The 72089-nt window shown below is 43.9% G+C and overlaps 2 protein-coding genes across 5 annotated transcripts; one reads left to right on the top strand and one right to left on the bottom strand.

The window, feature by feature from the left end:
* Positions 1-16745: 16745 nt before the first annotated feature.
* On the top strand, positions 16746-17712 carry LOC138674749 (olfactory receptor 11A1-like). Its single transcript, XM_069762565.1, has one exon. The coding sequence runs from the start codon at positions 16753-16755 to the stop codon at positions 17710-17712; it is 960 nt and encodes a 319-aa protein (XP_069618666.1). The 5' UTR covers positions 16746-16752.
* A 20821-nt stretch (positions 17713-38533) lies between these two features.
* LOC138677394 (uncharacterized) lies at positions 38534-70727 on the bottom strand. Of its 4 annotated transcripts, none has more exons than XM_069767483.1 (8): positions 70502-70727; positions 53814-53853; positions 49503-49603; positions 49394-49421; positions 48917-49074; positions 42965-43117; positions 42404-42544; positions 38534-38866 (listed from the first exon to the last, which is right to left on the bottom strand). In XM_069767483.1, the coding sequence occupies exons 2-8, from the start codon at positions 53821-53823 to the stop codon at positions 38573-38575; spliced, it is 885 nt and encodes a 294-aa protein (XP_069623584.1). In that variant the 5' UTR covers positions 53824-53853; positions 70502-70727; the 3' UTR covers positions 38534-38572. The 4 variants fall into 4 exon arrangements, with proteins under 4 accessions (XP_069623584.1, XP_069623586.1, XP_069623585.1 ...); XM_069767485.1 differs by lacking the exon at positions 70502-70727 and adding an exon at positions 70226-70449; XM_069767484.1 differs by lacking the exon at positions 70502-70727 and adding an exon at positions 61725-61790.
* Positions 70728-72089: the final 1362 nt, after the last annotated feature.

Below are 72089 nucleotides of genomic sequence, written 5' to 3'. Positions count from 1 at the left end.
GCAAGGAAAATCAGGCACGATGTTACACACTCTGTTTTCTGTGGCACCAAATGAGAGAGATGCCACACACGCAGGACTGTCACTCAAGCACAAAGGCCAATATTAATCTCCCACTGTTTTTTTTTCAGGGAGAATTTAGATACCAAATTTAAAAAAAAAAAACACGGGGCTTTCTATGGCCCACTATGTAAGAGAGATGGCACACTCAGAACTGGCACACAAGCAGAAAGGCCAATATTAATCTCCCACTGTTTTTTTTATTTTTCAGGGAGAATTTAGATACCAAATTAACAAAAAAAAAACACTAGGCTTTCTATGGCCCACTATTTAAGAGAGATGGCACACTCATGACTGGCACACAAGCAGAAAGGCCAATATTAATCTCCCAATGATTTTTTTTTTCAGGGAGAATTTAGATACCAAATTTAAAAAAAAAACACTAGGCTTTCTATGGCCCGCTGTTTAAGAGATGGCACACTCAGGACTGGCACACAAGCAGAAAGGCCAATATTAATCTCCCACTGTTTTTTTTTATTTTTCAGGGAGAATTTAAATACCAAATTAAAAAAAAAAAAAACACGGGGCTTTCTATGGCCCACTATTTAAGAGAGATAGCACACTCAGGACTGGCACACAAGCAGAAAGGCCAATATTAATCTCCCACTGTTTTTTTTATTTTTCAGGGAGAATTTAGATACCAAAATAAAAAAAATAAAAAAAACACGGGGCTTTCTATGGCCCACTATTTAGGAGAGATGGCACACTCAGGACTGGCACACAAGCAGTAAGGCCAATATTAATCTCCCACTGTTTTTTTTTTTTCAGGGAGAATTTAGATACCAAATTAAAAAAAAAGCACTAGGCTTTCTATGGCCCACTATTTAAGAGAGATGGCACACTCAGGACTGGCACACAAGCAGAAAGGCCAATATTAATCTCCCACTGTTTTTTTTTTTTTTCATGGAGAATTTATTTACCAAATTTAAAAAAAAACACTAGGCTTTCTATGGCCCACTATTTAAGAGAGATGGCACATTCAGGACTGGCACACAAGCAGAAAGGCCAATATTAATCTCCCACTGTTTTTTTTTTTTCAGGGAGAATTTAGATACCAAATAAAAAAAAAAAAAACACGGGGCTTTCTGTGGCCCACTATTTAAGAGAGATGGCACACTCAGGACTGGCACACAAGCAGAAAGGCCAATATTAACCTCCCACTGTTTTTTTTTATTTTTCAGGGAGAATTTAGAGACCAAATTTAAAAAAAAAACACTAGGCTTTCTATGGCCCACTATTTAAGAGAGATGGCACACTCAGGACTGGCACACAAGCAGAAAGGCCAATACTTATCTCCCACTGTTTTTTTTATTTTTTTCAGGCAGAAGTTAGAAACCAAATTAAAAAAAAAAAAAAAGGCTTTCTATGGCCCACTATTTAAGAGAGATGGCACACTCAGGACTGGCACTCTAGCAGAAATGCCAAACTTAATCTCCCACAACTTATTTTTTTAGGGAGAATTTAAAAAAAAAAAAAAGGAACTGTCCTACAATTACTATCTCCCTGCAGTAATCTCAGCCAGGTATGGCAGGCAGCAATAAGAAGGAGTGGTGGACTGCTGCACAAATTAAATCAAAAGTGTGGACAAACAAAAAATATAGCTGTGCAGAAAGGAAGGAACAACAGGATTTGTGCTTTGAAAAAAAGCAGTTGGTTTGCACAGCGGCGTACACACAGCAATGCAGCTATCAGGGAGCCTTCTAGGGCAGCCCAATGAGCTACAGCACTGAGGAACAAAAATGTAGCTTCCACTGTCCCTGCAAACAAAAGGTGGTGTTGGACAGTGGAAATCGCTACAGCACAAGCGGTTTGGTGGTTAATGGACCCTGCCTAACACTATCCCTGCTTCTGACGAAGCGGCAGCAACCTCTCCCTATGCTCAGATCAGCAGCAGTAAGATGGTGGTCGGCGGGAACGCCTCTTTATAGCGCCTGTGACGCCGCAGACAGCAAGCCAATCACTGCAATGCCCTTCTCTAAGATGGTGGGGACCAGGACCTATGTCATCACGCTGCCCACACTCTGCGTCCACCTTCATTGGCTGAGAAATGACGCTTTTCGCGTCATTGAAACGCGACTTTGGCGCGAAAGTCGCGTACCGCATGGCCGACTGTTGTGAGTTCTGTTGTCGGGCTCCCTCCTGTGGTCATGAATGGTACTTCGGCTGGTTTTGTCCATGGACTTCCTCTGGTGGGTGTTTCTGAGTTTCCTTCCACAGGTGACGAGGTTAATGCGTTAGCTGCTGCTCTATTTAACTCCACTTAGATCTTTGCTACATGCCACCTGTCAATGTTCCAGTATTGGTCTAGTTCACTCCTGGATCGTTCTTGTGACCTGTCTTCCCAGCAGAAGCTAAGTTCCAGCTTGTATTTCTTTGGTTTGCTATTTTTCTGTCCAGCTTGCTATTTTTTGTTGTCTTGCTTGCTGGAAGCTCTGGGACGCAGAGGGAGCGCCTCCGCACCGTGAGTCGGTGCCGAGGGTCTTTTTGCGCCCTCTGCATGGTCTTTTTGTAGGTTTTTGTGCTGACCGCAAAGTAACCTTTCCTATCCTCTGTCTGCTCAGTAAGTCGGGCCTCACTTTGCTAAATCTATTTCATCTCTGTGTTTGTATTTTCATCTTTACTCACAGTCATTATATGTGGGGGGCTGCCTTTTCCTTTGGGGAATTTCTCTGAGGCAAGGTAGGCTTTATTTTTCTATCTTCAGGGCTAGCTAATTCCTTAGGCTGTGATGAGTTGCATAGGGAGCGTTAGGCGCAATCCATGGCTATTTCTAGTGTGTTTGATAGGATTAGGGATTGCGGTCAGCAGAGTTCCCACGTCCCAGAGCTCGTCCTTTATTATCAGTAACTATCAGGTCATTCCGTGTGCTCTTAACCACCAGGTCCATTATTGTCCTAACCACCAGGTCATAACAGCCGACCCCACACAGGGGTCGGGTTGGGTTTCGTGAAACCCGACTGTGCCAAAAGTCGGCGACTTTTGAAAATGAACGATCCGTTTCGCTCAACTCTAGACAGAACTATGCAACGTATGTCTGCGAAGCGAAGACTTTTCCACCACAGATACACCAGGCCTCAGCCTGAGATAGCAGACTGTATACAATTTAATGTTTTCTGTTATTTTTTTGTCTGTATATTTTTTTCATGTTTTTTTTAATTTGGAAATATAAAAATGAGTAGAACAAGGCTAGCAGACAGAACTATGCAACTTATGCCTGTGAAGCAACGATTTTTCAACCACAGGTACACCAGGCCTCAGCCTGACATAACAGACTGTGTATTTTTTTCCTGTTTTTTGTGAAATTTGGAAAAAATAATAAATGAGTAGAACAAGGCTAGCAGACAGAACTATTCAACGTATGCCTGCAAAGCAAAAATTTTTCCACCACACATTCACCAGGCCTCAGCCTAAGATAGCAGACTGTATACAATTTAATGTTTTCTGTTAATTTTTGTAAAAAAAAATGAGTAGAACAAGGCTAGCAGACAGTACTATGCAACATATGTCTGCGAAGAAAAGATTTTTCGACCACAGATACACCAGGCCTCAGCCTGAGGTAACAGACTGTATACTTTTTAATGTTTTTGGTTAATTTTTGAAAGCAATAAAAATTAAGTAGAACAAGGCTAGCAGACAGAACTATGCAACGATTGCCTGTGAAGCAAAGATTTTTCCACCACAGATACACCAGGCCCCAGCCTGAGATAGCAGACTGTATACTTTTTTTTATGTTTTGTGTTAATTTTTGCAAAAAATAAAAAATGAGTAGAACATGGCTAGCAGACAGAACTATGCAGCATATGTCTGTGAAACAAAGATTTTTCCACCACAGATACAGCAGGCATCAGCCTGAAATAACAGACTGATATAAATGTAGCCTTGATTTTTTTTGGCACAACAAAATTGTGTCAACAAGTTGGCTATGACACAACAAAAGGAGTAATAAAATTGTAAGATATTTTGTGCAATGACATGCGATGCGTGTGGCGTACAAGTCACTGTGATAAATATAAGAACTGTAGTTAAATATTTTTTGGCCAGCAGCAGATTTTTGGGGCAGCAAAAATCTGGCTGGTGTGGGCTGGACAAGGTGTTACACAGTTGGGCACTGACAGTTGCGGGCTGGCTGGGTGTTAGACAAATGGCATTGGCAGATGCAATCTGGACCGGCAGATAAACAAATGAGCATTGGCAGGAGCATGCTGGACTGGCTGAGGAACAAGAGCTCTGTCAGGTGTGGACTGGACTGGGTGTCAGACAGAGGGACACTGGCAGGTGCGGACTGGAGTGTTTCACAGATGGGCACTGGCAGGTGTGGACTGGATCGGGTGTTACACAGATGGGCACTGGCAGGTTCACACTGGACCAGGTGGTACACAGATGGGCACTGACAGGTTTTTGGTAGGCCACCTAGTTACACCCCTAAAGGCTTTGTGAGGGCTATGGCACAGTAGTTGTACAACCTTGCCCTTTACAGCCTCCATCTGGTTTGTTGGCTGTAGAGGAAGAGGTGTCTTTCCCCATTCTAATAGTTGTACTTTCATGAAGCTGATGCCACCTTAGTAGTGTCTGCCACTAATTTTTTAAAATGTGTAGACTCCTTGTTGGGTCTCCTTCATGTGTGTTGCCTGTAGCAGTAGGCCTCTGAGACCAACAGGCCTCCACCCCTATTGAGTCAACTTCAAAGCTGTAATTGCTAGTGCAGACCCTTATACCTCATGCATGACTGATTGCTGCCATGTCATTCTAAAATTTGCAGTGTGGATGAATTGAAGCCACATTCCTGGTGTCTGCCCCTAATTTAATGTGTTTTGGTAGTTTTTTGGAACCTTTGAAGGTGTTGTATATGTGTTTGTTTTTGCCTCCCATTGACTGCAATGGCGTTCGGCTGTTTGGCAAATATAAAAAGAATAATTCAACGAATATTGCAAATTCGGCAAACGTAATCTGAACTGAACATTGAAATATTCGGTGATCTCTACTTACATGCAAAAACACTCACTAAAGAGTGGAATGAAGATGGAAACTCCTTCAACTTGGTCTTCTCCCAGCTTTGCTCAGTGTATGATTTTACAAACTCCTCTCTCCCGCTCTCTGACCACAACCTTCTTTCATTCTCTATCAAGAACTGCCATCCCGCTCAGGTCACCCCCACTTTCCATATTTATAGAAACATACGGGCCATTAACACCCAGAAAATTATGAAGAACTTGCAGTCCTCATTGGCTCCTATCTCCTCCCTCTCATGTCCTGATTCTGCACTGAAGCATTACAATGAAACCCTGCAAAGTTCCCTGAATGAAACTGCACCTCCTATACATAGAACAACTCAGCACAGATGGCGACAACCCTGGCACACATTGAAAACATGCTTCCTATAGCGGTGCTCCAGTTGCTTCGAACGTCTGTGGAGAAAATCCAATCTACCTGAAGATTTCATCCATTATGTTTATGCCTAAAACATACAACACTGCCCTTCACCTCTCCAAACAAACCTATTTCAATATCCTCATCACCTCGCTATCCAATAACCTTAAACATCTCTGACACTTTTCATTTCCTACTCAACCCAAGATTGTAGGCCGTAACCACGGATCTCCACTCTGACGATCGGGCCAATGACTTCAAAGAAAAAATTGATTACATCCAACAGGAAATTCTCTTCCAATCCCCTCATACCATGCACCGTCCTCCCTCCACCACTGCATCTAGCTCACTCTCTGATTTTGAACCACTTACAGAAGAAGAAGTAATCAGGCTCCTTGCATCTTCTCGCCCCACTACGTACACCAGGGACCCCATTCCGTCACATCTCCTACAGTCCCTTTCCCCTGCTTTCACCACTCACCTAAAAAAATATTCAACCTCTCTCTCTCTTCCGGTTTCTTTCCCTCCTCATTTAAGCATGTCATCATACATCCACTACTTAAAAAACCATCCCTCGATCAAAGCTGTGCCGCTAATTATAGACCTGTCTCTAATCTTCCCTTCATCTCTAAACTCCTCAAACGCCTGGTCCATTCCCGTCTTACCCGCTATCTCTCAGATAACTCTCTTCTCGACCCTCTTCAATCTGGTTTCCGCTCTTTACACTCTACTGAAACTGCCCTCACTAAAGTCTTTAATGATTTACTAACAGCTACATCTAATGGTCACTACTCCATGCTAATTCTCCTGGATTTCTCTGCAGCATTCAATACTGTGGATCATCAGCTCCTCCTCACTATGCTCCACTCCATCGGCCTCAAGGACACCGTTCTCTCCTAGTTCTCCTCCTATCTCTCTGACCGTTCCTTCACTGTATGTTTTGCTGGTTCCTCCTCCTCTCACCTTCCCCTTACTGTTGGGGTCAGTCCTAGGCCCCCTCCTCTTCTCCTTGTATACTACTCCGACTGGACAAACAATTAGTAAATTTGGTTTTCAGTCCCATCTCTGTGCTGTTGACACCCAATTATACACCTCTTCTCCTGATATCACACCTGCCTAATTAGAAAACACCAGTGATTCTCTTACCGCTGTCTCTAACATCATGTCCTCCCTCTAACTGAAACTGAACCTGTCAGAAACTGAACTTGTGTTTCCTACTTCTACTAACCTACCTTTGCCTGACATTGCCATTTCTGTGTGTGGTTCCACCATTACTCCAAAGCAACATGCCCGCTGCCTTGGGGTCACACTTGATTCTGAGCTTTCATTCACCCCCTACATCCGATCACTGGCTCACTCTTCTTATCTGCACCGCAAAAGCATTTCTAGAATCTGCCCTTTTCTTACTTTCAACTCTGCAAAAACTCTGACTGTTTCTTATTCATTCTCATATGGACTATTGTAACTCTCTACTAATCCACCTCCCTCTTACCAAACTCTCCCCGCTCCAATCTGTCCTGAATGCTGCAGCCAGGATCATTATCCTCACCAATCGTTACACCGATGCCTCTACCTTGTGCCAGTCATTACACTGGTTACCCATCCACTCCAAAATCCAGTACAAACTTATTACCCTCATCCACAAAGCACTCCATGGCTCAGCACCACCCTACATCTCCTCCCTGGTCTCAGCCTACCACCCTACCCGTGCCCTCCATTCTGCAAATGGCCTTAAGTTAACATCGTCAATAATCCCACTCTGGTCTCCAAGATTTTTCATGTGCTGCACCAATTTTTTGGAATGCACTACCCTGGTTAATTCAATGAATCCCCAATACCTACAGTTTTCAGCATGCCCTACAATGCATTTCTTCATACCGGCCTTCCGCCTCAACGCATTTTCCTAACTATCCCTGTGTGGCCCATTCAAAATTTTTGCCATAACCAGGTTCCTTGTATCATGCTCTCATACGCTTTATGCAGTTAATAGCCCTTTGTGTCTGTGCTACTATATACTTCGGATGATCACTAATTCATGTAGCATTACATGAACACCTGATTTCTTACACTATGTCCGAACAATGAAAACAATTGTTACCATCCACCTCTCGGGTCTCCCCCATTTTCTCAGATTGTAGCTTGTGAGCAGCAGGGCCCTCTTTCCTCTTGGTATCTGTTGTTTATATGATTATTGTTATGCTGTAATGTCTTTTATTGTCTGTACAAGTCCCTTCTAAAATGTAAAGTGCTGCGGAAAATGGCGGCGCTATAGAAATAAAATTGTTATTTTTATTATTATTATTATATTTTCGACATTTCTTTTAGTATTTCAACATCATAAAAATGATTTTCTTTTAATGAGAATTGGAGACTTAATTTAAATCAAATCCTCAGACAATTAGATAAATTAATCATTCTAGAATTTCCTTTGGAGGTCGTTAGCATGATTAATCCCCAGTTGTCAGAAATTTATATAAATACAGCACAAGAGCTTTTAGTGATGTCTCGGGAAGTCAGATGTGTGCGGGATCATGTCTCTGCAAGTTATTATTGGTGTTTACCCTTTGCATGGACTTTATAAACGATATTATCAGTCTCCCTTTATAATAAACACTAATGAATATATTATAAAGTCCCTGGAAGGACGATGGTGGGTATCTGTACTAAGAATGCTTTTCATGGTTTGCTATTCTTTTTGCTTAACTACTAAGAAAAAGTGTCAGTTTTCTTAAAATCGCTTAAAATTACTATTTTTCTTACGATTTATTTAACTTCTAAGAATATTGGCGAGAGCAGGCTTCATACAGGATCTTCACATCTGCCATATTTATTAAAAGTGAGTTTATTTTAGACGTCGTCATTTCTTATTTTCCTTTAGCCTCAATGAAATCGGAGATGGGTGTCAAAAAAAGACCAATTTTTTAAAAAACGTGATTTTGCGGTATCTGGTCAAGGGACGTAGAGTACACAATTGTATGAGTGGGCACTTGGCTGTTGGGCCGTGAAATGCAGCGTCCTACAAGTTTCACTTGCAGGTTGCCACATATTGATATTAGAGTAGGATGCACGCACAATAACGCCGGACCACACATCATCCTAGAGGACATCTTCTCACATCACTGCAAAAGTGAGAAGTGCTGGAGAAAAAGAGGGAGCTCAAAAGTTTGGGCGCATATTGTTTTCAATGGGATTCGAGTTCTGGTTCAAGTTCAGGTACAATTCTGGTAGCCTAACCAAGCTTTGGAAAAAAAGTTTTGGTTGGGTATCAGAACCCTGAACTTCCACGGGTCCACTCATCCCTAGTTAGAGGTTTATGTCAACTTTATTCACACTTTCAACTTTAAAAAAAGGCATAAATCCAGTGTTGGAGAGCCACTTTCACTTACACCTTCGCTTTTACAAACTGGCACGAATGGCTGTGAATCGGTAAGAAATGAGTCTCACCGCAGATGAGATGCCAGTCAGGTATAAAATATATTGTAAAAATGTCACAAAAAATTTAATAAATTTGGACCAATGTATTCTCTGTAGAGGATTTCACAGGCAGAATACTGATTGAAGTGAAGATTTTTTAATTCTTCTTTTCATCTCCGGGGGTGCTGTAGGAGAATCAAACACTTGCTGACAATTTCCCACTTGTTGGTCTCGTTGGGACCAGATGTGGGAAACCCTTGACTTGGTATTAAGGTTTACGAAGAAGGGGCTGTCTAAAACAGAGAACAATGTACTTTATTGTCTAACTCCTTGAGGATACGGACAATTTTTGTCTTGATGTTTTCCTCCCTTTCAGATAGCCATAACTTCCCTTTATTTTTGCACCAACATACATGTACCAATGTATATATTTTTCTATTTTGGTTCCACATAATCTTGACATCTAGTAATAAAGTTTTCAGGGAGATGAACATAAAATGGAGAACATTTTGAAGATGTTTTTATTCCGAGTCGCTGACAATCGCGTATCTACTGTCATTCACAGGACATCTCTTATCCCATCTTAGACTTTTTCCTTTTTTTCCCTTGTTCTCAAATCGATATTGAGTTAAAAAGATGAGAAGTGGTAAACCATTGGGAGAAGATGATGGAGAAATAAGATGCCTCTTACCCCAGAAGGATCGCGATAGTCCCCTATAAACCGGATATAATGTGATTGTGCTTCTCTGTGGGTTGATTCTCTGACTTTTCACCTTCACCTGCAGATCTAGTTTTCATGGCTACCTGATAACTGGTAAGACGCAGCCAGTATACATATGTTCTCCATGTATTTGTAATCCATCATTTGTCTTTACATGACATAGACCCCATTACAGTCCCCTCTCTAGGAACTTCAGGAAAGCTCCAGTGTTTATTTTAAAGGCTACTCATGTGAAGGATTTGGTAAAACCTTATACTGTGTGGTCACCTGATCCTGTTATTGGACCCTTAGTGATACCTTGTTACTATGCATGTGCTTATCTGAATCTTCTCAAAGCCATATTACCAGATCTATGAAGGGTTTTGACCATAGTGCCAGCAGTGATGGCCAACTGGACCAGCGAATTCAGAAAAGTTCAGGCGCGCGAATTTTTGCCTGTAGGACATTATTGCAAGAGAGCTTGGCTGAGTAGGTTACACAAGAAGGAAAACACACAGTAAGTCAGCAGGATCTAGGAGCAACATGGCAGATGTGACAACCTACATGGTGAGCTGCAGCATGTGCTACATGTTCACAGATCGACCAGAAGAAGAATCAAATTTCACCTGTCAGAAGTGTAGACTAGTGGCCCTTTTAGAAGAAAAGGTGCGGGGTCTGGAAGAAAGAATAGCAACTTTGAAACTCATCAAAGAGAATGAAGACTTTCTAGACAGAACAGAAGCATCTCTACTGGTCATAGAATGTGAAGAAAGTGTCAGAGAACCTCCAAAAGCAGATGAGTGGAAGTATGTGACCAAAAGAAGCACGAAGACCATGGAGAAATCACCAACCACACAACTGAAGAACCGATATCAAATCTTTGTAGAGGATGAAGATGGCACACCTAAGGATGAAGCAATACCAGCAAGCAAAAAAGAAAAGGGCAACCAGCAACAAGTGACAGCAAAAAGTACAGCCAAGAAGCAACGAAGAGTGGTGGTGGTGGGAGACTCACTACTGAGAGGCACAGAAGCAGCCATCTGCAGACCGGACATAACCGCAAGAGAAGTATGCTGCCTTCCAGGTGCGATGATCAAGGATGTGACCGATAGGATACCAAAGCTCTTCAGCTCCAAGGACGTCCACCCATTTCTTCTGATACATGTTGGCACCAATGACACAGCAAGGAAGGACCTACCGACGATCTGCAAAGACTTTGAAGAGTTGGGGAAGAAAGTAAAGGAACTGGATGCACAGGTAGTTTTTTCTTCTATCCTTCCAGTAGACGGGCATGGCACCAGGAGATGGAACAGGATCCTTGATGCAAACAACTGGCTAAGACGATGGTGCAGACAACAAGGATTTGGATTCCTGGACCACGGTGTGAATTACTGGTATGATGGACTCCTCGCCAGAGACGGACTACACCTCAACAAACCTGGGAAACACACATTCGCCAGAAGACTCGCTACACTCATCAGGAGGGCGTTAAACTAGAAGAAGAGGGGACGGGAAGAAAAACATTAGACTCGAACAAAGACGACCCAGGAAAACATACTCAGAAGGGAGGTAAGAACATTTCTAAAACAATCCACAGTGAGGAGATTGGAACAAAACAAAATCCTCTAAACTGCATGCTCGCAAACGCCAGAAGCCTGACAAACAAGATGGTAGAACTAGAAGCAGAAATATCTACAGGTAACTTTGACATAGTGGGAATAACCGAGACCTGGTTAGATGAAAGCTATGACTGGGCAGTTAACTTACAGGGTTACAGTCTGTTTAGAAAGGATCGTAAAAATCAGAGAGGAGGAGGGGTTTGTCTCTATGTAAAGTCTTGTCTAAAGTCCACTTTAAGGGAGGATATTAGCGAAGGAAATGAGGATGTCGAGTCCATATGGGTCGAAATTCATGGAGGGAAAAATGGTAACAAAATTCTCATTGGGGTCTGTTACAAACCCCCAAATATAACAGAAACCATGGAAAGTCTACTTCTAAAGCAGATAGATGAAGCTGCAACCCATAATGAGGTCCTGGTTATGGGGGACTTTAACTACCCGGATATTAACTGGGAAACAGAAACCTGTGAAACCCATAAAGGCAACAGGTTTCTGCTAATAACCAAGAAAAATTATCTTTCACAATTGGTGCAGAATCCAACCAGAGGAGCAGCACTTTTAGACCTAATACTATCTAATAGACCTGACAGAATAACAAATCTGCAGGTGGTCGGGCATCTAGGAAATAGCGACCACAATATTGTACAGTTTCACCTGTCTTTCACTAGGGGGACTTGTCAGGGAGTCACAAAAACACTGAACTTTAGGAAGGCAAAGTTTGACCAGCTTAGAGATGCCCTTAATCTGGTAGACTGGGACAATATCCTCAGAAATAAGAATACAGATAATAAATGGGAAATGTTTAAAAACATCCTAAATAGGCAGTGTAAGCGGTTTATACCTTGTGGGAATAAAAGGACTAGAAATAGGAAAAACCCAATGTGGCTTAACAAAGAAGTAAGACAGGCAATTAACAGTAAGAAGAAAGCATTTGCACTATTAAAGCAGGATGGCACCATTGAAGCTCTAAAAAACTATAGGGAGAAAAATACTTTATCTAAAAAACTAATTAAAGCTGCCAAAAAGGAAACAGAGAAGCACATTGCTAAGGAGAGTAAAACTAATCTCAAACTGTTCTTCAACTATATCAATTGTTGTGAATTCTGTGGCAGAGCTCCCTCCTGTGGTCACAAGTGGTACTTCGGCTGATTCTCTCTGTGAGCTTCCGTTGGTGGAGGGAAGTGGTACTGCGGCTTCTGAGTTTCCTCCCTCAGGTGATGTGGTGAGGTCGTTAGGTGCTGCTCTACTTAACTCCACCTAGTGCTTTGATCCTGGCTTCCTGTCAATGTTCCAGTATTGGACTTGTTTTCCTCCTGGATCATTCCTGTGGCCTGCTGCTCTGCATAGCTAAGTTTTCCTTTGCTATTTTGTTTGTTTTTTTTCTGTCCAGCTTATCTATTTGTTTGCTGGAAGCTCTGGGACGCAGAGGGTGTACCTCCGTGCCGTTAGTTCGGTACGGAGGGTCTTTTTGCCCCCTTTGTGTGGTTTTTAGGGTTTTGTGTTGACCACAAAGTTACCTTTCCTATCCTCGCTCTGTTCAGAAAGTCGGGCCTCACTTTGCTAAATCTATTTCATCTCTACGTTTGTCATTTCATCTTAACTCACAGTCATTATATGTGGGGGGCTGCCTTTTCCTTTGGGGTATTTCTCTGAGGCAAGGTAGGCTTATTTTCTTTCTTCAGGCTAGCTAGTTTCTCAGGCTGTGCCGAGTTGCATAGGGAGCGTTAGGCGCAATCCACGGCTGCCTCTAGTGTTGTTGGAGAGGATTAGGGATTGCGGTCTGCAGAGTTCCCACGTCTCAGAGCTCGTTCTATGTTTTTGGGTTATTGTCAGATCACTGTATGTGCTCTGACCTCTATGTCCACTGTGGTACTGAATTGCCTAATCATAACAATCAATAGTAAAAGAATAAAAACTGAAAATGTAGACCCCTTAAAAAATAGTGAGGAAAGAATGGTTGTAGATGACGAGGAAAAAGCTAACATATTAAACACCTTCTTCTCCATGGTATTCACGGTGGAAAATGAAATTCTAGGTGAAATCCCAAGAAACAATGAAAACCCTATATTAAGGGTCACCAATCTAACCCAAGAAGAGGTGCGAAATTGGCTAAATAAGATTAAAATAGATAAATCTCCGGGTCCGGATGGGATACACCCACGAGTACTAAGAGAACTAAGTAATGTAATAGATAAACCATTATTTCTTATTTTTAGGGACTCTATAGCGACAGGATCTGTTCCGCAGGACTGGCGCATAGCAAATGTGGTGCCAATATTCAAAAAGGGCTCTAAAAGTGAACCTGGAAATTATAGGCCAGTAAGTCTAACCTCTATTGTTGGTAAAATATTTGAAGGGTTTCTGAGGGATGTTATTCTGGATTATCTCAATGAGAATAACTGTTTAACTCCATATCAGCATGGGTTTATGAGAAATCGCTCCTGTCAAACCAATCTAATCAGTTTTTATGAAGAGGTAAGCTATAGGCTGGACCACGGTGAGTCATTGGACGTGGTATATCTCGATTTTTCCAAAGCGTTTGATACCGTGCTTTGGTCTGGGGGAAAATGTGTGTAAATGGGTTAGTAACTGGCTTAGTGATAGAAAGCAGAGGGTGGTTATAAATGGTATAGTCTCTAACTGGGTCGCTGTGACCAGTGGGGTACCGCAGGGGTCAGTATTGGGACCTCTTCTCTTCAACATATTCATTAATGATCTGGTAGAAGGTTTACACAGTAAAATATCGATATTTGCAGATGATACAAAACTATGTAAAGCAGTTAATACAAGAGAAGATAGTATTCTGCTACAGATGGATCTGGATAAGTTGGAAACTTGGGCTGAAAGGTGGCAGATGAGGTTTAACAATGATAAATGTAAGTTGTAACCAAAAAACAATACATACAGGGTATAATTTGAAGGTATAACCAGAGAACTGAAAAAACCCTTTAAAATATAACTTTTAATAAATGCTGAGTAAAAAATACCCATAAAACCAGGTCAGGAGACAGTAACACCTTAATCTATCTTAACACAGACAATGAAAGGATAGAGACTAAACAGTGGGGGGGGCGTGATCTTTCCCTCACTCACCCTACCTCACGCGGAGGTTGGCACCCTAAAATCGATGTGGCGCCCCCACTCGTCGACGGCTCTCCCTTATGACCCTACAGGATCTTATCCAAAATGAAACCACCACCACACCATAACTTAATATAAAGTGTACAAATACTTATAAGGTGTAAAAAGATAGTTTTAAAGATCTAATGTGGGATAGTTTCCACAAGAAGAGGGTCCTGTAGACTGTAACCCTTCTATTGATCTTTATATAAGAAAGGTGCACAAGGTGTCTAATGTATAGAGGCAAAATAATCAATTGCAATATACAGTAATCATAGGCCTTTTATCAACACCTCATGGTATACCCTAATCATAGGCACAGTGTATTCACAGGAGTATACCTTGTGTTAGCAGATGTACTACAGAGACAATCTTATGCCAACATAACAAACACTAGCACCTCTCAGATAATAAGACAATGGTCAAAAAATAAAATAAAGGATGTACTCATCCATATGCTGCCGCCCATCCCGACGCGTTTCCCCCCAGGTAAATACACCAGGGTTCATCAGGGGAAGGAGTGGGGCCTCTAGCGGACCGGGGAAGCTATAATAAGCTGCGTCCCGAAGTAACCGCTCAGCAAATCCGGGGCAACTGTAATGAGCTGCGTCCCGGAATGACCGCTCTCAGTGAAGGGCTGCCCTTCACTGAGAGCGGTCATTCCGGGATGCAGCTCATTTAGGGTGCCAACCTCCGCGTGAGGTAGGGTGAGTGAGGGAAAGATCACGCCCCCCCCCCACCGTTTAGTCTCTATCCTTTCATTGTCTGTGTTAAGATAGATTAAGGTGTTACTGACTCCTGACCTGGTTTTATGGGTATTTTTTACTCAGCATTTATTAAAAGTTATATTTTAAAGGGTTTTTTCAGTTCCCAATGATAAATGTAAGGTTATACACATGGGAAGAAGGAATCAATATCACCATTACACACTGAATGGGAAACCACTGGGTAAATCTGACAGGGAGAAGGACTTGTGGATCCTAGTTAATCATAAACTTACCTGGAGCAGCCAGTGCCAGGCAGCAGCTGCCAAGGCAAACAGGATCATGGGGTGCATTAAAAGAGGTCTGGATACACATGATGAGAGCATTATACTGCCTCTGTACAAATCCCTAGTTAGACCGCACATGGAATACTGTGTCCAGTTTTGGGCACCGGTGCTCAGGAAGGATATAATGGAACTAGAGAGAGTACAAAGGAGGGCAACAAAATTAATAAAGGGGATGGGAGAACTACAATACCCAGATAGATTAGCGAAATTAGGATTATTTAGTCTAGAAAAAAGACGACTGAGGGGCGATCTAATAACCATGTATAAGTATATAAGGGGACAATTCAAATATCTCGCTGAGGATCTGTTTATACCAAGGAAGGTGACGGGCACAAGGGGGCATTCTTTGCGTCTGGAGGAGAGAAGGTTTTTCCACCAACATAGAAGAGGATTCTTTACTGTTAGGGCAGTGAGAATCTGGAATTGCTTGCCTGAGGAGGTGGTGATGGCGAACTCAGTCGAGGGGTTCAAGAGAGGCCTGGATGTCTTCCTGGAGCAGAACAATATTGTATCATACAATTATTAGGTTCTGTAGAAGGATGTAGATCTGGGGATTTATTATGATAGAATATAGGCTGAACTGGATGGACAAATGTCTTTTTTCGGCCTTACTAACTATGTTACTATGTTACTATGTTACTATGAATGTCTTTAATTGGAAGAGAAAACTTTAGCAATTTCTAGAAACTGGCTTGTGACAGCTGAAGTCTGAATATTTCTTATTCCTTTATCTGCTTCATTATAACATTCTTTTTCTGTATTTAATCTACTAATTTTTTAACTATCCTTTTTTTCCCCATTGAAGCATTAATTTTGACATCGAGATGACGATGCTGGGGCAACCTGTGTGGTCCAAAAGGTAAGGGGTCTCATTTCTACCTCCAAAGAAGGTGCCATCTTGCATTTTAGGAGCTCTTGGTTTGCATAGGGCCCATATATTTTTCTTGCTCAGGGGCCCTTTTCTGACTGTGTCCATCAATGGTGTAAACTATGAATAACTGGTCATTATTAGGGACCAGCAACCAGTAAAATAGAAGTACAACCCACAAAATCAGAATACAGGGCTGTAGGATGTAATTGAGGTCCAGAGATGACCAAGCTGAAGTGATACAAATGGAAGGTGGCTATTTCAACCTATTTGAACACACAGAACAGTGAAACATATCGTGTCTAGAGACGACTTGTTGGTAAGATTATGGGATTAAGGCTAAATAGTAATGCTAGGTGACAGAATTTTTCCACTTTCTTTTTCCAGAGAGAACGCAGGACTCTCTCAACCTCAAGCCCTCTCCTCGGGAAAACATCACCAAGCAGTGCGTTCCTTCTTCCCACGGTGCAGTTTTTCACAAGTTATGACATCCCTTACTGAGCCTCTGTTATAGAATAAGAAGTTTCAATATTATCTTATTACATTGCAACAGAGAATGTGCAGAGACAACCAGACAATAACGACAGAACTCGTTCTTCTGGGATTTGGACATCTCCACCTGGTCAAGCCCATTGTCCTTCTCATGTGTCTTCTAACATATTTCATCATTCTGGCAGGGAACCTCTTAATAATTGGTTTAATTACAACAAGCCCAAGACTCAGCTCTCCCATGTACTTTTTCCTCTGTAACCTTTCTTCTTGTGAAGTTATTTTCACAACTAACATCATGCCTAATATGATCAATGTCATGTGGAGCGATGGTGGGACAATCTCCTTAAATGGCTGTATTATCCAGTTCTACGTTTACACATCATCCGGGAGCGCTGAGTGCCTTCTCCTTACAGTCATGGCTTTCGATCGATACTTAGCCATCTGCAACCCCTTGAGATATGCTTCAATTATGAATGTCAAGACCTGCATTCATCTGGTGGTCTGGGCTTGGCTTTCTGGCTTCATAGGAATGTGTATAATAGTCACAACAATATCAAGCCTACAGTTCTGTGGAGCAAATGTAGTTGATCATTTTTTTTGTGACTTACAACCCATTTTACATTTGTCTTCATCTGATACCTCACTGGTGCAGGTAGAAGTTTTGGTATATGCCATGTTAATGGGTATTCTCCCTTTTGTGCTCATTATCTTAAGTTATGTGGCCATATTTTATACCATTATCAAGATACCCTCAGAGACTGGGCGGCAGAAGGCTTTTTCCACCTGTAGCTCACATCTGGCTACTGTCTGTACATACTTTGGGACAATCCTCATCATCTATTTGGTTCCTTCTCACAAACGCTCGGTAGAAGTCAACAAAATCCTCTCTCTTTTTTACACTGTATTAACACCTTTGTTTAATCCCATAATATACAGCCTAAGGAATCAAGAAATGCAAGCATGTTTCGCAGCGTTGATATTCTTCTTCATTCCAAGCAGAAATAAGCAAAGTAATGCAACCTAAGAAAATAAGGCAGGAAAGCAAGAATGGACTGACAAAATAAATCATAATTACCAAGTACAGTATGTCCAGTATTCGAAAAGCAGCTGCTTCAAAGAAGAAAAAGGCAGGAGTCTCTAATGGCCTCCATTGGAGGAAGTAAGTCAAGTAGTCAATATTGACCTTTGAAAAGCCTTTCCATGTAATTTAACCAAACCAAAATCTTCTCAAAACGGGGATCTTGGCCATCATCAGTGAAAAATTAGAGATTGGTTGACTGAGGGAGGGGCCTTCAAAAGAGGTCTGATACAAATGTTTTCCTTGAGAACAGCGTCAAGTCAGACTGCAACATCATATAGGTGGCAGTAGAAACCTCGTTCTTTTTATCTTTGAAGAGACCAGTTTGTATACTTTTCCTCCAGAAAACACTGCCTGGCCTATAAGTCTCCTAACTCTAACTTGATTATTTACTCAGTAAGAAACACTAGGCCAAGATTCGAGAATCAGGAAAACATGGCTGCTTTCTTCCAAAACAGCACCACATCTGTCCATTGGTTGTGTGAGACAACTCCCAAATTGTAGACTAAGAGAACTGATGAGTCAAAAGTCATCCATTAACATAACATAGTAACATAGTTAGCAAGGCCGAAAAAAGATATTTGTCCATCCAGTTCAGCCTATATTCCGTCAGAATAAATCCCCAGATCTACGTCCTTCTAAAAAACCTAATAACTGATAGTAACATTCTTTCCTTAATCTCTAAAAATCAATTATGGACTTTGTTATGGACTTGGTTCTCTGTGCACCTCCTCACTGAAGACACCTGAATGAAAATGTAAAGTATGCAACCAAATTATATGGCGAACTCAGTCTACTGTACTGGGTATTCTTGGAAGCAAGCAGCCCAACGGAACCGGACGTGGCTTGAGAAAATCAAAAATGTGCTTATCAAGCAAGCTGGATTGATAATGGGTTAATAAATATAAAATGGTGATTTGCTATTGGAGCAATAATTTGTAGATAAAAGGAGATCAAGATTGTTCCAGATATTGTACAATAATGAAACTTCTACTAGCAGGATGTTATGGCTGAGACTGGGGGCCGTGCTAAATTACATATATAGATATTACACAGCCAATGATAGTGACTGTGGTTGGATTGTATTCAGACAAGTGTCACCTTGTAGCAATGTTCAGGTCACATTCATCATTATTATTTGGGATATAGTAGTGCAAAGCTGCCATCTTCCTTACTTTGTTCAGGTCAGCCTGCTCCATAATGGAAGATGTAACATAGTAACATAGTAACATAGTTAGTAAGGCCGAAAAAAGACATTTGTCCATCCAGTTCAGCCTATATTCCATCATAATAAATCCCCAGATCTACGTCCTTCTACAGAACCTAATTGTATGATACAATATTGTTCTGCTCCAGGAAGACATCCAGGCCTCTCTTGAACCCCTCGACTGAGTTCGCCATCACCACCTCCTCAGGCAAGCAATTCCAGATTCTCACTGCCCTAACAGTAAAGAATCCTCTTCTATGTTGGTGGAAAAACCTTCTCTCCTCCAGATGCAAAGAATGCCCCCTTGTTCCCGTCACCTTCCTTGGTATAAACAGATCCTCAGCGAGATATTTGTATTGTCCCCTTATATACTTATACATGGTTATTAGATCGCCCCTCAGTCGTCTTTTTTCTAGACTAAATAATCCTAATTTCGCTAATCTATCTGGGTATTGTAGTTCTCCCATCCCCTTTATTAATTTTGTTGCCCTCCTTTGTACTCTCTCTAGTTCCATTATATCCTTCCTGAGCACCGGTGCCCAAAACTGGACACAGTACTCCATGTGCGGTCTAACTAGGGATTTGTACAGAGGCAGTATAATGCTCTCATCATGTGTATCCAGACCTCTTTTAATGCACCCCATGATCCTGTTTGCCTTGGCAGCTGCTGCCTGGCACTGGCTGCTCCAGGTAAGTTTATCATTAACTAGGATCCCCAAGTCCTTCTCCCTGTCAGATTTACCCAGTGGCTTCCCATTCAGTGTGTAATGGTGACATTGATTCCTTCTTCCCATGTGTATAACCCTACATTTATCATTGTTAAACCTCATCTGCCACCTTTCAGCCCAAGTTTCCAACTTATCCAGATCCATCTGTAGCAGAATACTATCTTCTCTTGTATTAACTGCTTTACATAGTTTTGTATCATCTGCAAATATCGATATTTTACTGTGTAAACCTTCCACCAGATCATTAATGAATATGTTGAAGAGAACAGGTCCCAATACTGACCCCTGCGGTACCCCACTGGTCACAGCGACCCAGTTAGAGACTATACCATTTATAACCACCCTCTGCTTTCTATCACTAAGCCAGTTACTAACCCATTTACACACATTTTCCCCCAGACCAAGCATTCTCATTTTGTGTACCAACCTCTTGTGCGGCACGGTATCAAACGCTTTGGAAAAATCGAGATATACCACGTCCAATGACTCACCGTGGTCCAGCCTATAGCTGCATCAAGATCATCGCCTCTTTCTAACAAGTTCTTCAACAGACATCTGTGTATCTCAGCAATTTTCTGTTATTTCCGAGGGTAGTACCAGTCCAACATTATATGCCATCATGTTAAAAGGGATATTCCATCTCAGCTGCCCTTTATACTGAACAGTTTTGCGCACCCACCCAGCAAAATACACAACCCATGATATGATTTCTTCCAGAACCAGTGTCACACCCTTCCATCCGGTGTGTCTGGACTTGAAGATCCACCGCATTAGGCCGGTTTCACACGTCAGTGGCTCCGGTACGTGAGCTGACAGTTTCCTCACGTACCGGAGACACTGACTCACATAGACACATTAAAATCAATGTGTCTCTGCACATGTCAGCGTGTTTTCACGAACCGTGTGTCCGTTTGGAAAACACGGAGACATGTCAGTGTTCGTGGGAGCGCACGGATCACACAGACCCATTAAAGTCAATGGGTCCGTGTAAAACACGTACCGCACATGGATGTTGTCCGTGTGCAGTCCGTGTGCCGTGCAGGAGACAGCTCTACTGTAAGCGCTGTCCCCCCCACGTGTGGTGCTAAAGCCCCATTCATTTCTTCTCTCCAGCAGCGTTTGCTGGAAAGAAGGAATGACTGATCATTTTTTAAAATTTATTTTTGTTTTTAAAATAAAGTTGCCGGTAATCTGCCCCCTCCCACCCTCTGTGCGCCTCCCCCCCCCCCCCCCCCGCTGGCATTAAAATACTTACCCAGCTCCCTCGGCGCTTACATCCTCTCAGCGTCGCTGCTTGTCCGGTATGAGCGGTCATGTGGTGCCGCACATTACAGTGATGAATATGCAGCTCCACCTCCCATAGGGGTGGAGCCGCATATTCATTACTGTAATAAGCGACACCACGTGACCGCTCATACAGGACAAGCAGTGACACAGAGGATGTAAGCGCCGAGGTAGCTGGGTAAGTATTTTAATGCCAGCGGAGGGGGGGGGGGCGCACAGGGGGTGGGAGGGGGCAGATTACCGGCAACTTTATTTTAAAAACAAAAATAAATAAAAAAAAAGATTATTCATTCCTTCTTTCCAGCGAACGCTGCTGGGAAGAAGGGATGAATACCGGCTTCAGCACCGCACGCAGGGGACAGCGCTTAACTCTAGCGCTGTCTCCTGCACGGTCCGTGTGGTCCTCAGTCGGCACACGGCTGCCGCACGTGTGCCAAACTGATGTTCAATGTAAGCACACGGACACGGATAATTCCGGTACCGATTTTTCCAGTACCGGAATTATCTGGACGTGTGAGACTGGCCTTAAAGTGAAAATGTCTGAGCCCAAATACCAATTTCTACATGTCGACATATGCAGCAATGGTTAGTAAGAAAGAAAAGGTTTGTGTGCTCTGAAATAAGCTGCAGATGATATTGTCAGCCACAAAATTACAACAAAATAAAACAACCGAAAATATTATGAAAAACAGGAAAAGGGAACATTTTTAATTTACCCGTAAAAAGTAAAAAACAATAAAAAAATGTTTGCGAATTAGTTAATTTTTTAAAAAAATGTTGATTATTTATACTATATCATCCGCATGCACAAAGTTTTAGCTTTTCACTTGTTCAAAGTCACCTTTTGAAAAAACACTATATAAAGTCTAAGTGACGACCACATGGCTGAAAAATTCCACCGCTGTAGCAAAAAGCAGCGTGCAAAGACCATAGTCCCCAACATACAATGACCCTGGAGCGCTGTATACCAGCTCAGCAGACTATTGAACACAGTATATTTCAGTCCAGGGACTAGCAGGGGAAGCCTTCACGGGTGTATTTCACCTTTCACATGTTTTCCAGCTCGCCCCAGACCACCATGAAGACTTATTTTACTCATATCTGAAGACTCCAAAAAATAAAAACAGTGTCACAAGGAAAGAAAAAAAATAATAGTGCCAAATGGAGCAACACTCAGTGAAAGTGCCATCCTACGTCATGTCAGTGCCCCAAATAGCACTAGACTCCATAACCCCCCCCCCCCCCCACAATAGCTGCACAGAAAACGTGTCCTCTGGGCCCTCATAGAGCAAGAGTGCCTCTTTTATGGCGCCAACAGTCACGTAGTAAATGTGCCCCATTTCTGCTCTCTGGTTAGTAATTCTGAGCCCACATAATACAAATTTTCGTTTTTGTACCCCCTAATTTGCCTCAATAGTCACTATATTCCCTACTCCCATTCTTTAAAGAGAAAAAAAACATACAGTTAAGCCTAATCTCTCAACAGTTAGAGGTCCGGCACCAGAAGATCATGCGGCAACAAATGTGCTTTACTTTGAGTTTCCCTATAGCGGCATATTGACTAGGAGGCAGAGATTGGCAGGATGCGCCCATGTCCCCACCCTCCTTTCCAATTCTAGTGTAGAAGGTCACTAAATGAGCTTCATAAGATGGCAGGATATGAACCCTTCCTCTAACTACAATGTTCTAGAATAGATGTTTACTAGCCAGAGCTGTAGAAAAAGGCATGGACCGCACATTCCGAAAAATAAGACGGTGATCTAGAGCCGCCAGGCAAGAATAAACACAAAAAATGAACATGAAGTTCTTAGTTGAACATTCTAATCAGGCTGTATAAAGACTCTGCTACGACACAGTGAACCTCTCACGTGGTCCCTAGCCTGAAAGGTGCAATGCCATATGCCCCCAATCAAGCAAAGCACAACAGCAGGGGCAGCCAGTGGTATATCTAGAGTCCAATAGCCTCTGTGCGAAATTTGCCCCATCATGTTACTTAGATGTAAAGGCCTGTGTAGCATTCTAAGAGGACATACATGTTGTTGTCCTCTTCCCAATTATGTGGTAATTTGCCCCTTTCTAGACCCAATTTGGTATATATGTCCCTCATCCAGGCCACATCCTGGTATATACTGTATGTTCCCCATCCTGATATATACTGTATTTTCACTATCCTGTTATATATGTTCCATATCCAGAGTCCATTTTGGTATACAGGTCCCTCATCCTGGTATATACTGTGTATTCCCGATCCTGGTATATATGTTCCATATCCTGAATCCATCTTAGTATGTACTCTATGTTCTCTATCTTGTTATATACAGTTAGGGCCAGAAATATTTGGACAGTGACACAAGTTTTGTTATTTTAGCTGTTTACAAAAACATGTTCAGAAATACAATTATATATATAATATGGGCTGAAAGTGCACACTCCCAGCTGCAATATGATAGTTTCCACATCCAAATCGGAGAAAGGGTTTAGGAATCATAGCTCTGTAATGCATAGCGTCCTCTTTTTCAAGGGACCAAAAGTAATTGGACAATGGACTCTAAGGGCTGCAATTAACTCTGAAGGCGTCTCCCTCGTTAACCTGTAATCAATGAAGTAGTTAAAAGGTCAGGGGTGGATTCCAGGTGTGTGGTTTTGCATTTGGAAGCTGTTGCTGTGAGCAGACAACATGCGGTCAAAGGAACTCTCAATTGAGGTGAAGCAGAACATCCTGAGGCTGAAAAAAAAGAAAAAAATCCATCAGAGAGATAGCAGACATGCTTGGAGTAGCAAAATCAACAGTTGGGTACATTCTGAGAAAAAAGGAATTGACTGGTGAGCTTGGGAACTCAAAAAGGCCTGGGCGTCCACGGATGACAACAGTGGTGGATGATCGCCGCATACTTAATTTGGTGAAGAAGAACCCGTTCACAACATCAACTGAAGTCCAGAACACTCTCAGTGAAGTAGGTGTATCTGTCTCTAAGTCAACAGTAAAGAGAAGACTCCATGACAGTAAATACAAAGGGTTCACATCTAGATGCAAACCATTCATCAATACCAAAAATAGACAGGCCAGAGTTACATTTGCAGAAAAACACCTCAAGAAGCCAGCTCAGTTCTGGAAAAGTATTCTATGGACAGATGAGACACAGATCAACCTGTACCAGAATGATGGGAAGAAAAAAGTTTGGAGAAGAAAGGGAACGGCACATGATCCAAGGCACACCACATCCTCTGTAAAACATGGTGGAGGCAACGTGATGGCATGGGCATGCATGGCTTTCAATGGCACTGGGTCACTTGTGTTTATTGATGACATAAGAGCAGACAAGAGTAGCCGGATGAATTCTGAAGTGTACCGGGATATACTTTCAGCCCAGATTCAGCCAAATGCTGCAAAGTTGATTGGACGGCGCTTCATAGTACAGATGGACAATGACCCCAAGCATACAGCCAAAGCTACCCAGGAGTTCATGAGTGCCAAAAAGTGGAACATTCTGCAATGGCCAAGTCAATCTCCAGATCTAAACCCAATTGAGCATGCATTTCACTTGCTCAAATCCAGACTTAAGACGGAAAGACCCACAAACAAGCAAGACCTGAAGGCTGCGGCTGTAAAGGCCTGGCAAAGCATTAAGAAGGAGGAAACCCAGCGTTTGGTGATGTCCATGGGTTCCAGACTTAAGGCAGTGATTGCCTCCAAAGGATTTGCAACAAAATATTGAAAATAAAAATATTTTGTTTGGGTTATGTTTATTTGTCCAATTACTTTTGACCTCCTAAAATGTGGAGTGTTTGTAAAGAAATGTGTACAATTCCTACATTTTCTATCAGATATTTTTGTTCAACCCTTCAAATTAAACGTTACAATCTGCACTTGAATTCTGTTGTAGAGGTTTCATTTCAAATCCAATGTGGTGGCATGCAGAGCCCAACTCGCGAAAATTGTGTCACTGTCCAAATATTTCTGGCCCTAACTGTATGTTCCCCATCCTGATATACACTGTATATTCTTGATCCTAGAATATACTATATGTTCTCCATACTGGTATATACACAGCTCAAAAAAATAAAGGGAACACTTAAACAGAATATAACTCCAAGTAGATCAAACTTCTGCAAAATCAATCTGTCCACTTAGGAAGCAACACTGATTGACAATCAGTTTCACATGCTGTTGTGCAAATGGAATAGACAACAGATGGAAATTATTATCAATTATCAAAACACCCTCAATAAAGGAGTGGTTCTGCAGGTGGGGACCACAGACCACATCTCAGCACCAATGCTTTCTGGCTGATGTTTTGGTCACTTTTGAATGTTGGTTCTGCTTTCACACTCGTGGTAGCATGAGATGGCCTCTACAACCCACACAAGTGACTCAGGTAGTGCAGCTCATCCAGGATGGCACATCAATGCGAGCTTTGGCAAGGTTTGCTGTGTCTGTCAGCATAGTGTCCAGAGGCTGGAGGTGCTACCAGGAGACAGGCCAGTACACCAGGAAATGTGGAGGGGGAAATAGGAACGCTACCTCAGCCTTTCTGCAAGGAGGATCAGGAGGTGCACTGCAAGAGCCCTGCAAAATTACCTCCAGTAGGCCACAAATGGGCATGTGTCTTCCCAAACGGTTAGAAACTGACTCCATGAGGATGGTCTGAGTGCCTGACGTCCACAGATGGGGGTTGTGCTCACAGCCCAACACCGTGCAGGACGCTTGGCATTTGCCACAGAACACCCTGCAAATTCACCACAGGCGCCCTGTGTTCTTCACAGAGGAGAGCAGGTTCACACTGAGCACATGTAACAGGCGTGACAGAGTCTGGAGAGGCCATGGAGAGCAATCTGCTGCCTGCAACAGCCTTCAGCATGACCGGTTTGGCAGTGGGTCAGTAATAGTGTGGGGTGACATTTCTTTTGGAGGGCCACACAGCCCTCCAAGGGCTCTCCAGAGGAAGCCTGACTGCCATTAGGTACCGAGATGAGATCATCAGACCCCTTGTGAGACCATATGCTGGTGTGGTTGGCCCTGGGTTCCTCCTAATGCAGGACAATACCAGACCTCATGTCGCTGGAGTGTGTCAGCAGTTCCTGCAAGATGAAGGCATTGCAGCTATGGACTGGCCCGTCCATTCCCCAGACCTGAATCTGATTGAACACATCTGGGACATCATGTCTCGCACCATCCACCAACTTCATGTTGCACCCTAGACTATCCAGGAGTTGGCAAATGCTTTAGTCCTGGTCTGGGAGGAGATCCCTCACACTATCCACCACCTCATTAGGAGCATGCACAGGCATTGTAGGGAGATCATACAGGCACATGGATGTCACACACACTACTGAGCATCATTTCCTTGTCATGAGGCATTTCCACTGAAGTTGGATCAGCCAGTAACTTCATTTTCCACTTTGATTTTGAGCATCAGTCCAACCACAGACATCTGTGGGATATTAGTTGTGATTTACATTGATCATTTTTAGTTTTTTTTTGTTCTCAACACATTCCACTATGTAATGAATAAAGATTTAAAACTGGAATATTTCATTCAGTGATATCTAGGATGTGGTATTTTAGTGTTCCCTTTATTTTTTTTGATAAGTGTATATGTTCCACATCCTGAGCCCATCCTGGTATACATTTCCCTCATCCTGTTATATATTGTATACTCCTTATATATACTGTTTGTTCCCCATCCTGATATATATGTGTTCCACATCTTGAGCCCATCCTGGTATACATATGCCTTGTTGTTCTTTAACATATAAAAAATGAAACAATTCTATTGACCTTGATCCCCTCCAATAACATGTGATGTCCTCTTTTGAAGCTGACAGCTGCAAGCAATGGGCAGCCCGGTGGCTCAGTGGATAGCACTGCAGCCTTGCACGCTGGAGTCCGAGGTTCAAATCCCAGCAAGAACAACATCTGCAAGTAGTTTATATGTTCTCCCCATGTTTGCGTGGATTTTCTCCCATATTCCAAAGACATAGGGATAGGGAATTTAGATTGTGAGCCCCCAGTGATGATAATGTGTGCAAACTGTAAAGAGCTGTGGAATATGTTAGCTCTTTATAATGATAAAAAAATGTCATACTCGCGGGAATACCAACGTCAGTCTCTGATTGGTAAGAGGCTTTTTGTTCTGTCTTCCTCCACGTAGGATGCTGTGTGGATTCCAACATACGGCTAAACCTTCATCCACATCCCATTAAACAGACTGTGTTGATGCTTAAATCTTATTTATTAGGGTGATGATAACCAAAACTATAACGTTGAACAACAATGGTGGACAGTATTCATAGTAGATGATCGAATAGTGAATGATGTTGATGTACAAGGTGGATGTTCAGTGAATAATCATAGTGGATGACTGATCATAGTGGATGGCTGATCATAGTGGATGACTGATCATAGTGGATGACTGGTGAAAAACTGTAAAGAATAACAGCATTTCAGTATATGCACATACAGGGTGCAATCACAAATAACTGGGACATTATAGCAGAAATTATACAGAGTGCATTACACAGTAATTCTGCAGCACTGCCCTATTCTATACAAAGATGTATCTATCTAAATGCAGAGTACACCTGAACCTAACTGCAAGCTGCAAAGCACATCTGCCTAACTATATTTGACAATAGGAGCTGCATAAGGCTTAAATACTAACACAAATATAAGATGCATTAAACCTTTATAAACGTACGGAGATCCGTTAGGACAGGGGTAAGAAAGTAAGCGAGACATGAGCACGTGTGCCTCTCTTCAGACCAGAGGAAAATGGCTACTGAAGCTTGTCTTCCACAAAAAGAATGAGGGCGGAACTTACCCAGAAGACATTGCTGTTCTGAGTGAAAGGTTGGTAAACAACATGAAAAGTAGGCAACTGATGACTTCCAGTGGCCACAACTTGAACTACAAGATAATTAACTTTCTGCACAATAAGATGGGCAGAACACTCCCAGCTTGGCGTCAATAGATGCCACAATTAGGTTCTTTTGGGGAAAATAATAATACAAGCTCGGTAACGGGCCTGAGGAACAGTTTGTTTTCTCCAAGCTTGCACATTCTGACCTCTACTTTCCGCATTTTCCCATCTTTACTGGGAATCGTCTTAATGACTAGGCCGAGTGGCCACTCGTTCCGATGTAACTGGCTGTCTTTGACGAGTACAACATCACCAGATTGAATGTTTGGGCGGTCTTTCTGCCACTTTGTCCTGGTTTGCAGAGTGGAGAGATACTGTTTCCTCCATCTATTCCAGAAGACGTTGGACACACTTTGTACTTGCCTCCATTGTCGTCTGTAGAGGTCTTTGTCCTTGAATTCTCCGAGTGGAGCTTTCGGTACACAGGTTTTCTGTGTGAGTAAAATTGCAGGAGTAAGGATGGATGGATCTCCAGAATCTCTAGAAAGTGCTGTCTTGTAGGACTGGGTTACATGAAATAGACAAGCTATAGCTCGAACAAGTGACTTCCAGGTGGAGAACCTGCTGAACCGGTGAGATTCGAGGTGGCAGCTTGAAATCTCTGTATGTAGAGCAGACACTTGAGGTCGGATCTCTTCGTCTGCATCTGGACCCACTAGTTCGAAAGTTTCAGGCCTGCTAATGTGGGACATCGAACGGTACAAAGAGGTAGGACCTGTGAACCATGAAGTGTCCTTCAGATGACTGGGTGCAACGGATCTAGTCGCGTGGTCCGCAGGATTGTGGTGAGTGGGTACGTAGTGCCACTGATTAGGGTCGGTGGAACTTCTTACCCGAAGTACCCGGTTGCTGATGTAGACGTAGAAACGTCGTGTCTCGTTATAGATGTACCCAAGTACCACCTTGCTATCAGTGTAGAACTCTGCATCCTTGATCTTCAGGCTCATCGCATCCGAGATGACTTCGGCCAACTCAACTGCGAGGACAGCAGCACAGAGTTCCAGTCTGGGTATCGTGTGTTCACGAAGTGGCGCCAATTTCGTCTCGCTCATAGCGAACCCGATATGGCATTGTGCGCTTACGTCTGTGGATTTGAGGTACGCTACTGCTGCAATCGCTTTGACTGATGCATCACAGAAAATACAAAGTGTTTGCGTTTTGACCTCTGTGGATGGCACAGGAGCATACGGTCGTTTCACACGAAGGTTGGTCAGGGCTTCAAGAGACTTCCTCCACTCTGCCCACAGGTCAGCCTTTCCCGCTGGAAGTGGATCATCCCAATCAGTAGTGTCTTGGGTGAAGTCCCTGAGCATCAGCTTCCCTTGGATGGTTACTGGAGCTACGAACCCCAAGGGGTCGTATAAACTATTCACGAAGGAAAGAACTCCTCTGCGCATGAAGGGTTTCTCATCCTTGCTGATCTGAAAGGTGAAGGTATCTGTCTTCAGGTCCCACAGCAATCCAAGGCTCCGCTGCATGGGAAGGGGGTTGATGCTGAGGTCTAAATCCTTTAGATCACTGGAATAGTCTTCAGAGGGAAAGGCTTTCATCAACTCTCGGCCGTTGGAAGAAATCTTGTGTAACCTTAGGTTAGACTGAGCGAGCATGTCACGAGTCCTCTTTAGTAGACTGATTGCAGCCTCACTTGTCGGTGTGGACTTCAAACAGTCATCCACGTAAAAATCCTTTTCCACAAAGGACCTGACGTCCGAGCCATACTCTTCTTCACCCTTTTTGGCAGAATGTCAGAGGCCGTAGATTGCGACCGCTGGGGAAGGACTGTTCCCAAAGATGTGTACCCGCATCCGGAACTCTGCGATGTGTTCGTCCGGGTCGTTGTCACGGTACCAGAAGAACCTCAGGTAGTTTCTGTGTTCCTCTTTGATGAGAAAACAGTGGAACATCTGTTGTATGTCAGCCATAAATGCCACTGAAGATCTACGGAAACAGAGAAATACTTCCAGAAGTCTGTTGTTGAGGTCTAGGCCCGACAGTAAGACATCATTCAATGACATGTCTTCGCATTTGGCACTTGAGTCGAATACCACTCTAATTTGACCTGGCTTCTTAGGATGGTACACTCCGAAGATGGACAGGTACCAACACTCCTCTCCGTGTGCAGGTGCAATCTCTGCGTGGTTGTTCTGGAATATCTTTCCCATGAAGGTAAAGAAATGTTCCTTTGTCTCAGGTGACTTCTGAAGCTTGTGTCTTAGGGAGATGAATCTGCTGTAGACCAATTCCTTGTTGTTGGGTAGGCGTCTCCTCTGAGGTCGAAATGGTAGAGGTGCGACCAAACTATTCGACGTATCCTTGACTATTTGTTCGTCCATGATGTCCAGGAATATCTTGTCTTCTATAGACATCGCTACCTTGTTGTCTTCCTTCGTCCTGTGGAAGACTGTACATCCTATGTGGTCTTGTTCACCTTCACAGGCGTGGTCTTCGTTGATAGGAACTGAGAAAGGGCAAGGTAGGGGAGTGCTGCTCGGTAGTTCCTTTACCAGCAGACTATTGTGACACGGCTGGAAGAGAGATGGACGTCCATTTTCTAGTGTGCTGGTAAGCATACTGTTGACTGAGACCGGCTTGTGTGCTCCTCCTAGACAGACATCTCCTACAATGACCCATCCAAGGTCTTGCCTCTGCGCGTATGGAGCATTCCGTGAGCCATTGATATATTCTCTAGTCTTGTGGACTCGTAGTATATCTCTTCCCAGAAGTAAAGCTATTGGCGCTTCTGGTTCCAACTCAGGTATCAGGTGGGCTATACGCTTCAGGTTGGGGTGATACGTTGCCACCTCTGGTGAAGGTATCTCAGACCTGTTGTCAGGAATCTGGTTGCACTCCAGGATGGTCGGTAGTGACAGACGGGTCTGGCCATCCATGGACTCCACTTTGTATCCGGTTGCTTTCCTCCCCGCCGTCTCGACGGTACCTGAACATGTCCTAAGGGAGTAGGGAGAACCGGGGCCTACAATGTTGAAGTTGTCAAAGAAGATGGACCTGGCTAAAGACCTATTACTTTGGTCATCTAGGATTGCATATATCTTGAGCGCTTTGTCTCTGTGGCCTGTTGGATAGACTCGGACAAGGCAGATTTTTGAGCAGGATCTTCCTCCCTTGAGTCCCTTACAGATCTCCGTACATTGGGAGGTGACCGCAGGGGTGTCTTCGTCGGTGTTCTTCTGTTTCTCATCGTGCTCCTCTGCTTGTGACAACACTCCTGGAGGTGGTCCAGGATGCAAGGCTGTATTGTGATCCGTGCTGCTGCATTCTGCACATTTCACGCTAGCTCCACAGTTCCTGACGAAGTGAGAGGTTGTAGCACAGCATTTGAAGCAGATGTTGTTTTCCTTGAGGAAACCTTTGCGATCCTCTAAAGTCTTCTCCCTGAAGGCTCTGCACTTTAGTAGAGGATGTGGTTTCCTGTGTAGAGGACACTGCTTACTGACATCCTGAGGTTTGCTCTCTTCCGTAGGGGGCTTAGTTGTCTTGTGTGGAGGACCTGTGGAATCAATATCAGTTTTATGGACTGCCACGGGTGTCTTACTGGGTTTGACACCAGGGGTAGTGGAACATGACAGTGAAATCAAAACTAGGGTCATTTCTGATCTTGGCTTGCTGGGTGACAAACTCAACAAATACAGTAAAAGGAGGGAATGGTACGTTATGAATTTGTTTATACCGTGAACCATGTATAATCCACCTTTCTTGAAGATTGTAAGGAAGTTTTTGTACTATTGGATTGACACCCCTAGCAGTGTCTAAAAATGCCAATCCAGCCAAGTGACCTTCCTTCTGAGCGACCTGTAACTCTATCAATAAATCACTCAATTCTCTAAGTCTTTGATAACCCTTGGGCCCTATCTTAGGGAAATCATCAATTCTTTTGAATAAAGCATTCTCTATTACTTCTATGGACCCATAGCATTCGTCAAGTCTTTCCCACACTTTACATAGACCTATGTGTGGGTATTCTATGTTAATGTCTCTTAGTCTTTTAGCGTGCTCAACCGATTCAGTTCCAAGCCACTTTACCAGGAGATCTAACTCCTCACTACTAGAAAGGTCCAGTCCCTGAATGGCGTTCTGGAACGAAGCTCGCCATGACCTGTAGTTTTCGGCTGTGTCAGTGAACTTTACAAGTCCTTTTGTTACCAGTTCTCGGCGGGCAAAGAACTTTGCCAAGTCTATGGTGGCTTGATCAGTGTTGGTACGAGCCGGTATGTTATAGCCATGTCTAGTGTGTGGTGCATCACCATACCTGTGAGACGCTCTTGGCTTCGGACAGTCTGCATAGTACCTTTCTGGTTAAGAAGATGTCTCTTTGAGGTGAGGTGGGAGCTGTACCTTCTTCTCAGTGGAATGGTAGCTGTGGTCGACTCCTCTGTGTTGGACGTCTTCTTGTTTGTAGTAGTGAAGTTCGGGGTTGGATCGATGATAATCGGCGTAGGCTGATCGTTGTAGTCTATCTAGGGTGTTGTCCATGCTGGAGTGTCGATGAACGTACTCTGCGATGCGCTGAGCTGGATCTTGCTGCTCTAGATCTGTTCCAAGAACGTTGCTGCGTCCCTCATAATCAGGATCCTTCATGGCTTCCAAGTACTCTGCCTTAGCTATTGCAGCTGCTGCCTCTTTGTCTACCATAAGTCTTTCTAGAGACACTTGCAGGCGCGCACCTTCTGCTTCTTGCTCTGCCCGCAAACGTGCATTTTCTGCTTCATGCTCTGTTTGTCTCAGCTTTAGATGCATTTCTTTCTCGGCGAAGGAAGACCTCGCTTTGGCTGCTTCAGCACGAGCGACAGCAGCCAGCTCTGCTAATGATGACCTGCTAGAGCTTGCTCGTGACCTCGTCTTGAGTGAGGATGTGCTGTTTCGAGACATTGTGCGCTTAGCTGCGTACTGCTGAGTCTTTTGGCGGGAAACTGAGTCTGTGTGCGGTGAGCTTCCGCGTGGCGGGAATGATATAGCTCTTCTTGGCGAGATGCAGTATAGTCTGTATGGCGGCTGCTGTGATAGCCGAATGCGGAGCAGTGTGTGTGTTAGCGGTTCCGTACAGTCTGATCAACTACAGCCTGCGACCTGCTATCAGTTTCACTGAAGGCAGCTAATCTGTTCTTACTTTACAATCACCGCCTGCGACTGGCGGTCTCGTTTTTCACTGTTCTGTCTTCCTCCATGTAGGATGCTGTGTGGATTCCAACATACGGCTAAACCTTCATCCACATCCCAGTAAACAGACTGCGTTGATGCTTAAGTCTTATTTATTAGGGTGATGATAACCAAAACTATAACGTTGAACAACAATGGTGGACAGTATTCATAGTAGATGATCGAATAGTGAATGATGTTGATGTACAAAGTGGATGTTCAGTGAATAATCATAGTGGATGACTGATCATAGTGGATGGCTGATCATAGTGGATGACTGGTGAAAAACTGTAAAGAATAACAGCATTTCAGTATATGCACATACAGGGTGCAATCACAAATAACTGGGACATTACAGCAGAAATTATACAGAGTGCATTACACAGTAATTCTGCAGCACTGCCCTATTCTATACAAAGATGTATCTATCTAAATGCAGAGTACACATTAACCTAACTGCAAGCTGCAAAGCACAATCTGCCTAACTATATCTGACTATAGGAGCTGCATAAGGCTTAAATACTAACACAAACATAAGATGCATTAACCCCTTAGTGACAGAGCCAATTTGGTACTTAATGACCAGGCCAATTTTTGCAATTCTGACCACTGTCACTTTATGAGGTTATAACTCTGGAACGCTTCAACGGATCCCGCTGATTCTGAGACTGTTTTTTCGTGACATATTGTACTTCATGTTAGTGGTAACATTTCTTCAATATTACTTGCGATTATTTATGAAAAAAACGGAAATATGGCGAAAATTTTTAAAATTTTGCAATTTTCAAACTTTGTATTTTTATGCCCTTAAATCAGAGAGATATGTCATGAAAAATAGTTAACAAATAACATTTCCCACATGTCTACTTTACATCAGCACAGTTTTGGAAACAAAATTTTTTTTTGTTAGGGAGTTATAAGGGTTAAAAGTTGACCAGCAATTTCTCATTTTTACAACACCATTTTTTTTTAGGGACCACATCACATTTGAAGTCATTTTGAGGGGTCTATATGATAGAAAATAATGAAGTGTGACACCATTCTAAAAACTACACCCCTCAAGGTTCTCAAAACCACATTCAAGAAGTTTATTAACCCTTTACGTGCTTCACAGGAACTGAAACAATGTGGAAGGAAAAAATGAACATTTAACTTTTTTTTGCAAACATCTTAATTCAGAACCATTTTTTTTATTTTCACAAGTGTAAAAACAGAAATGTAACCATAAATTTTGTTATGCAATTTCTCCTGAATACGCCAATACCCCATATGTGGGGGTAAACCACTGTTAGGGCGCACCGCAGAACTTAGAAGTGAAGGAGCGCCGTTTGACTTTTTCAATGCAGAATTGGCTGGAATTGAGATCGGACACCATGTCATATTTAGAGAGCCCCTGATGTACCTAAACAGTGGAAACTCCCCACAAGTGACACCATTTTGGAAACTAGACCCCTTAAGGAACTTATCTAGATGTGTGGTGAGCACTTTGAACCCCCAAGTGCTTCACAGAAGTTTATAACGTAGAGCCGTGAAAATAAAAAATCGCTTTTGTTTACACAAAAATGACCTTTTCGCCCACAAATTCTTATTTTCACAAGGGTAACAGGAGAAATTAGACCACAAAAGTTGTTGAGCAATTTCTCCTGAGTACACTGATACCCAATATGTGGGGGTAAACAACTGTTAGGGCGCACCGCAGAGCTTGGAAGAGAAGGAGTGCCGTTTTACTTTTTCAATGTAGAATTGGCTGGAATTGAGATTGGACGCCATGTCGCGTTTGGAGAGCCCCTGATGTGCCTAAACAGTGGAAACCCCCCACAAGTGACACCATTTTGGAAACTAGACCCCTTAAGGAACTTATCTAGATGTGTGGCGAGCACTTTGAACCCCCATGTGCTTCACAGAAGTTTATAATGCAGAGCCGTGAAAATAAAAAATATTTTTTTTTTTCCACAAAAAAGATTTTTTAGCCACCAAATTTTTATTTTCACAAGGGTAACAAGAGAAATTGGACCCCAAAAGTTGTTGTCCAATTTGTCCTGAGTATGCTGGTACCCCATATGTGGGGGTAAACCACTGTTTGGGCGCACGGCAGAGCTCGGAAGGAAGGAGCGCCGTTTTGGAATGCAGACTTTGATAGAATGGTCTGCGGGTATTATGTTGCGTTTGCAGAGCCCCTGATGTACCTAACCAGTAGAAACCCTCCACAAGTGACCCCATTTTGGAAACTAGACCCCCCAAGGAACTTATCTAGATGTGTGGTGAGAACTTTGAATGCCCAAGTGCTTCACAGAAGTTTAGAATGCAGAGTCGTGAAAATAAAAAATATTTTTTTTTCCACAAAAAAGATATTGTAGCCCCCAAGTTTTTATTTTCACAAGGGTAACAGGAGAAATTGGACTGCAATAGTTGTTGTCCAATTTATCCCGAGTACGCTGATGCGCCATATGTGGGGGTAACCCACTGTTTGGGAGCACGGCAGAGCACAGAAGGGAGGGAGCACCATTTGACTTTTTGAGCGCAAAATTGGCTGTCGTATTTGGAGACCCCCTGATGTACCTAAACAGTGGAAACCCCCCAATTCTAGCTCCAACCCTAACCCCAACACACCCCTAACCCTAATCCCAACCTCATCCATAATCCTAATCACTAACCCTAACCATAATCACAACCCTTACCCCAAAACAACCCTAATGTCAACCCTAACCATAACCCTAATCAAAACCCTAAATCCAACACACCCCTAATCCTAATCTCAACCCTAACCTCAAACCTAACCCTAATCCCAATACACCCCTAATCACAACCCTAACCTTAACCCTAATCCCAAACATAACCCTAATCCCAAGCGTAACCCTAATGCCAACCCTAACCCTAATACGAACCCCAATCCAAACCCTAACCCTAATCCCAGCTCTAACCCTAACTTTAGCCCCAACCCTAGCCCTAACTTTAGCCCCAACCCTAACCCTAGCCCTAGGGCTACTTTCACACTTGCGTCGTTTGGCATTCCATCGCAATCCGTCGTTTTGGACAAGAAACGGATCCTGCAAATGTGCCCGCAGGATGCGTTTTTTGCCCATAGACTTGTATTGCCGACGGATCGTAACGGATGGCCACACGTCGCGTCCGTCGTGCACTGGATCAGTTGTGTTTTGGCGGAGCGTCGGCACAAAAAAAGTTCAATGAAACGTTTTTTTGTACGTCGCATCCGCCATTTCTGACCGCGCATGCGTGGCCGTAACTCCGCCCCCTCCTCCCCAGGACATAGATTGGGCAGCGGATGTGTTGAAAAACTACAGCTGCTGCCCACGTTGTGCACAATTTTCACAACGTGCGTCGGTATGTCGGGCCGACGCATTGCGACGGCCCCGTACCGACGTAAGTGTAAAAGAAGCCTAACCCTAAGTTTAGCCCCAACCCTAACCCTAAATTTAGCCCCAACCCTAACCCTAAATTTAGCCCCAACCCTAGCCCTACCCCTAACCTAACCCTACCCCTAACCCTAACCCTACCCCTACCCCTACCCCTAATCCTAACCCTAACCCTACCCCTAACCCTAACCCTACCCCTAACCTTAACCCTACCCCTAACCCTAACCCTACCCCTAACCCTAATTTTAGCCCCAACTGCTGTTCTCCTGCCGGCCGGCAGATGGAGACAGATGGCGGGCGCACTGGGCATGCGTCCGCCATGTTCTGCTGCCGGCGGCCAGGAGGAGCAGCAAGAGGATCCAGGGACCTAGGTGAGTATGCTAGGGTCCCCGAATCCCCCTATTTCTCTGTCCTCTGATGTGCGATCACATCAGAGGACAGAGAATTACACTTTACTTTTTTTTTTTTTTGCGGTCGCCGGTAAACAGTTAATTACCGGCGATCGCAAAACAGGGGTCAGTAATACCGACCCCGATTGTGCTCTTTGGGGTCTCGGCTACCCCCGGCAGCCGAGACCCCAAAGATTCTCCTGGTGCCGGCCGGCGGGCGCACTGCGCATGCGCCCGCCATTTTGAAGATGGCGGCGCCCACCGGGAGACACGAGGAGCATCGGGGGAGCTAGGTGAGTATTGGGGGGCCACCTGGGACCCCTTTTCTCTGTCCTCCGATGTGCGATCACATCGGAGGACAGAGAAATTAAAAAGAGATCGCGTTTTTTTTTTTTTTTTGCGATCGCCGGTAAACGGTTAATTACCGGCGATCGCAAATGCGGGGTGGGTTAAAAACCCCCCGAATCATGTTCTCTGGGGTCTCGGCTACCCTCGGCAGCCAAGACCCCGGAGAAAATCGGCCTCTGGGGGGCGCTATGGACTTTTTCCACAGCGCCGTTAATTAACGGCGCTGTGGTTTAAGTACCCTTAGCGGCCGCCGTTAAAAGGCGTATCGGCGGTCGCTAAGGGGTTAAACCTTTATAAACGTACCGAGATCCGTTAGGACAGGGGTAAGAAAGTAAGCGAGACAGGAGCACGTGTGCCTCTCTGCAGATCTGAGGAAAAATGGCTACTGAAGCTTGTCTTCCAGAAAAAGAATGAGGGCGGAACTTACCCAGAAGACATTGCTGTTCTGAGTGAAAGGTTGGTAAACAACATGAAAAGTAGGCAACTGATGACCTCCAGTGGCCACAACTTGAATTACAAGATAATTAACTTTCTGCACAATAAGATGGGCAGAACACTTTTATTTCAGCAAAGAGGTCCGGTGAGTCTCTGTGCCAAAATGCATTTCAGAACAGAGATCCGTAGAAGGATCTTTCTACAACCAGGCCTGCAATGGTGACAAGTAGGGTTGAGCGACTTTTACTTTCTCAAAAGTCGAGTGAAATCGGCCGATTATCACGAAGAATCGGGGATCGACCGAAACACGAAACCCAATGCAAGTCAATGGGAAATAATCCTCCTCCTCCTCCCAACTTTGGCGCGAAGATCGCCGACCACATGGCCGATCCCACACTAGGATCGGGTCGGGTTTCATGAAACCCGACTTTGCCAAAAGTCGGCGACTTTTGAATTTGTCCGATCCGTTTCGCTCAACCCTAGTGACAAGTGCTCTCCTCTGTCTGGAGGAAAGAAGGTTTAATCATAAATACAAATGTAGATTCTTTACTGTAAGAGCAGTGAGATGATAGATCTCTGTTCCACATCATGTAGTAATGATTTATTCATTAAAAAAATACAAAGAGACCTGGGTACCTTTCCTGATTAATATAATGTTACGGGCATTAGAGTATGTGATGGGACGATTATCTATGGAACTAGTCTGATTGCTCTATCTGGAGCCCGGAAGTATTTTTCCCCTAAAAAGGAGATATTTGCATCTTCCCTATGGGAATCGCCTTCCTCTGGATCAATATGTTAGGTTATAGGGTGAGCACACTGCATAGTTATGTCAACCTTTAAGCTGAAAACTTGTGTTACCAATGGAAAATAGCTGAATGATTGCTAACCTCAATGCCTCAGCCCTCAAGGACAAAGAAACAACAGCTTGATAATCAAATGCACATTTTTTTTTTAATAAATACAATCAGTCACTACAACACAGCACGAGCAGAAGACAACCTAAACAGCAATTGCAGCATTCAGCACAACGGAGAAATACTTCCCCAATACAGCACAGACAAGCCATACATTCAGCGCCACAACTACTGCAGCAGCCACTTTGGTCACTGGAAATGTCCACATCTACATCCCTCCGTTTTTCACAAGATTGGCTGCTAAAACCAAATCGATCCTCCCAGTCCACACTGTCAATGATCCATACGTCTTTAAAAGTTGGAGAGGAATTTTCCAATCTTGAAATCTCATGTAGGTGAAAGCTCTAAAATACAGATAGAAAGAAACCATGTAACTATTAATGTCACAGGAACCAGTCACATCAGATAACACTTCTTACCTGCTGATAGAGGGTTCATCTGAAATTAATAGCATTACAATGCTGCCCTCACGGAAAGGGCAGCTACAGGGAAAAATGAACTTATTTCTACCCAAGAGCTGCTGGGGTCAGAAGCACTCAGATTTTATCCAAATGATCTTACAGCAATGATTTCTATCAAGCCTGTCCTCTACTGTGTGCCCTCCAGTGCATAACTTGTGCTCCTCTCTCCCGTAATTTGTGCTGTAAGTGAGGGTCTCATCATGACTACGACCATGGAATCTGCAAATTTGAGTAAAATTGAATTATACTCAAATTCACAGTGTCACCACTACTCATCTTCATAATCTACAGTGTCACTTCACTGCTCACGTACATCTAGTGTCAACTCACTGCTCACCTACATCATTTACATAGTCACCTCACTGCTCACCTACATCATCTACAGTGTCACTTCACTGCTTATCTCTATCATCTAGTGTCAACTCACTGCTCAAGTACATCTAGTGTCAACTCACTGCTCACCTACATCATCTACAGTGTCAACTCACTGCTCACCTACATCATCTACAGTCATCTCACTGCTCACCTACATCATCTACAGTGTCAACTCACTGCTCACCTACATCATCTACAGTCATCGCACTGCTCACCTACATCATCTACAGTGTCAACTCACTGCTCACCTACATATACAGTGTCACCTCACTGCTCACCTACATCATCTAGTGTTACCTCACTGCTCACCTACATCTAGTGTCATAATTTGGACAATGTCTGTGTGATCTTATGCCCTCTCGTTCTGCTGAGTGTCCTGTAATTCCACCCTAGCCTCGGGCTCCCGGTATCCGGTCTCTGCGTACTGACTCCTCGGAGGCCTATTCTCAGCCTCCTTGAGCCCTGAATCTCTCCTCTGCTCCTTTCCTGTCTGTCCTCGCTCACAGACTGTCTGTACAAACTGAACTGACACCTCCTCCAAACCAGGATCTTTATCCAGGGAAGCTGCCCTAAAATAGGGTTTTGAACTCCCCCTCCTGGTCTGTATTTAGAAGCTGTGTGTCTGTGATAACCTGCCAAAGGGAATATCACTTGTCTTCAGGCATAGCACTACCCTCCCCGAGAGGAAGGAAGCACTACTGTGGTACCCAAACTTCTGGGGTGCTACAATAGCACAGCCAACATAGCATATAATGTAGCCATGTAGTATATAGCACAGCCACATAGTATATAACACAGCCCACGTAGTATATAACACAGCCCACATAGTATATAACACAGCCCACATAGTATATAACACAGCCCACATAGTATATAACACAGCCCACGTAGTATATAACACAATCACATAGTATATAGCATGGCCCACGTAGTATATAACACAGCCATGTAGTATATAGCACAGCCACATAGTATATAATGCAGCCAACATAGTATAAAGCACAGCCCACAAAGCATAAAGCACAGTCCGCGTAGTATATAGCACAGCCCATGTAGTATATAGCACAGCCACATTACATAACACAGCAAACATAGTATATAACACAGCCACGTGTTTGTTTTTTTACTATAACAGTGAGTACTGGTCTGTGGGGCCACTCTCGGGGGAGAGATGCGGGCTATCCTATATACTACATGGCTGTGTTATATACTATGTGGGCTGTGTTATATACTACATGGCTGTACTATATACTACGTGGGCTGTGTTATATACTATGTGGGCTGTGCTATATACTACGTGGGCTGTGCTATATACTACTTAGCGGTGTTATATACTATGTGGCTGTGCTATATACTACATGGCTGTATTATATACTATGTGGCTGTATTATATACTACATGGCTGTATTATATGCTACCATTTTGCACTTTTACAAATATTCTATGTTAATACTTTCTAATGTTTACTTTAAAAAGTTTTCCGTAAAAAAATTGTCATATTCAATGTATGCAGTTTTTTCATTACAGCAAGTTTAGCTAACGATAAAATGCCTACTGGTAACTGAGGAAGTGGGAGTAGGTCACAAAAATTGGCATATAAGGGGTTGACTTATATAAAGCCCCTCTGCTGTATGGTATTGTAGAATTTACAATAGCGGTCACTCATGTAAGTGAAATCTGGCATTTTACTATACCTAGATTTCTCTGTTGTATCTGTGCATCATGAATCTTGGTATGTGTTAAAGGGGGGGGCCCACTGAGACTCTTTCGCCCGGCGCCCTCAACAACATGGAGCCGCCCCTGCTGACCTCCATCATCTATAGTGTCACCTCACTGCTCATCAACATCCACAGCGTCCACTTACTGCTTACCTACGTCTTGAACAGTGTCAACTCACTACTCACCTTCATCTACAGTGTCACCTCACCTTACAATGTGTTGGAACTTCTGAGGCTTAGGCTTCTTTCACACTAGCGTCGGAATCTCCCCGTCGCAATGCGTCGGACAGAGATTCCGACGCTAGTGTTTAACGCACTGCACAATGGAGGCAGCGGATGCATTTCTCTGGCGCATCCGCTGCCCCATTGTGAGTTGCGGGGAGGTGGGGGCGGAGTTCCGGCCGCGCATGCGCGTCAGGGGCAAAAAACCTTACATGTAGCGTTTTTTGCTCCCGACGGTCCGCCAAAGCACGACGCATCCGTCGCTCGACGGATGCGACGTGTGGCAATCCGTCGCAAATTCGTCGTCAATGCAAGTCTATGGGGAAAAACGCATCCTGCAAGCACTTTTGCAGGATGCGTTTTTACTGCAAAATGAGGCATTGTGACGGATTGCAGTTAACGCTAGTGTGAAAGTAGCCTTAGTCGCAGATGGAGGTCTTGAGAATCGAATGGCAGGCAGTAAGCAGCCGGAAAAGTGATCAGGAAGGTATTATTTGTTTTTAACTTCTGTTTATTATGCTCTGAGGTTTGAAGAAAACCCAGAGCATAATAAGGAACATTAATTTTGTGGTGAATACATTTGACTCAAACTTTCAGGGAAAAGTTTTTGAGTAACTACATTTTAGAGTAACTTCAATTGTGAAAAGCATAATTACATGGGTTTAACAGGGATTAAATCATCATAATTACTAAATCCCATTGAATATGCAAATTGCCTCTTCCGAGAAAAAGAGGACTTAAACCCTATAGCGCCACCTGTTGGAAGTAGCGATCCTGCAAGTCACAATCAACCCTTTAAAGAGACGTGCAATATGACTTAGGATAAAAGCCAAATCAGTATCTCAATTTGCAGACATGGTGTTTCGGGCTGTTGGCCCTCGTCAGTGAGAAGCATAAGAACTGATTTGGCTAGGTGAGAGGCTCTGGACTGGGGTCTAAGGGTCCCATTGAGTGTTTGGTCATATTTTCACATGAGAAAGGTACATGGCAGGTGGTCAATTGAACAACTCCTAAGAGAAAAGATCCAGAAATCAGATTGAATAATATTTTATACCTTTGGCTCTTTTCTTGCTCTGTATCATAGCTGAATGCTGTAGATACTCACCAAGTAGAGAAAAGCCCCGAGGAATACAGTTTTTGTACAGGAATTCAGGTCTTCAGTGAACTGGAAGACGACATGCGCCGAATTCAATTCTCTCTCTCTTGTTATTTTGGCTACTTGATGAGACCCGTTCACGTTTAGTATCTTGGGGATGAAAAGAAGAAACTTGTTCTTAGAATTATATGACGTAGATAGAATTTCTGCCTTAATAATGCTGGAAGATATATCGGTTATATAAAAGGGTAAAGATGAAAACTGTTTTATCTGCCCTTCCAACCAATATGCAAAAGAGGCAACCGTGAAAAGGTACTAAAAATAAAACAAACCATATCGCTATGTAATTTCGTAACAGAGTAAACATACATATACAAAGTAAAATAATGTAGATGGACACGCTACACAGGCACGAGGGAAGACCAAAAATGAACCCTCTGGGATGGCGCCAGCCCTGGAGCACATTGCTATTAAACCTTGGTCAGGAGTTGAGATAAAATCCTTCAATCTGCTCATCCAACCAATGTATCGTTATCCTATCAATGTTCTTTCATTGATGAATTCACTCACCTCTACGGAAGTGCTCTTCTGCGTGTGTAGAAACATTGGAAGGCTAGCAATATATGTAGATGTGTCCTCAGATATCTGAATGCTAATATTCAGATTTCCAGATATAGAATCAATTTTTACATGGCCCACAGGATGATTCGAAGGGGCAACAATCTGCAACAAGAGAGAGAGAAAAAAATGGAGCATGTGTCCGAGTAGATAGCTTGTACGGTGTCAGGCTGGGGTGCTAAAGGCCCACCAGTAACATTGACTCTGTGAGTCCACTATTCATTTACACTGATGAGCGAAAGGATAGCAATGTTTCCATCTTTTGACTTTCAAGCTCCATATCTCTCCGCTCTGGCTTTGAACGTGAGACTAAAGTTTTGCTCGTAAAAAATCTAAATTTGAATTTTCATTATTTTGTAAATCCACCTTTGGCTTTATCCCTGCCTGAATCCTTCCAGGCATGTTCAATCAGATTCAAGCATATCTCAACCGAAATCTGATCTCAGGTTTCTTCTACATGTTCCCAAAGTTGATGCATACTGGTCAACTCACTTGGGTATGTCTACAGCTTTTTCTTCAACTGTAACTTGAACTGTTCAATCAGTTTGAGGTCTGGGGACTGTGGAGGCCAATCCAGCATCTCTACTTCATCGTCATTGAACCATTTCTTCACCAATCTTGACATATGATTTGGGTCATTGCTGAAACACTGTAGTTCTTTTCATACCCATAGTACTCGAGTGTATGAAGCAGGGCCGGACTGGCCTTCGGGCCGACTCCCCCTCACAGCCGACTCCACCTCACCAGCGCCACCGCATTCAACTATACCGGCGTCTATGAATGCAATGATGGAGAAGAGAGCGTCTCCTGTCGCTCCCTCTCCCATCATTCCCCGCTCTGCCTCTGACACTGCGGGTGCACGATGATGTCATAACATAGAGCACCTACTGTGTGTCAGGCGGGCAGACTGCAGCTGCTGAGACCTGAGCTGGGAGCAGCATGGCGCACGAGAAGTGAGGAGAGTGTTTTTTTTTTAAATATATCAGTGAGTGATAACTGGATTGTAGGGCTATTGGGGGGGCTGTATTACATTCTATGGGGGGATTTATTACATTCTATGGGGGCTGGCTGCATTACATTCTATGGGGGCTGTGCTGCATTACATTCTATGGGGGCTGGCTGCATTACTGTCTATGGGGCTGGCTGCATTACAGTCTATGGGGGGGATCTATTACATTCTATGGGGGCTGGCTGCATTACATTCTATGGGGGCTGGCTGCATTACGTTCTATGGGGGCTGGCTGCATTACATTCTATGGGGGCTGGCTGCATTACATTCTATGGGGGCTGTGCTGCATTACATTCTATGGGGGGCTTGCTGCATTACATTCTATGGGGGCTGGCTGCATTGCATTCTATGAGGGCTGGTTGCATTGCATTCTATGAGGGCTGGTTGCATTGCATTCTATGAGGGCTGGCTGCATTACATTCTATGGGGTGCTGTATTATATTCTATGGAGGGGCTACATTATATTCTCTGGGGGGCTGCATTATGTTCTATGAGGGGCTACCATATATTATATATGCAGGGGCTGCATTATACTATATGAGTGGCTGCATTATATTCTCTATATACTCTGCATTATATTCTCTATATACTATATGGAGGAATTATAAAACCAAAAACACATGGGCCACCTGCATAGCGAACAAGTCTGTAGGAACCTGTTCAAACAACCAAAGAACTTGAAAACACAATAGTGCACAGAGAGGTCAAAAAATACTCTGTTGTAAAAAAGTCACAGTAAATAAGCAAGTGCTAGTCAAAAAATGAAAAAATACAGGGTATTTAGTTAATACGTTTTTTTGCAAAAAAAGTATGTTAAGCTGCTCCACCAATCGCCAAGGTATACCCATAATAGAGCAGTCCTGTCTAATGTATATAATCCCTATCTGATGTATTTAAAAACCTGATCATCTGTATAGTACCTGTATGAACAGGGCTCAGAGAGAAAATATCCACGTTGAACATGCGAGATGGAACAGCTACAATGCAAATAACCTACAGAGTAGTGGTGAACTCCCCAGTCTTGTAGAAACAAGAGAACAATTATAAAACCAAAAACACATGGGCCACCTGCATAGCGAACAAGTCTGTAGGAACCTGTTCACACAACCAAAGAACTTGAAAACACAAAAGTGCACAGAGAGGTCAAAAAATACTCTGTTGTAAAAAAGTCACAGTAAAAAAGCAAGTGCTAGTCTTGTTCGCTATGCAGGTGGCCCATGTGTTTTTGGTTTTATAATTGTTCTCTTGTTTCTACAAGACTGGGGAGTTCACCACTACTCTGTAGGTTATTTGCATTGTAGCTGTTCCATCTCGCATGTTCAACGTGGATATTTTCTCTCTGAGCCCTGTTCATACAGGTACTATACAGATGATCAGGTTTTTAAATACATCAGATAGGGATTATATACATTAGACAGGACTGCTCTATTATGGGTATACCTTGGCGATTGGTGGAGCAGCTTAACATACTTTTTTTGCAAAAAAACGTATTAACTAAATACCCTGTATTTTTTCATTTTTTGACTAGCACTTGCTTATTTACTGTGACTTTTTTTACAACAGAGTATTTTTTGACCTCTCTGTGCACTTTTGTGTTTTCAAGTTCTTTGGTTGTGTGAACAGGTTCCTACAGACTTGTTCGCTATGCAGGTGGCCCATGTGTTTTTGGTTTTATAATTGTTCTCTTGTTTCTACAAGACTGGGGAGTTCACCACTACTCTGTAGGTTATTTGCATTGTAGCTGTTCCATCTCGCATGTTCAACGTGGATATTTTCTCTCTGAGCCCTGTTCATACAGGTACTATACAGATGATCAGGTTTTTAAATACATCAGATAGGGATTATATACATTAGACATGACTGCTCTATTATGGGTATACCTTGGCGATTGGTGGAGCAGCTTAACATACTTTTTTGCAAAAAAACGTATTAACTAAATACCCTGTATTTTTTCATTTTTTGACTAGCACTTGCTTATTTACTGTGACTTTTTTACAACAGAGTATTTTTTGACCTCTCTGTGCACTTTTGTGTTTTCAAGTTCTTTGGTTGTGTGAACAGGTTCCTACAGACTTGTTCGCTATGCAGGTGGCCCATGTGTTTTTGGTTTTATAATTGTTCTCTTGTTTCTACAAGACTGGGGAGTTCACCACTACTCTGTAGGTTATTTGCATTGTAGCTGTTCCATCTCGCATGTTCAACGTGGATATTTTCTCTCTGAGCCCTGTTCATACAGGTACTATACAGATGATCAGGTTTTTAAATACATCAGATAGGGATTATATACATTAGACAGGACTGCTCTATTATGGGTATACCTTGGCGATTGGTGGAGCAGCTTAACATACTTTTTTTGCAAAAAAACGTATTAACTAAATACCCTGTATTTTTTCATTTTTTGACTAGCACTTGCTTATTTACTGTGACTTTTTTACAACAGAGTATTTTTTGACCTCTCTGTGCACTTTTGTGTTTTCAAGTTCTTTGGTTGTGTGAACAGGTTCCTACAGACTTGTTCGCTATGCAGGTGGCCCATGTGTTTTTGGTTTTATAATTGTTCTCTTGTTTCTACAAGACTGGGGAGTTCACCACTACTCTGTAGGTTATTTGCATTGTAGCTGTTCCATCTCGCATGTTCAACGTGGATATTTTCTCTCTGTGCCCTGTTCATACAGGTACTATACAGATGATCAGGTTTTTAAATACATCAGATAGGGATTATATACATTAGACAGGACTGCTCTATTATGGGTATACCTTGGCGATTGGTGGAGCAGCTTAACATACTTTTTTTGCAAAAAAACGTATTAACTAAATACCCTGTATGTTTTCATTTTTTGACTAGCACTTGCTTATTTACTGTGACTTTTTTACAACAGAGTATTTTTTGACCTCTCTGTGCACTTTTGTGTTTTCAAGTTATATGGAGGAATTGCAGTGTATTTTAATATATGGATGACTATGAGGAGTGTATTATACTATATGGAGGACTGTGGAGCGTATTATACTATATGGATGAGACTGGGGAGTGTAATATACTATATGGAGGTCTGAGGAGTGTATTATACTATATGGAGGACTGAGGAGTGTATTATACTATATGGAGGACTGAGGAGTATATTATACTATATGGAGGACTGAGGAGTGTATTATACTATATGGAGGACTGAGGTGCACATTATAATATATGGAGGACTATGGGGTGTATCATACTAAACAAGCAAAATGCTGCCTATTCATCGAGTGATTGGATTGTTTATGTGGGAACCGAAATCCTTGTTCTCGGCAGCACATCACAGATGTAAACTGTAGTTGTGCTGCTGATAACATGATACTGTATGGGAACAGATTGATCTAATTGTGATTGTTCTGTTCCCTTCATTCTTTCTCAGTTAGTGTAAAGAGGCCGGGAAACAAGTGAACAACTTTAGTATTGTTGATCACACTCGTTAAGCGGCCTGATATCATCGCCTGTAAATACAACAGAAATGCTTTGCAGGGAGACCAGGCAAGGATGATGACAGCTGTAGTTAGCACCCGGCGTCTGGGAATAGCGCTAACTCTACTGCTTTTCCCAGCCGCCAGAGCATTTAATTCTGGTATATGTAATGATGTTTAGGGTTAGTGTCAGCTGTGTAATGTCAGCTGCTATCAATCCCTGATGTAAGTAATGGAGAGGTGTCTTTCGGACATCCCCACTACTAGCCAAGACCTGGCGAGACCCAGCGACTCTGAAGAGCGGTGACGGTAGTAACAATGCCGCTCTTCACAGTTGCGGAGCTCAGCGCAAGACCCGGAATATCTGAAGAGCGGTGACATTACTGATGTCACCGCTCTTCAGAGTCACCGGGTCTCGTCCTGCTCAGCGGTACCAAAAGTGGCTCTAGGCAAAGTTTATGGAGCTTCAAAATGAGGTTCCATAGCCTTTGGTCATCTCATCCCTTCCTTATCTACGAGATCCAGTAATGTAGGTAAAGTAGCGGCTTTTCTTGGTACTGCAACTAAAAACAATAAATAGGACTGAGCTGTAATGCTGGATACAGCTGCGATTATATGTTATATAGTCGTGTTACACTCCCCTCACTTGCAACCTACAAGTGTACAAAGATATTATACAGTCACCATATGACAAGTGGGCCTGTGTACCTTCAAATGCCAGGGCTGAATTTTAGTCCCAGTCCGGTCCTGGTACAAAGTAACTCATCTTTTAGAATACTCACAGCCTGTGGCTGTGAAACAAGCCTATATTATCAGGCTTCCTCCCCTGAAATGAATGCAATTTCTTGATCCTCTAACCCATTCTTCCCTTGTTTCTTCTGGACCCATTTGCACCCATCACGGCCTTGTCTATTGACTTTTACTCCATCGCTCCAAGTCACCCATTTCAAATCTTCAACTGACCACTTTTCCTGTTTTTTTAGAATATTTGAGCCAACGCTGGCTATATTGAAGTCTGTTACCATCTTTCTTCCGTCCACTATTCCAGACAGGTAATGTGCATGGCACAGTGCTTTCATGGACATCTGTGATCTCACTATTACAAAGCTTACAAGCCACCTCTACTGCCGTGCTTGTCAAGTCAGAATTGATAGACTTTAGGATGAGCCAACTTGTTCACTGATATTTTGCCTGGATGTCCACTTCTTGGCTTTTATATAGATGGATGGACTTCAATTCGTATTCTTCCATTTGTCATGGCACACACATGATGCAGTTTGGCAATTTCCTTGGTCGAGAGACAGCCATCGATGAGGCGGATGAGGCCATTTCTCTTTCTTAGTAATCTTATTCATGGCTGATTTTTGATTCGAGCCAGTGACCTTTCACTTGAGAACTCACTTAACACACTGATCTAACTGATCTGGTTAAATTACCTAAGACTTCACAAAACTTACATACGTCTCATGGTCATCGCATCCATTATATGAAAGCAAATGAAGCCGAACTACGTCCTTCTCAAAAGAGTCCTTAAGGTATAGGTTTAGGGTTGGCCCCGGCTGTTCTTTCTCGGAGTGCACTGAATAAAGGGTTTGTCCATCACGGGTCTGGAAGACTAAAACATGGTCAACAGTACTGTCAAAATATATTCAGAGAAAATCAATATATAGCACAACTACTGTGAATGCAACATGCCAAAGAGATAAAGGGTTCTTTGTTAGCCAATTTCTTATAGTATTAGCCCAAATGTTCACCTCAGATGTCCTGGTCTCAGAATTTATTTTCAGTAACTTTTCCAACCTAGCATTGAATCACATGCTACAATATAAAATCTTCTGAGCATTCGAGAGATTATCAGAAGACCATACAAGAACGAGTGGCCACCAGCTGTGGAAGGGCTTGACATAAAGGACAACACTCTACTATTATTTTACCTTTGTCTTTAAATATAATCTCTTCTACCTGTAATAAATAAATGATAAATGTTTGCCTGGAGAATTCAACTATAACATTTGTGAACTTAATGGTACAAACATTTCTAACCTTTGTAAGGTCTCCCAGTCCATATGTAACAGAGTCTGTGGATGGAGTGCGAGATTTCCATGGTCCTAAAGGTTGGGTTTGGATGAGAGGAGAATTCTGATCTGTAAAATGTAATAACATCTATGGGTTGTTGGATAGTCCACAACAAAATTGTAAATTTCCTCGACTAAATGAAAAAAAAATGACATGCCACCTAGATATCTTCATCTTGAGGTGAACATTAAAAACAGCTGAGCCTTGTGAAGGTAGGGTCATCAGCTACAAAAGTGGGCACACTGAAAACACTGCAGACACCCAATCTAAAGCCACAGATATGTGATAAAAACTAATAAAAAGGTTATTTGGTGTAAGAAGAACTGCCTAACATTAATCTGTAGGAAGTCAAAACTCTTGTGGCTGCATCTAGGAACCAAGTAAATTCTTACAGCTCAATAGTTAATCACAGCTCACAGATTATATATTATTTGCTTTTGTTCTATTTGAACCTTTGAAGTTGTTATTCACAAACTTAATGTAAACTCCAGACAATCACACATTCCAGACTCATTGCAATTGTCATTTTCTTTAGGCTGGCGTCACACTCGGCGTAAGACAATACGGTCCGTATTTTACGGCCATAATATGGCCGTAATACGCAGAAATGTTCCCAAAATAGTGATCCGTATCTCCTCCGTTGGCAGGGTGTGGCAGCGTATTTTGCGCATGGCATCCTCCGTATGTAATCCGTATGGCAGCCGTACTGCGATATTTTCTCGCAGGCTTGCAAAACTGACATCTAATGGATTTATGGGCTCAAATGTTCGTTAAAACATACATATACATATATATATATATTGTAAGTAGTGTTGAGCGATACCGTCCGATACTTGAAAGTATCGGTATCGGATAGTATCGGCCGATACCCGAAAAATATCGGATATCGCCGATACCGATATCCGATACCAATACAAGTCAATGGGACATCAAGTATCGGAATGTATCCTCATGGATCCCAGGGTCTGAAGGAGAGGAAACTCTCCTTCAGGCCCTGGGATCCATATTAAAGTGTAAAATAAAGAATTAAAATAAAAAATATTGTTATATTCACCTCTCCGGCGGCCCCTGGACATCAGCGGGAGGATCCGGCGTCCGGCACGGCTTCTTTCTTCAAAATGCGCGCCTTCAGGACCTGTGGAATGACGTCCCGGCTTCTGATTGGTCGCGTGCCGCCCATGTGACCGCCACGCGACCAATCAGAAGCCGCGACGTCATTCCTCAGGTCCTAGAAGGCGCTCATTCTAGGACTTTAGCTGAGGAATGACGTCGCGGCTTCTGATTGGTCGCGTGGCGGTCACATGGGCGGCACGCGACCAATCAGAAGCCGGGACGTCATTCCACAGGTCCTGAAGGCGCGCATTTTGAAGAAAGAAGCCGTGCCGGACGCCGGATCCTCCCGCTGATGTCCAGGGGCCGCCGGAGAGGTGAATATAACAATATTTTTTATTTTAATTCTTTATTTTACACTTCCGATACCGATACCCGATATCACAAAAATATCGGATCTCGGTATCGGAATTCCGATACCGCAAGTATCGGCCGATACCCGATACTTGCGGTATCGGAATGCTCAACACTAATTGTAAGATTACGCTACCTGAGTGTGTTGGGGGACATTCGCTTGGCACAAGATTCAAGCACTCAGGCACGGTACCTCACATGAGTCTGGTTTATTAAACTGCATAAACCATATGATGTACAGTCCATTGCAATCCAGCCACGAAACATTAAAGGACATCAGACAGTACATGTAGCAGATAGGCTTCTCTGCTGTATATTACAATTCCCCCAGTCCGGGGTTACCTTTCAGGAGTCCACTCCTCACACTGACTTCACGTCAGTCCCAGGTCCTCAACACAGACCATCCAGGTCTACGGTCTCCAGGTGCTTCCAGGAGGACTCCACTCCTAGGAGCCTCCAACACCGACCGTCCAGGACCTTGCAGCACCCAGGCCACTCTGTAGTGTCCAGCCAGGACACATGGAAGTCTGTCCACAGTTGCAGTCTCCCAAAACACTCCCACCGTGTGCTACACACACCTACTTTTCATAGGTGTAACCACACCCAGGTACCTGTCACATGGCTAGTCAGGTGAGTGTGACATCACCACAGGTCCTTCAACACAAAACCAACTTACGTATTCAGACACACCTCTTTGGGTGGGTTTGTAGGTGACTAGACCCACCCATCTCTCCAATCACCTGGAAGCCTTCCCAATGTAAACAAATCCCTCAGTAGTAGATCTGCTTGAGCAAAACATACCCAGGCTTCCATCACAGGGCCACCTACCTCTGTGATACATAGCGTCCATCAATCACATGACCAGTTGCTGTTTCAACCCAATTATGTCTCCATGTGCATCCCAAAATGCACATGCAGCGCCCCCTGGCTGCAACACTTGTCACTGCACCACAATATATTATATATATATATATATATATATATATATATATATATATATATATATATATATATATATATATATATATACACATATATACACGCATACACTGTATTTATATTTCATTCAGCGCGAGATATGTGAAAAGCCGGTAATTCAATTGCCGGCTTTTGCTATCTCCTTCACAAACCCGACATGATATGTGACATGGTTTACATACAGTAAACCATGTCATATTCCCATTTTTTTTGCATATTCCACACTACTAATGTTAGTAGTGTGTATGTGCAAAGTTTGTGCGCTCTAGCTATTAAATTTAAGGGTTAAATGGCGGATTGAGAGTACAATAAAATATTACAACAACCTTTGTGTTTATTTCATTAAAATACTTTTTAATAATGTGTTTGTGTTTTTTTTCACCCTATACTACTATTGGATTAATAATGGATAGGTGTCATAATTGACGCCTCTCCATTATTAATCTGGCTTAATGTCACCTTACAGTAGCAAGGTGACATTAACCCTTCATTACCCCATATCCCACCGCTACACGGGAATGGGAAGAGAGTGGCCAAGTGCCAGAATAGGCGCATCTTACAAATGTGCCTTTTCTAGGGTGGCTGGGGGCAGATATTTTTAGCCAGGGAGGGGGCAATAACCATGGACCCTCTCCAGGTTATTAATATCTGCCCTCAGTCACTGGCTTTACTACTCTGGCGGAGAAAATTGCGTGGGAGCCCACGCCAAGTTTTTTTCCGCCATTTAACCTTTAAATTTAATAGCTAGAGCGCACAAACGTTGCACATACACACTACTAACATTAGTAGTGTGGAATATGCAAAAAAAAAAATCGGAATATGAGATGGTTTACTGTATGTAAACCATGTCTCATATCATGTCGGGTTTAGGAAGGAGAAAGCAAAAGCCGGCAATTGAATTACCGGCTTTAAAGCTGTCTAGCGCTGTATGAAATATTAATATATACACATATATGTGCCTCACTGACACACACACATATATATACACACCTATTCTATGTGTACACATTTATTCTACCTATTCTATTGTAAGCTGTCAGTGTGATTTTACTATACACCGCACTGAATTGCCGGCTTTTCTCTCTAACACCGCTGCGTATTTCTCGCAAGTCACACTGCTGGTCCGTGTGTAATCCGTATTTTTCTCACCCCCTTAGACTTTCATTGGCGTATTATTTGCGCAATACGGTGTCAAACGCAGCATGCTGCGATTTTGTACGGCCGTAGAAAGCCGCATAATACGGATGCGTTATATACGGCTGATAGGACCTGACCCATTGAGAATCATTGGGCCATGTGTAATGTGTGTTTTACGGACGTATTTTATGTGCTCATACGTCCGTAATACTCGCTATTGTGACGCCGGCCTTAAAGGGGTTGTCCGATGCAAATCAATAAGTCTGCAGTCACTCTGTGACTGTAGACATATGAATCTCCCCAGCACCGTGTGCTGTGGGGATTCATCGGTTTCCGACCCAGTTCCGGAGGCTTTGTAATAGCTATACATACCCCCGGCCAGTGGGTGGGGCCTTGAACCAAACAAGTGTTGTGCGACGCGCCCTCTAGTTGGACACTCCTGCTGGACTGCCGCATCACTAGTCGGGTCGCGGCCTCAGCTCAGTACAAGCGTTTGGAGAGAGAGGCCATGCCCATTGGCCGGTAGTACGTATAACTCATACAAACTCTCTGGTCCCAGGTCAGAAACCAGCAAATCCCCTCAACGCACAGTGCATGAACTGGGGGATTCAAAGGTCTGCAGTCACATAGAGTGCCTGCAGACTTAATGATTTGGACTGGGCAACCCCTTTAGGAAAAGCCATCATGAAGTCTACTTACTGGACGTCATGGCCGCTTGTCAGCATTGACCACGTTCTACCTGTAAAATAAATTCACACATTAGAGAGATAATAGAGGACGAGCACAACCCCAAAAGATATATCAGAGAGCTGCAAGAATTGATAAGGAGTTTTCCAGAACTTTAGTAATGATGATGAGAAGATACAGTGCAAATAACAGATTTAGAATGATAGAATCCTAGAATGTTAAATTTGGATGGAACCTCCAGAGTCATCATGTCTAATTCCCCTGCTCAATGCAGGATTCACTAAACCATCGCAGACAGATGTCTTTCCAGCCTCTGTTTGAAGACTTCTACTGGAGGAGAACTCAACACCTCTCGTGGGAACCTGTTCCACTCATTGATCACCCTCACTGTGGTAGATTTGTATCGATCTACCACCTGGTATCTTCAATCACTAGCTAAATAGAGGAAAAGTTGTAGTAGTGCATCCTCCATTATTATCATAGGTTTGTGACTGTCGGTTGTACTGCAGCTCAATCCCAAACGCTACTGTAGGCATACTGGTGGTGTACATGTCTAAACATTGATTGGGGAGCTTTATTTAGATGATTGGTGGGAGTAGGACCCCCATAATCAAACATTCATATTCTATATAATCAATAAGATCCTAAAAGAGACAAATAGCCTTGTTTCCATTGTAGTCACAATGGAAAAGGTTAATTCGCGAGATTAAAGTTCACAAAAGAAAGAAAGAAACAAAAGTGACCATTCATAAGTACAGAATGGAAAAGGAGAGAACATTTGGAAAAAAATGTGTGCATCATGCTGGGATGTTGCAGGCACTTTTTGGGGCATATGAAAAATATATATATATTTCTCACGGAGAGGCACAGATGCTTAGAGGTTGCATGCTTAATGGTTTGGGTGTCTGAAGTCACAACACTTGGTAGTTGCATCCACACTGGATGGAGACTCTCAAACAGAAGCAGAAACTTAGATTAAGACCTAAAAATGATCGAAGAGAAATGATGACTCCTGCATGAATCATCTAAGAATACAAGGAGAGAAGAACAGAAAGGACACTATTGTAGGTTTAGGCTATAGGCCACCTGGACAGACTGAGGATGTGGCTGAACAACTGGCTGACTACTTTATCTTTCAAAAGGTAGAAGTGAGAAGAAGAGAGTCTGCAATCTTGGACGTAATTCTTATCTACAGGGAGGAAATGGTTTAGGCTGGTTTCACATTTGCGTTTTTTGCCGCTGCATTTTAACGCATATAAACGCATGTGTTTTTTTTCCTATATTTAACATTAAAAATGCATGCCTTTTTTTTGTAGGCGTTTTACAGCGTTTGACGACGCATGCGTCGTTTCTATGCTTGCGTTTTGTTGCGGAAATGCAACATGTAGTAATTTCTTGAGGCGTTTTTTTGGCCGCAAAAAAACGCATGCATTTTTTTGCGACAAAATTTTTTATTGCTGTCTATGTAAACGCATGCATTTTTAAGCACATGCGTTTGGTTGCGTTTTTTAACGCATGCGTTTCCATAGAGAAAAACAAGTCTACACACTGATGAGCCACCCCCCACCATCAAGTTGATAAAGGGATCCAAACCCTAACCCTAGCCCTAACCCTAGCCCTACCCCTAGCAATCTAAACCCTAACCCTAGGGATCCAAACCCTAACCCTAACCCTAGTGATCCAAACCCTAACCCTAGTGATCCAAACCCTAACCCTAACCCTAGGGATCCAAATCCTAACCCTAACCCTAGGGATCCAAACCCTAACCCTAACCCAAGGGATCCAAACCCTAACCCTAACCCTAGCCATTTCTATTTGTAGTGGGTTTTCTAGTTGATTTTTATGATTGGCAGCTGTCACACACTAAAGACGCTTTTTATTCCAAAAAATCTTTTTTGCGATAACACATTTTGAGAGCTACAATTTTTCCATATTTTGGTCCACAGAGTCATGTCACAAGCCCTCTGTAGTCTCATTGGCGGTGTCTGGATCTTGATTTTTCTCTTGTGAAATTTCTCATCATGTGTACCAAAAACGCAAACGCAGGAAAAACGCATGTAAATAGTAAAAACGCGGCAGTTTTTTAACCGCATGCGAAGATGCATGCGTCTACAAAACGCAGCGTTTGTACGCGTTTACATGCGTTTTTTTCACCACCTGCGTTTGCATTTTAAACGCTGCATTTTTAAAAGCAAATGTGAAACTAGCCTTAGAAAGTAAAGGTGGCTTGTAGCAATGAGAGAGCGTGCACATATAAGGTGCTATCCAAGCATGCTGGAGTGCTAATAGAGTATATTCGGCGTGCTCTAATATTATGTTTGACTCGCCGTAGCTGCATGTCTCATCGCTGTAATCAACTACGCATGCCTCCCTCAATTTGTGTAACTTGGAACTTATTCATTCCTGGGAAAGCTGTTAAGTATGTTTTGCTTTTCTTCACAGTCATTGACGGCTCAGTCCATCGTTCCATTCTTAGTATCTCCCAGATTCTCCAGCCTCTGTGGCGGAGTGACTACTCTGAGCGGTATTCTCTACTAGGCAAGTCTCCCTTTATTATGACTACATCTCCCTAAGATTGGCTTCAATCATCTGAGTTTCACAGACTGCGTACAGATCAGGATTTCTGAACCATGACTCTTGACCAGAACCCATACGTGAACTTACCGCTGCTTTTTGGCTGGTATCACACATCCTTTTTTGCATACTTGATAAAACCGACTGGTTTTCATCATTTTATTGAATAAGATAATCATCAGCTGTTTGGATCAAATTTTGTAAAGATCCTCCATGGTTTTTGCCATCAGAGTTTCATCAGTTTTTCATGTGTGCAAAAAGAAAATAAGACAAACCAAATGGCAATGACAGCGAAAAACCAGTGGCACAAGATGAATTCAGAAGTCAACTCCTTGAGAAAGCCACCTGGCGAAATGTACATTGGAGTCCCAGGGTACTTTCAATTCGAGGTGGGAGAACCTGAACAGTAAAGTTTGGCATCCGTATCCAACACCTACTGTTCTGGCATGGACAATTAACACGGACATCACCAGGAACTCTGTGTTACCATTCAGGTTCGGCCCCCAGGGTGTTTCTCATGGTGTCATATGGCATATGAGATAACCGCTCGCACAGTGAGAAAAAAAAAAGTTTGTCAGTGCAGAGTAGATTTCACCGCAATACAAATTCACTGCAGTGAAATTCTCCTGGTGAACTCGTTCCTGCACTGTAAGACTTTCTCACGGTGCTAGTGGGGATCTCGCTGATGTTTCTACAGTTCATTGGCTCAGCTGGGAATGCAGCCTCAGTGAACCGATGAGGTCACCGCTAGTCACAGTGCTCAGACTGGCGGACTCATTCCGCAAGTATGACGCTGCGGAGAAACACATGCGTTCCCCCTCGGGTCCGGAGTATCGCCAGCCAGTCCACACACTGCGATGTGCTCACCATCCGAGTGATAAGGCCAGGGCCGGACTGGCAATCGGGCACTTCAGGCAAATGCCAGAAGGGCCAGGGCCAGTAGTGGACCGCTGGTACAGTTGAATGCAATGAAGGAGGAGACAGCGTCTGCTGACACCCCCCTCCCATCATTCCCCACTCTGCCTCTGACACTGTGGGTGTGTGCGCTCTCACTGTGTGCCAGGCAGTGCAGCGACAGCCGCCGAGACAGGAGCAGGAAGCAACGTGGGCATGAGGAGAGGTGAGGAGTGTGTTTTTTTTTTGACTGGACTGTGGGGCCATTCTCGGGGGGGGGGAGGGAGGAGAGATGTGGGCTGTGCTGCATACTGCTACGTGGGCTGTGCTGCATACTGCTACGTGGGCTGTGCTGCATACTGCTACGTGGGCTGTGCTGCATACTGCTACGTGGGCTGTGCTGCATACTGCTACGCGGGCTGTGCTGCATACTGCTACGTGGGCTGTGCTGCATACTGCTACGTGGGCTGTGCTGCATACTGCTACCTTGGGCTGTGCTGCATACTGCTACGTGGGCTGTGCTGTATACTGCTACATGGGCTGTGCTGTATACTGCTACGTGGGCTGTGCTGTATACTGCTACGTGGGCTGTGCTATATACTGCTACATGGGCTGTGCTGTATAATACTGTGTGGGCTGTGCTGTAAAATACTGTGTGGGCTGTGCTGTATACTACTGTGTGGGCTGTGCTGTATACTACTGTGTGGGCTGTGCGGTATATTACTACGTGGGCTGTCTTATGCGGGTTGTGCTATATACTATGCGGGTTGTGCTATATACTCTGCGTGCTTTGCTATATACTATGGGGGTATATTATATTCTATGGGGGAGGCTGTGTTATATACTATGGGGGGTATATTATATTCTATGGGGGAGGCTGTGTTATATACTATGAGGGGCTGCATTATCTATTATGGGGAGGTGGGCTGTATCATATTCTATGGGGGGCTAGATTAGATTTTATGATGAATGATTGCATCATACTCTTTGATGGGGCTGCAGTATATTCTGTGGGGAGGTGGGCTGTATTATATTCTATTCCCCCAGAGCTCTTCCTCCCAACTACCCAGCCCTCCACCTCTAAAACCAACTTCTCCACTATTACAGAAGATCGATTCTCCACTCTACTCTCAAGATCGCATCTCACCGCCTGTGCACTTGACCCGATCCCTTCCCACTTCATCCCAAACCTCACCACAGTCTTCATCCCAACTCTAACCCATCTTTTCAACCTATCACTAACAACTGATGTTTTCCCCTGAAGCTTTAAACATGCCTCCATCACACCTATCCTCAAAAAGCCCTCTCTTGACCCATCCTCTGTATCTAGCCATCACCTTATATCACTTCTCCCCTATGCCTCAAGACTACTGGAACAACACGTTCATCTTGAACTGTCCTCCCATCTATCTTCCTGATCCCTTTTTGACCGCTTACAATCAGGCTTCTGAAACCCCTCCTCTGAAACTTCCCTAACTAAGGTCACCAATGACCTATTAACCGCCAAGAGCAAGCTAAACTACTCTATCCTCCTCCTCGTTGACCTGTCCTCTACCTTTGACACAGTGGACCATTCCCTATTACTACAGACCCTCTCATCCCTTGGCATTACAGACATGGCCCTATCCTGGATCTCGTCATACCTAACTGACCGAATATTCAGCGTCTCCCATTCACACACCACCTCCTCACCTCGCCCCCTATCTGTCGGAGTCCCACAAGATTCAGTTCTAGGACCCCTGCTCTTCTCCATTTACACTTTTGGCCTGGGACAGCTCATAGAATCTCACGGTTTTCAGTATCATCTTTATGCTGATGACACACAGATCTACATCTCTGGACCAGATATCACCACCCTACTAACCAGAATCCCTCAATGTCTGTCCACTATTTCATCCTTCTTCTCTGCTAGATTTCTAAAATTTAACATGGACAAAACAGAATTCATTGTTTCTCCCCCATCTCACACGACTCCCCCAACGAACCTATCCATTGCAGTAAATGGCTGCGCACTCTCCCCAGTCCCACAAGCTCGCTGTCTCGGGGTAATCCCTAACACTGATCTCTCCTTCAAACCACATATCCAAGCCCTTTCCACTTCCTGCCGCCTCCAACTCAAAAATATTTCACGGATCCGTACATTTGCTAAACCAAGAAACTGCAAAAACCCTAGTTCATGCACTCATCATCTCCCGCCTCAACTACTGTAACCTACTGCTCTGTAGCTTCCCCTCTAACACTCTCGCACCCCTCCAATCTATTCTAAACTCAGCTGCCCGACTAATCCACCTGTTCCCCCCGCTATTCCCCAGCCTCTCCCCTCTATCAATCCATGCACGGGCTCCCCTTTACCCAGAGACTCCAGTACAAAAGTCTAACCATGACATACAAAGCCATCCACAACCTGTCTCCTCCATACATCTGTGACCTCGTCTCCCAGTACTTTCCTGCATGCAACCTCCGATCCTCACAAGATCTCCTACTCTACTCCCCTCTTATCTCCTCTTCCCACAATCGTATACAAGATTTCTCCCGCGTATCACCCGTACTCTGGAACCCTCTACCACAACATATCAGACTCTCGCCTACCATCGAAACCTTCAAAAAGAACCTGAAGACCCACCTCTTCCGACAAGCCTACAACCTGCAGTAACCACCGATCGACCAAACCGCTGCACGGCCAGCTCTACCCTCACCTACTGTATTCTCACCCATCCCTTGTAGATTGTGAGCCTTCGCGGGCAGGGTCCTGTCTCCTCCTGTACCATTTGTGACTTGTATTGTTCAAGATTATTGTAACTGTTTTTATTATGTATACCCCTCCTCACAAGTAAAGTGCCATGGAATAAATGGCGTTATAATAATAAATAATAATAATATTTGGGGCTAAATTATATTCTATGAGGGGGCTGCATTATATTCTATGAGGTGGCTGCATTATACTATATGTGAGCTGCATTATGCTGTATCGAGGACTATGGGGAATACGTTATACTATATGAAGAACTATGGGGTGCATTATACTATGGGAAGTGAATTGTACTACATGGATGACTATGGCAGTGCATTATACTATATGGAGCAGTATGAGGAGTGTATTATGCTATATGGAGGACTGAGCAGTGTATTTTAATATATGGAGGACTATAAGAAATTTTAGTCCCAGTCCGGCCCTGGATAAGGCCATCTTACTGCGTCCTGCAGCTCATCCTTGGAACATAGCCTTAGGGTATGTTCACATTGCAGATGTTTCTTTTTCAAAAGCATCCATCTTTCAAGCAGAAGACACTTCAGGAAACCCCTTTCGTTAAGAGTTTTGTAAACATGCGATCATTTTTTCTCTTGTGGTTGCTTTTTTGTGATTTTGTGGAGGTTTTTGCCAGAGTTTTTGGTCATTGTCTCAGGGTGATTTATTTTTAATTTTTTTTTTTTTAGTAATTTTTTCAGCGTTTTTATCATGCTTTATTTTTTTTTTCTTCGTCAGGTTTTTTTCCCACAGCTTTTTTCCCCTGAGCTTTTAGAGAAAAAAACATTCCTAGGCAGTTTATTTGCTGAGTTTTCAGTTTTTGGTCTGAAAACTTCAGAAAAAAATTGGATGTGTTCCATGCAGACATTTTAAAGAGTTTTTCAATTATTTTTGCATAGTATTTTTCCTGAAGCTTTTAATTTATTGTTTGTTTTTTTTGCTTTCTGAATAAATTTTGCCTAATTTAGACAGTTTTCCATCAGCAGTTTCTCAGTAGTGAAATACACCTTTATATTCTTCCTGTGGCATTTTTAAAACCTGAAGTGTTTCACTGGCACTTAGAAGTCTGAATATGTGAAGAGTAAAATTGTTTTACCATAGAAAGTAAATAGGAAAATTATTTCAAGCATTTATCAGAGCTTTTTAAAGCTTTATTCTAAGCAAAATTCTGGCAAACAAAAAAAAACACAATGTGAACATACCCTTAGAGGAGGAGGAGTAAAGCTGTACTTTTTAAATGTTTATGTATTAGGGGCAAAAGTAGGTGAAAAACCTCAGAGCAAAGTATATTTCCACCCTAGAGGTCAGGGCAAAGAGTTCATGTTGGTGGGCAGCCACACACTAGGCTTAAGATGGTCTTTAATGGAGGTCTCACAGCCTATATATAACATTGTAAAACACAACACTATCTGAACTGGTGGTCCGTGGCACGTCCGACCACTTTACACCATGTTTTACACCACTTTTTCTTCAATTGAAGTCAACAGTTTACAAAAAATATCAAAAGATTCCAGAAATTAAGTTTGCAGTGGTTTAAAAAATAAAGTAAACGATGGAAATTGTGCAGCTCCGGGATTCAATACATGAAGTCTGTGGCCATTCTCCCACCACCCGTGTGACCCAACGTGATCTTGAACAGTGAGACTCCATTGATGGAAACAGCACAAAGAGACAGAACTTCAGCAAGAAGGGAGGAAGGAGAACATTACCTCATTTCCAGACTGAACCATTGGAAGAGCAGATCCTCACCACAAAAACACTAAAAAAGTGAAGACTTGATGTCATCAGACGTCAGTGTTGGGCTGGGGCCTACACGAGACCTCCCGCCTCCTCCTGTGTGTTACAAGGTGAAGTGAGAGGAAAGAGCCAAGATTATGTGCAGGTGACTCATTAGGACACAAGGTGCAAAGCAGAGAAGCTCTGGTGCTACCTGAGGACTAAGGCTACTTTCACACTGGCGTTTTTTTGAATACGTCGCAATGCCTCGTTTAAGGGAAAAAACGCATCCTGCAAAGTTGCTTGCAGGATGCGTTTTTGCCCCATAGAGTAACATTACCGATGAATTGCGACATATTGACACACGTCGCAACCGTTGTGCGACGGTTGCGCTGTGTTGTGGTGGAACCCCGGGAGCAAAAAACGTTAAATGTAACGTTTTTTGCTGCCGACGGACCGCTTTTTCCGATCGCGCATGCGCGGCCGGAACTCCACCCCACCTCCCCGCACCTCCCAATGGGGCAGCGGATGCGCCGGAGAAATCAAACGCTAGCGTCGGAATCTCGGCCCAACGCAATGTGACGGGCCGAATCCGACGCTAGTGTGAAAGTAGCCTAACATGCAAGTGATGCAGAGCCTTCATGAGATAATGCCACCATAAATGGATTCTGTGCATCATCTCTGTGGCATATGTCTTCACAGAAATTCTCCCCAGGTCAGAAACTGAAGCATCATTTCTGGCGCATGAAGTGCAGGCACATCTCCTGAATTTGATGGGCTGGTGAAGCCATGCTGCGTCCCGTACCGCCCCAGATCTTGCCTTATGCCGGCCTAGATCATGCACCGTGCCGCCTCAGATCATGCAGCATGTCTCAAAAGATCATGCTTTGTGCCGCCCCAGATCATTCATTGTGCCGCCCCACACATTTTGGGGAAGTTGCTTCAAACTTCAAACAGGCGTGAAAACTAGTGATGAGCGAATATACTCGTTACTCGAGATTTCCCAGGCATGCTCGGGGGTCCTCCGAGTATTTTTTAGTACTCGGAAATTTAGTTGTTATTGCCGCAGCTGAATGATTTACATCTATTAGCCAGGATAAGTACATGTGGGGGTTGCCTGGTTGCTAGGGAATCCCCACATGTACTTATGCTGGCTAACAGATGTAAATCATTCAGCTGCGGCAATAAAAACTAAATCTCCAAGCACTAAAAAATACTCGAAAGACACCCGAGCGTGCTCGAGAAATCTCGAGTATCGAGTATGTTCACTCTTCACTAGTGAAAACCCCTAAAGTAGCAACATATGTAGTTATTCTGCCACCACTAGGGGAGCTCACTATCTATATATATAATAGGCATCGTGATTACTCGCTAATCCCGCCCCCTGCACAGTAGCTCCGCCTCCCACCACATCACCACACACAATCCCGCCCCCCACCTCATTACCACACACAACCCTGCCCCCACCACATCACCACACAGTCCCGCCTCCCAACCCATCACCACACATAATCTCGCCCCCAACCCATCACAGCACACAATCTCGCCCCCCAACCCATCACCACACACAATCTCACCCCCCCAACACATCACCACACACAATCACGCCCCCTAACCCATCACCACACACAATCTCGCCCCTCCAACCCATCACCACACACAATCTCTCCCCCCAACCCATCACCACACACAATCACGCCCCCAAAACATCACCACACTCAATCTCGTCCCCCAACACATCACCACACACAATCCCACCCCCCAACACATCACCACACACAATCTCGCCCCCCAACCCATCACCACACACAATCTCGCCCCCCAACCCATCACCACACACAATCACACCCACACCCCATCACCGCACACAATCCCACCCCCAACACATCACCACACACAATCTCTCCCCCAACCCATCACCACCCATAATCCCGCCCCCCACCCCATCACCAAACATAATCCCGCTCCCCATCAGCACACATAATCCCGCCCCCCCACCACATTACCACACACAATCTCGCACCCAACCTATCACCACACACAATCACGCCCCCCAACCCATCACTACACACAATCCCACCCCCCAACACATCGCCACACACAATCTTGCCCCCCAACCAATCACCACACACAATCTCGCCCCCCAACCCATCACCACACACAATTCCGCCCCCAACCCATCACCACACACAATCTCGCCCCCCAACCCATCACCACACACAATCACGCCCCCAACCCATCACCACACACAATTACGCCCCCCAACCCATCACCACACACAATCACGCCCCCCACCCCATCACCACACACAATCCTACCCCCAACACATAACCACACACAATCTCGCCCCCGAACCCATCACCAACCATAATGGCGCCCCCCCACCCCATCACCACACATAATCTCGCCCCCCAACCCATCACCACACACAATCACACCCCCCACCACATCACCACACACAATCACGCCCCCCAACACATCACCACACACAATCTCGCCCCCCACCCCATCACCACACACAATCCCGCCCCCACCACATCACCACACACAATCTCGCCCCCCACCCCATCGCCACACACAATCTCGCCCCCCAACCCATCACCACACACAATCACGCCCCCAACCCATCACCACACACAATAACGCCCCCACTCCATCACCACACACAATCCGGCCCCCCAACACATCACCACACCCAATCTCACCCCCGAACCCATCACCACACAAAATCCCACCCCCCCACCACATTACCACACACAATCTTGCCCCCCAACTTATCACCACACACAATCATGCCCCCACCCCATCACCACACACAATCCCACCCCAACACATCACCGCACACAATCTCGCCCTACCCAACCCATCACCACCCATAATCCCGCTCCCCCACCCCATCACCATCCATAATTCTGCCCCCCACCCCATCATCATCCATAATCCTGCCCTCCCACCCCATCATTACCCATAATCCCGCCCCCATCCCATTACCACCCATAATCCTGCCCCCCACCCCTTCACCATCCATAATCTAACCCCCCATCCATTCACTACCCATAATCCCGCCCCCATACCTTCACCAACCATAAATCCGCACCCTCACCCCATCACAACCCATAGTCCCGCCCCCCCAATCCCATCACCACCTGTAATCCCGCCCCCCACCCCATCACCACCCCATCACCACCCATAAAAATCACCACCCATAATCCCGCACCCCACCCGATCACCACCCATAATCCCGCCCCCTCACCACATCACCACACATAATCCCGCCCGCCACCACATCACCACAGATAATCCTGCCCCCACCACATCACCACACATAATCCCCCCTCCCCACCACATCACCACACATAATCTCACCCATCCATCACATCACCAACCATAATCCCGCCCCCCACCACATTACCACACATAATCCGGCCCCCCGCCACATCACCACACACAATCCCGCCCCCCCACCACATCACCACCCATAATCCCGCCCCCCCACCACATCATCACACATAATCCTGCCCCCGACCACATTACCACATAAAATCTCGCCCCCACCACATTACCACACATAATCCCACCCCCACCACATTACCACAGATAATCCCGCCCCCAACCACATTACCACACATAATCCCACCCTTCACATAATCGCACCCCCCACATTACCACATGAGGCTCCATCCCAACACATTACCACATGAGGCTCTGTCCCCCACATTACCACACAAGGCTCCGTCCTCATACATTACCACACAAGGCTGCGTCCCCACACATTACCACACGAGGCTTTGTCCTCACACATTACCACATGAGGCTGCGTCCCCACACATTACCACATGAGGCTGCGTCCCCACACATTACCACACGAGGCTCTGTCCCCACACATTACCACACGAGGCTGCATCCCCACACATTACCACACGAGGCTCTGTCCCCACACATTACCACACGAGGCTCTGTCCTACACATTACCATACGAGGCTCCGCCCCCACACATTACCACATGAGGCTTCATCCTCACACAGTACTACACGAGGCTGCATCCCCACACATTACCACACGAGGCTTCCTCCTCACACATTACCACACGGGGCTCTGTCCCCACACATTACCATATGAGGCTCCGCCCCCACACATTACCATATGAGACTCCGTCCCCCACATTACCACAAGCAGCACTTCCTTTCTATGTAATTCAACCACTTCAGCCAAGGTAAACGTACATTTAATTGCATCCACCTTCTCCCAAACAAAATGAGCCAAGAAAAGTCGCCAGGTCCATCTCACAGGCCGCAGGAAAATCCGGACAACGATGCAGTAGCTGATCGACAACAACAATATCGACAAAATCGTAGGATTGGTTATCAACAACGAACACCTGAGCAGATTGATAAGGACAGAGAGAGATATCACAAGGTTTATATTAGATAGCAATGAGCGTGCCGAGCGTTAGCTGGCTGGAAACAGCTAATATACAGAATATACAGACACCACTAGGAGCAGCCCACTACATACAGAGTTATACAGTGTCCGGTCGCACAGTGCACGATACTGCAGTGACCACTAGGTAGTGCGATGGTGCCGGAGGCAAGATCTAAGGAATGATAATGTGGCGTGACCCGGCCAGTGAGGAGAGTGCCGAATGTCCGGCACCTGAACTGAGGACAAGAGCGGCGACCAAAATGAATCTAGATGCCGGAGTACAGCGGGGGTTCGGTGGCTGAGAGGAAGAGATGGGAGCATGGTAAGTGACAAGCCTGGGGGTCGTGAACCAGCCGGGAGTGTAGATATACAAGGAGGAGGCAGAAGCCAATGTCACGAACAAGCAGAGGGGTTAGAAGCCAGAGAGGATGGAGCAGCACCAAATCAGAAGATGGGGATACAAGTAAAAAACTAAGCAGAGTCATACACATACAGATTTATACAGACACCACTAGGGGTAGCTCACTGTATGCAGATTTATACAACCACAACTAGAGAGAGCTCACTATATACAGATTATACAGACACCACTAGGATTAGCCCACTACATACAGATTTATTTAGCCACCACTAGGAGGGAGCTCAATGCATACAGATTTATTTAGCCACCACTAGGAGGCGCTCGCTACATACAGATTTATTCAGCCACCACTAGAGGGAGCTCACTACATACAGATTTATACAGCCACCACTAGAGGGAGCTCACTACATACAGATTTATACAGCCACCACTAGGAGGAGCTCACTACATACAGATTTATACAGCCACCACTAGGAGGAGCTCACTACATACAGATTTATACAGCCACCACTAGAGGGAGCTCACTACATACAGATATATTCAGACACCACTAGGGGGAGCTCACTACATACAGAATTATATAGCCACCGCTAGGGGAAGTTTGCTACGTAAAAAAATCATAAAGTCACCACTGCTAGAGGAAGCTCACTACATAAGGATTTATACAGCTACTTGTGGGCACTTACTGCATACAGATATATACTGCCAACACTAGGTGGAGCTTAATGCATACAGATTTATACAACCACCACTAAGGGGAACTCACTACATATAAATTTATCCATACACCATTAGGGAGCGCTCATTATATACAGACCTATACAGCCGCGACTAGGGGGAGCTCGCTACATACAGATTTATCCAAACACCACTATGGGGGAGCTTACTCCATACAGATTTATACAGACACCACTAGGGGGAGCTCACTACATACAGATTTATACAGCCACCACTAAGGGGAGCTTACTACATACAGATTTATACAGCCACCACTAGAGGGAGCTCACTACATACAGATTTATACAGACACCACTAGGGGGAGCTCACTACATACAGATTTAGACAGACACCACTAAGGGGAGCTCACTACATACAGATTTAGACAGCCACAACTAGGGGGAGCTCATTATATATGAATTACAGTTAGGTCCATATATATATTTGGACAGAGACAACATTTTTCTAATTTTGGTTATAGACATTACTACAATGACTTTTAAACAAAACAATTCAGATGCAGTTGAAGTTCAGACTTTCAGCTTTCATTTGAGGGTATCCACATTAAAATTGGATGAAGGGTTTAGGAGTTTCAGATCCTTAACATGTGCCACCCTGTTTTTAAAGGGACCAAAAGTAATTGGACAATTGACTCCAAAGCTATTTCATGGACAGGTGTGGGCAATCCCTTCGTTATGTCATTCTCAATTAAGCAGATAAAAGGCCTGGAGTTAATTTGAGGTGTGGTGCTGCATTTGGAAGGTTTTGCTGTGAAGTAAACATGCGGTCAAAGGAGCTCTCCATGCAGGTGAAACAAGCCATCCTTAAGCTGTGAAAACAGAAAAAACCCACCCGAGATATTGCCACACTTTTAGGAGTGGCAAAATCTACAGTTTGGTACATCCTGAGAAAGAAAGAAAGCACTGGTGAACTCATCAATGCAAAAAGACCTGGGCGCCCACGGAAGACAACAGTGGTGGATGATCGCAGAATAATCTCCATGGTGAAGAGAAACCCCTTCACTACAGCCAACCAAGTGACCAACACTCTCCAGGAGGTCGGCGTATCAATATCCAAATCTACCATAAAGAGAAGACTGCATGAAAGTAAATACAGAGGGTTCACTGCACGGTGCAGCCACTCATAAGCATCAAGAATACAAAGGCTAGACTGGACTTTGATAAAAAAACGTCTAAAAAAGCTGCACAGTTCTGGAAGAACATTCTTTGGACAGATGAAACCAAGATCAACCTCTACTAGAATGATGGAAAGAGAAAAGTATAGCGAAGGCAAGGTACAGCTCATGATCCAAAGCATACCACATCAACTGTAAAACACGGCGGAGGCAGTGTGATGGCGCGGGCATGCATGGCTGCCAGTGGCACTGGGTCACTAGTGTTTATTGATGATGTGACACAGGACAGAAGCAGCCGAATGAGTTCTGAGGTCTTCAGAGCCGCCATACTGTGTGCTCAGATCCAGCCAAATGCAGCCAAACTGATTGGTCGTCATTTCATACTACAGATGGACAATGACCCAAAACATAAAGCCAAAGCAACCCAGGAGTTTATTAAAGCAAAGAAGTGGAATATTTTTGAATGGCCAAGTCAGTCACCTGATCTCAACCCAATTGAGCAGCATTTCACTTGTTAAAGACTAAACTTCAGACAGAAAGGCCCCAAACAAACAGCAACTGAAAACCACCGCAGTGAAGGCCTGGCAGAGCATCAAAAAGGAGGAAACACAGCGTCTGCTGATGTCCATGAGTTCAAGACTTCAGGCAGTCATTGCCAACAAAGGGTTTTCAACCAAGTACTAAAAATGAACATTTTATTTAAAATTATTGAATCTGTCCAATTACTTTTGGTCCCTTTAAAAACAGAGTGGCACATGTTAAGGAGCTGAAACTCCTAAACCCTTCATCCAATTTTAATGTGGATACCATCAAATGAAAGTTGAAAGTCCAAATGTCAACTGCATCTGAATTGTTTTGTTTAAAATTCATTGTGGTAATGTCTATAACCAAAATTAGAGACATGTTCTCTCTGTCCAAATATATATGGACCTAACTGTATACAGCCACCACTAGGGGGAGCGCACTACATACAAATTTATTCAGCCATTACTAGAGGGAGCTCACTACATACAAGTTATACAGGCACCACTAGGAGGAGCCTACAACATACAAAGTTATACAGCCACCACTAGAGGGAGCTCATTGCATACAGATTTAACCAGACACCATTAGAAAGCGCTCACTATATACCGACTTATACAACCGTGACTAGGGGAGCTCACTACATACAGATTTAGCCAAACACAACTAGGGGGAGTTCACTTCAGACAGATTTATGTAACCACCAGCGACCTCTAGATGGAGCTTATTACATACAGATTTATCCAGGCACCACTGGACAGAACTCACTACCTACACATTTATACAGCCACTAGGGGGAGCTCACTGCATACACGTTTATACAGCCACTAGGGGGAGCTCACTACATACATGTAGTGTATCTGTCACTGAATATAATGGGTGGCACGGAATCTGTCCTGTATATGGCATAGCTTTCATCATGTATAGGGCCTATGATGCCGTGATTATACCTGATGCTGATTTTTTTTATAGACTGCAGGGATACGTTTGTCTGATTTCTATCACCATAGGTCCCTGATGTCAGTTATGGTATAGACACAGGATGTGGGAGGTACAACTTTGTGAGCAATGTGGGTCTTCTGACCTCCATCCAACCTCATGAGGGAAACTCCAGCAGATACATTGTAGGAGTATGAATGCAGAGTTTGGCTCCCTCTAGTCACTAACCGAATGCTCAGACAGTGGTAGAGGTGGATACAATTGCCTGTAGTGGACAAGATAATAGAAGTTTTTGTTGCTTGCTGTCAGTCTCTGCTTACAGGATACCGTTATCATGTAAGTTGTCATTGTTGATGTATCTTACCCCTCACGAGGAGACAAAGTAACAAGTGGGTCACCATGAAGTCAAACTGTCTCTCCTTCTCCTTCATTGGACCCATACTAGATGGAATGAATGCAGTTGTCTTTACTCCTTGATTGACAACGATGTAGTTGAGGATTATGAGATTACAAAACATATTTATGATCAAATGTATCTATAAGATCTCAGACGCATCAGCATACAAGCCCCAAAACACTAAAATAGTCCACACTAAACCAAGCTTAGTCCCAACCCTCTCGGTGACACTAGGTAACACTCAGGAGGCTCGTTTCACCGGGAAACATCAACTCACTAATGGTCCAGGTCAGATCAAGTTGTGTTCTTCCTCTTCTTCAGGGTGAAAGACTTCTGGATGAAATGGAGAGGCCAAATTTCCAGAGATTGATGAGTTACTATCTTCATGAAAAGCTTTGTCATAATGGAGATTTCAAAGTTTTATATCGTAAAAAGTGGTGAAACTATCAGGAAATGAATGGCATTGGTGAGCAAGATTCTCCGCCTCGAAGAGCCAGCGAGCTGCCAAGTGTAATGAGGTGTTGTGAATAAGTCTGTGTAAGAAGTGCCCCGGGCATCGGATGGATTCCTTTACCATGAAGACTTAGTTTAGACATGTCTACAAGAATATACATTTCTACAATGTTAATGTGTCCCGGAATTAATTACAGTAGAAAAGTGACATTCCTCCGATGTAGAAACCACCGGGGTTTTATAGTTCTCCACTTGTTGCTGTTTTTACATCCTTGGTGCATTGATCCATTATCTAGATGTCCACATTATGGTTCTGTGCAGAGATCTGTAGTAGAAAGTCCCCAGGGTGTCACTCATACAGAGGAATACATGGGACTTTTCTGTCAGATTCTACACAAATCTGAGGACAATAGACCTATAGCTCCAATGCTCAGACAGGCCGGTGGCTCTCAGACAGCTGTATGGAAATACTTGCTCTCCCGCTCGGGTCGGGTTAGTCAATGGTCAGTACAAGCATTGCATTGCAATCGGCATCCGAGTTATACAACCATCTCACTCTTCCCCTACACGATAAAACCTGGGCAACAGAATGGCTCAGTGGTCAGCACTGATGTTTTCAACCGTTGGGGTCCTTGGTGTTCCCTTTGTTTGTGTGGGTTTCCTCTTCATCTCTCCAGTTTCCTCCCAGGCTACAAGGACATACTGATAGGGTATTTAGAATGTAAGTCCCATTGTAGAAATCGATGATGTCCGTAAATCGCTGTGGAAGTAATGGGGCTATAGAGGGAGTAAAATCATGTAAAAAAAAACCACAATAGAGCTGACAGTCAACTCACTGAACTTGGTCTCAATTCCACAAAATTATGTTTATCTGGACAAAATCCACCTTCTAAGGGCTCGTGCTCATGACCGTATTTGCTATCTGAGTGCGATTGACAATGTATCGGATTGAACTCAGAATAATGTTATTCTATTGGGTCGTGCACATGTCCGATTTTTCCTCTGGTACGGAATATACAAGGAAGGAAAAAAATTGATACATGCCCATGTTTGATCCAATATTTAATAACCTCAAAAGTATACCATGCCTAGGTTTAGGCAGCTTATGGAAAGTCCAAAAAAAAAAAGAAAGGAATGTCCAGCTTCACCGAGTCCGTAAAAAAGAGTTCATGCTGTCATGATTAAGGGAGCTTAGTCTCCAGAAACGCGTTGAGATTCTTACCCGTATGGTTGTGCTGAAGTCTGTATCCTCCATGTTTAAAGTTTGTGAATAAAGAAAACTCTTTTTTATGGACTCGGTGAAGCTGGACATTCCTTTCTTTTTTTTGGACTTTGTACGCCTGGATACAGCGGGTCCGTGCTTCCGAGGTTTGGTTCTTGCATCATGGGTGAGCTGGTTTATATTCCTTCTT

Source organism: Ranitomeya imitator, chromosome 4, assembly GCF_032444005.1.
Source record: "Ranitomeya imitator isolate aRanImi1 chromosome 4, aRanImi1.pri, whole genome shotgun sequence".
Lineage (NCBI taxonomy): Eukaryota > Metazoa > Chordata > Amphibia > Anura > Dendrobatidae > Ranitomeya > Ranitomeya imitator.
Note: the sequence above shows the minus strand (reverse complement) of the source record. Positions and strands in the feature narration are given on the sequence as shown.

Coding starts and splice junctions, on each gene's coding strand:
- LOC138677394 (XM_069767482.1), bottom strand. CDS start 49,622: ATGTTATTACATTTTACAGATCAGAATTCTCCTCTCATCCAAACCCAA. Junction 42,545..42,964: donor AGAAGAGCACTTCCGTAGAG/GTGAGTGAATTC, acceptor TTCATCCCCAAG/ATACTAAACGTGAACGGGTC. Junction 38,867..42,403: donor TCGGGGCTTTTCTCTACTTG/GTGAGTATCTAC, acceptor TCTGTATTTTAG/AGCTTTCACCTACATGAGAT.
- LOC138674749 (XM_069762565.1), top strand. CDS start 16,753: ATGTGCAGAGACAACCAGACAATAACGACAGAACTCGTTCTTCTGGGA.